The sequence below is a fragment of the Sebastes fasciatus genome, chromosome 10 (genome assembly GCF_043250625.1).
Source record: "Sebastes fasciatus isolate fSebFas1 chromosome 10, fSebFas1.pri, whole genome shotgun sequence".
Classification (NCBI taxonomy): Eukaryota; Metazoa; Chordata; class Actinopteri; order Perciformes; family Sebastidae; genus Sebastes; species Sebastes fasciatus.
In genome coordinates, this window is record NC_133804.1 from 12,837,116 (window position 1) to 12,909,204 (window position 72,089).

General features: G+C 41.4%; 2 protein-coding genes across 5 annotated transcripts; both read right to left on the minus strand.

Moving 5' to 3' along the window:
- Positions 1-12,263: 12,263 nt before the first annotated feature.
- Positions 12,264-29,984, minus strand: tspan17 (tetraspanin 17). The gene is made up of 8 exons (XM_074648217.1): positions 29,376-29,984; positions 19,908-19,958; positions 18,000-18,146; positions 17,053-17,223; positions 16,403-16,528; positions 15,975-16,022; positions 14,189-14,305; positions 12,264-13,926 (listed from the first exon to the last, which is right to left on the minus strand). The coding sequence occupies exons 1-8, from the start codon at positions 29,460-29,462 to the stop codon at positions 13,861-13,863; spliced, it is 813 nt and encodes a 270-aa protein (XP_074504318.1). The 5' UTR covers positions 29,463-29,984; the 3' UTR covers positions 12,264-13,860.
- A 4,307-nt stretch (positions 29,985-34,291) lies between these two features.
- Positions 34,292-51,769, minus strand: synpo (synaptopodin). Of its 4 annotated transcripts, none has more exons than XM_074648218.1 (4): positions 51,633-51,769; positions 45,931-47,284; positions 39,734-41,781; positions 34,292-37,506 (listed from the first exon to the last, which is right to left on the minus strand). In XM_074648218.1, exons 2-4 carry the CDS (start codon positions 46,097-46,099, stop codon positions 36,178-36,180), a joined length of 3,546 nt encoding a protein of 1,181 aa, XP_074504319.1. In that variant the 5' UTR covers positions 46,100-47,284; positions 51,633-51,769; the 3' UTR covers positions 34,292-36,177. The 4 variants fall into 4 exon arrangements, with proteins under 4 accessions (XP_074504319.1, XP_074504321.1, XP_074504320.1 ...); XM_074648220.1 differs by lacking the exon at positions 51,633-51,769 and adding an exon at positions 51,375-51,393; XM_074648219.1 differs by lacking the exon at positions 51,633-51,769 and adding an exon at positions 48,966-49,100.
- Between the last annotated feature and the right edge of the window lie 20,320 nt (positions 51,770-72,089).

The following is a 72,089-nucleotide window of genomic DNA, read 5'->3' on the forward strand; positions in this document are numbered from 1 at the left end:
AATTTGTGGAGGTTGTCGGTGGTCTTAATCCCATGCAAATCTGTCATGTCCTTAATTTGTCAAGTAAAAACTCCACTGCAAATTACCTACCACATTTCAGCAAACACAGAGGTCATGGGATGATATTAGTTCTGTGTAAATTGGCATCTCTGTGATTTGGGGTCTTTTTTTGCAAGGTTTTTTGCTTTCTTTGCTCCTTTTTTTCTGCCTCTTTCCTGGTCGAGAATTATGGAGGCTGCGTTGGCAATTATAAATTGTAAGTTTTGACAGTATTTTGGGTGCATATTCAGGAGGCTCATCTACAGCATGGAGACCCATTTGCACGGGCAGTGGAGCAAAAGGTCTTTGTGAATATTATATAAACAATACTTGCATGGACGAGTAACGTCTCTGTGCAAGCATGAGACCGTTTAAACGGAAGTGTTTTAATTAGTCAGGTTTTAGTGAGAGTGCATGTGTTTAGGAAGCAGTGAGCATACGACAGGACAAATGAGACTTGGATTATACCGCACGAGTTGTGTTACAGTTTGTAGACAGATGTTTTGATATAGTTTCGAGGCTCTGGCGAGCTACAATATCAAATCGTAGCCGTCAGGCAGAAGACTAAACTATACGAGAGATTGATTGAAAATGTTGCTAATAGTTTCTGCTAACCTTAATCAAGGGGTCACGGCTTCGACTAGCTCACGGCTATGGTTAGAAGAAGGCTAAACTATTAGCAACATTTCCTCTCCAGCTCTGAAACGCTTCGCTGACATTGTCAGACTCCTTTTTTGGGTTGCTTTACATGTGGCTTTCACCAAAGGGACGTGCACGCGCATCTGCATTTGAAGAACAGCCAATAGGAACGCCCTCTCTCTGAAATTACCTGCTGTGATTGGCCAAAGTCTCCCATCCCGGGCTAGATTTTTTAAAGCCTGAAGCCATGAGGAGGTGCAGAAGTCTAGTTTTCTCTCAGACCCCTTGAATTACAATATGCTGAAAGGTTATTTTTGCTCAATGATGCCAAAAATAAACTGCCTACCCCAGCTTTAAAGTGCCTTATAGTAACAAATATTAAGGTGGGAGATAAACAAATCTGCAGCTCTAAAGCGGGTGAGGAAGAAGTCGGAGATATTGAAGAACCTGTTTCTCACAAATAAGATTTGTTGGCAGCTGCATATATTATGTAACCTAGCCTTGATGATATACAGAGGAATGATGTGATTATGAGCATACGGCTGTGTAGACAGGATTACATATTTCATGCTAAATAAAGCTTAAACTCTTTGCTACATGAAGTGTGTAAGGACCTAGTATTGCACTTTTTGCGGTTTTCAGGATTAGCTGATCCCTCCATGGTGGAGTTTGACCTGATTAATATTCTGGAAAGGCAGCCATTGGCTCGTTAATTAACACCATTCAAGGTCTTTAAAAAACTTCACTTTCACACTTTCATTCTTCAGAATTTAAGAGAGGGAAATACTTTTTTTAGGTGTTCAGCGGGAACATCTTAATTAGTGTGTTAAGGAGAGTAAGGGCACATTGTACTGTACGCCTCACAGAGAACTACAGTGAGAGGTCTCAATGAAGGAGGTACAGTACACGTTGGATTATTTTACTTTTAGGGATGCACTGCTTTTCCAATATCATTATGACACCTTGCATATAGTGATATATAAAGCAATATTAGGCTACAGTATATACCGTTGATTGCTGTGGCACTAAAAAAATGAGCAGGTGACATGGGGTGACTGAAAGAATAGCAGACACATAGATTGTTCTGATGACAGTAATGGAGAAAGGTATGTAATCGGATCTGGCTGATACCCGACGTTTTTTGGAAATATGCGCTAGATGAGAAGATTAATTCTGCTCTTATGTCTGTAAATGTGAATAGCCATACTAGTGGCTCTTTGAGGCTGTACCTAGGCACAATGATGCTTTGAGCTAAACGCTAATGTCAGCATGATAACGTGCTCACAATGACAATGCTAACATGCTGATGATTAACGGGAATAGTTAAATGCTTCACCATCGTAGTTTAGTGTGTCAGCATGCCAGCATTTGCTACATAGCACTTAATACAAAGTGCAGAACTACCTGAAAAACGATGGGACTATTGTACCAGATGCAGTGACTTCCCAGAGTGTTGTTGACACCGTGAGGTTGCCAGGCAACCAGCAGACTCTCAATGAAGAAAGCGAATAAGCGGACGGAACAATAAGCCCTTTTCACAGCGGCAATTTTGACATGTCCATCCATCCATCCATCCATCCATCTGCAACCGCTTATCCCGTTAGGGGTCGCGGGGGGGGCTGGAGCCGATCCCAGCCGACATTGGGCGAAGGCGGGGTACACCCTGGACAGGTCGCCAGTCCATCGCATTTTGACATGTCATTGCAAGATAAATACAGGTGTAACTGAAAAAATTAATTATGGTCCCATTCAATTTAGTGTATTTAGCCATTCCAGTGAGCCAGCATGCACAATACCAGGCCCCTAGTCCATCTAAATGGATCAGGGCCGTAATCAACGTTCTTAATTATACCAAAATGTCAAAAATGGCTGCTGTTAATAGGGCCAATTCTTTTAAAGACTTACAGGAGGCTCATTCTGTGGAGGTTTGCCCAACTTCAACCATCCCCCGACTGCCCCGTGCCTTAACTTAACTAGCTCTGATGAAAACTTAAACCAGTTAACCCAGTTAGACACAACAACTCCCAATTAACTAGGTTTTAATGTAAAACCATGTCCCCATAAGTAGCCTATAGTACAGAAGCACACACACCCATCCATTATGCTCTTCTGGTGGAGCACCTTGAAAGCACTATAAATATATATAGCGCAGATAAATATTCCAGCTAAAAATGGGTGACATGCAATTAGCTCTTGTGTGATTCCGTCTTTGAAGCAGAGCTACTTGGGTGAATTATGGTTGGCCGGCGAAGCTCTATCCTTCAACTTAACCCCACGGCACGCTCCTGCGACGGAGGTGCCAGCTGATTAAGAGCAGTGCTGCGAGTTTTGTGCTTCGGCCATAATCCTTCTTGCCATTAATTAAATTGGGCTCTGACTCAATCATTGTTTTTCAGGTAATTACAGAAACTCATTCAATTACACCATCAACCACTCGGGTCTGTTGGACCACAACAAACGCCACAACGCTCAGACATGACATCATTCATGTCTGTTTTATTTAAGAGGAGGCATTGCTAAGCTGTGGATCATGTGATGTCAAAACACGAGGAAAAAATTATATAATTTTCAAACTAGAGAAAAACACATACGGGGGAAGGAGCACACCACTTCAAAGATTAAGTCTATTCATGTTTTTCACAAATACTTAAAAGATTTATATTTCTAGCAACTTCTGAATGTCAATAACTCCGTCGTACTGCTCCATCTCTGCCATAGCTGCTCTCAAAGAGCGCCTTCAACACACCACATGAAAAGGCGAGGAGCCGAGTGCTGTCATGTGATGTCTGTTTGTCCAAGTTAGCTGACGCAGATGTGACGTCACCTGCTACTGAATGGGCGCCTTTGACAGTTTGGCCGGGGATAATTTGCTCCGCAGAGCGCATCAATAAAATCAATTGCTGTCCATGCCAGCGGGACTAACAGCCCTATCTGGAGGTCGACATGGTCCTTCCCTCGTGGAGAACCACTGGAACTTTTCCCACTGCCTCTTAGAGAGTTAGTGATAATCCAAAGTTGTGGCTTTCATTCCCGTGTGAACCGTAAGAAAGAATTGCTATGCTTGCTGAGACGCCGTAACCATATTTGTGTTATGATCCATCTGATTAATTTGTGTTTTTATTAATAAAAAGGCATGGAGGGGCTTAGATGTTGCACATGAGAGTTTCCAGCATGGATAGTATTTATATTGCATGCACTTTTCTTTTGCATAAATGATTCATGCTCAACATGAAAAATGAAAAATAAATCTAATTTGTCCTCCCAATTTGAAATCAAATACAGTGTTGTAAAAGTGATAATCGTGTATCTTGACTTTTCCAACTATAAAATTCAGTGAATCCAGGTTGAGCTCAGAATGACACACGTTCAGGAAGAAGGGGCTTTGCTTCTCTGAGTGTCAAACAGAGGCCAGCCAGACACTCCTTTATGGTGGCAAACTGTGGCTCCACCGTGCGCTTTAATTGGCTAATTACAAACTGTGTGGATCTAACACAGCTGCTCAGCCAAGGATTAAAACAACTTGGTGAAATCCTGAACAAGAATGTAGGGATATACAGACTGAGTCAGACACTGCAGGGCTGCAAGGATATGTAAATGAAGCCCCTGCTGTCAGTCCCACCATCATATCTAGGCTACAGTATAGTGCAATGAAGTGTAGGGAATCTCACTAATAATTCTGCAGAGTATAAAACTCAACAGACTTTATGAATGTTGAAAGGGAGCAAGGCTCAAGCCCTCCTTGGCAGAGCAGCACAACGTCGGCAAGTTAGTAAAATCCCAGACTCACAAGTTGAACATATTTTTTGAACATAATCAGATTTGTAAATTGAACAGGTGGTGGTCTATAGTACATGTAAAATACATTTACCAATATTTAATATTCATACATAAACTGTTACGGTAGAAATTAATTAATTGATTAATTTAAGATATTGACATTTGTGGGTGGTAACTCCGCAACATATTGTCATACAACAATTTATATATTTTACGGAAAGTTATTTTGTTAAATTTTCTAATACGAATGTCCAGCAACACTAGCGATCAGTGCGCCTGCAGTGCAGAACCTGTTTAGGCAATAAAACTACTTGGTTAGGTTTAGGAAAATGGATGTGTTTATTTTATTACCGACACCAATACAAGTTTATAGTTATGGAGGACATGTATAAAAACACTCCAGACAGAATAAACTCTGTATTCTTCCCAGTACTGAGCAGAAGATGTGTAGTTAACAAAACTTATTTTGGTGGTTTAGGATATAAAATGTGACACACAAACAGCAGCTATGAAAAAGAAAAACAACTGCATCTGTTACTTTCCTTGCTTAAAAGATGGCCCAGGTTGAACTAGAACAGAAAGTCCTGCGTGCTGCAGATATCAATTTGGGTGAAATTAGCAGAGACTGATTTCAGGTGCAACATATTCCTCGTGCATTCATTACAATCATTGTTACTTCGGTACCATGGTCAGCTCACCTATAACAGCAAATGCCAAGCAGGTGTTTACATACATTTACAGAAAGAGGGAAACAAATGGAAAAAAAACAACATTGTTTGCATTTAGAAAAGAATAAAACACTCCTTAAGTTATAATAAATTAACCACCACATACATAGAAATATCGCTGAAATATAGCCTCTGAACGAAAAGAAAAAATTTAAATTCCACTAACTTTAAATGAATGTATCCAATTAACAGTAGGCCTATAAGGCTACACCATTACTTGAAGCAGTGAAAAATGAGTCAAACAGCAGGCCTACCTTTGTTGTCTTCATGGCCTACAAAACCAGGCGCAACAGAGATGATCTCATCAGAGGCCAAAGAGTCAATGAGCTCCTTTTTCACAGGAGAGGAGGGCCAGGTCATATTTGCACATGAACTTGAACAGTTCCTTTAGTTTCCTTTATTGAGAGCATCTCTGTTTTCCCTGTGTCCATGTGTGGAGGATGTCCTGCTTGGTACAAAGCAGTACAACATCCAAAACCACTTTAAGATGGTCCCGATGGTCCTCTCCATAAATGAATAGTCCATGGTATCATGGTGTCATTTAATTTGACACATTTCCCTGGCCTGCAGTTTGGTTTGCCCGGTAGCTTTGAAACTTGTCCTGTGAAATTGAGTGGGGCTATCTGGCCTGGCATTTGCCTGACATAGGCTAGCTAGGTGCTCCCAGTCCACGAACCCCTCTCTTGCTCCGCTCAAGGCCTATGGAAAGGAGGCTGGGTCACGGGTGGACAATGGTCTTGGGGTATGGGGTACAACACATGCGCAGTGTAATTGAAGCTGCGGTCGTGCGTTGCGACTGGCTCAATTTCGGCGAGTGCCGACCAGATTTTACTGCGCATGTGTCATACCCCCAAAGATACGACGCGTTGATGACGCGTGACCCAGCCTCCTTTCCATAGGCCTGGGCTCCGCTGGGGAAATTTTACATAAATACGCGTCCTTGTTTAAACTTTTCCAACCAAGAAAACGCAGGGGAAAGTGCAGGGAAATACCTTCAAATTTGGCTGTGAGGGAGGTTTATGAATTGCAGAAAACCGGCGGGTAAACCTGCGTCAGGCTGACCGGAAGAGAGCGCTAGCGTCTGGGAGCCAGCGGCCGCCGGGCCGGGCTAACCTTCTTGTGGGCTAATGAGTCTGAAGAACTGGGCTGGGTGGACTCAGCGAAGGCAGTGGCGTGTCTTCTTCCTCAACTCTTGTTTTTATTTTTTTAATAACACATTAAATAGCCATTGTTGTGGCGGTAAAGTTACATCGGCTGAAAAGCTAGCTAGCTAGCTAAAGTGTCTGCCTCTTGGACCTGTCGTAACCATAGCAACTAATTAGTTCCAGCTGGCTGCCAATTGAGTCAACAGTTCCACTTCAATCAGAAGACATAATAAACATTATGCTAGCGCCACCTGCTGCAATTTGTTCCAGCTACAGTTTTTTCTTCTTCTTTTCATAGCTGCTATTTTTGTTTTTCTGCAGTTAAAATCATTAAGCCCTCTGTAAAGCATCAAATCTTAAAAGATACTAACTGTTAACTGTCTAGAGCAATAGTCATAAGTTAACTATTCTAACAATAAACAATATATATGTAAATTGAATTACTGAAACTAACACAAGTTTATACTTATAAATATTTTATTATCAAAGGCAAAAACAATAGAGAACATTTATAAAGACACTCCAGACTGAATAAACTCTGTAATCTTTTCAGTATTGAGCACAAGATATGTAGTTTACAAAACTTATTTTGGTGGTTTAAGATATAGAATGTGACACAGACACAGACAAACAGCAGATATGAAAAAGAACAAAAATTGCTTCTGTTACTGTCCTTGCTAAAAAAAAAAAAGGTGGCTCAGGTTGGACTAGAAGAGAAGACTTAAGGTCAAAGTCCTGGTGCCGCAGATATGAATTTGGATTCAGGTGCTTTGCAGTGTATAAATGATTGTGTGTGTCCTTGTTTCAAACAATAAAATTAAGAATGACTCACCAGTACCTAGCCGGCAGTAGCTACCAATCCTTATACAAGTTAAGCTTTATTCATCTAATTGATGACGTCCATTAACACAAAATTAAAGGAGTGATTTCAGTGATTCCACTAAATGGAGATGAGTCTTGATAATTGCATGTCTTTCTTAACTAGAAGGATATGAACAGTTTATGAGCAGTATTTAATTTTGAAATACGTTAAAGCAACAAAACTTAGAGAGCTAGACCTGGCTGGGGTATTTTCTGCCAACAATACACACTATAGGGTGTGTTTACCATTATATATTTGCATACTAGTACTATATTAGAGTATGTACGGTATATAGCATGTACATGTGTTGTCACCTGTTGTGACTATGTGGATATAATCCATGTTTGTTATAGACAATTAGATAAATTTGTCCTATTGATCACATCTCATCTTTATATCCATTATTAGTTACTTTAACATAACATTTCATGTTGTATTGATCCTTTGTGCTATTTCTGTTGAATTGTATTGAGAAACAAAATACTAAAAACAATCAAAAAAAAAGGAAAGATCACATTTGACAGCTATAGATCTACACAGTAATTTCGCATTCAATATCACTATTTGTAAAGCCAAATGCTTAAAGCAAAATGCTGTTGACACATGGTTCACACATCATGTTCAGTCAACCGCAAAACGGAGTAGATTATCAGCCGGATAAACCAAACCACCGGCACATTGATTCAGACTCTGCTGGAGCTTCAACCATCTTTAAAGTGAACTACATGGATATGACAAGGTACCAGTGTAACATGAAAGAGCATCTGTTATATAAGGTCAAAGGTCAGATACATTAGCATGCTTTGTGCTCTCGTACTTGAAGCAGAATGTAATAAGAAAACTGCAGTAGCAGAGTCCGGTGTGGCTTTGCAGATCTATGATTACTTTTATAAACTCCACTTATAAAGGGAATGGAGCGTGTATCTAGCAGTGTTATCACTTAACTGTATCCATTAAATATTATTAAACAGTCTGGTTTTCAATGATGAACTACTGTGCGGATGTACAGAAGCTGATTATCGCTGCCTACTGTACAAGATGTTTCCTGTGCAGATAAAAACACAAGGCCAGTCGTATTTATTAGACAGATAATGCTCATGGTAGCAGCCGCATTAAATCAAATCAAAAAGGAGGAATCTAAGCCGCAGTAGCTGTCCTTTGCGGCCATGAAGCCGCGTGCTTTATGTAAACAGGTACGACACAAAATTCATGAGTTTTCAAGGGTGGCTAGGTTAACAAATGATCATTCGCCGCAGTCCCCTGCGGCCAAAAACTGTAACATAAAAGGCCACAAGAGCACTGAAGCTTGTGTCCAATGAGTCATTCGTTCATTGTCAAGGAAACCAATGGCTCCACTTCCTGTATCCTGCTGGCGTGTTTTGTCTTCAGGTTGCACGGTGAAAGACAATATCAATAATCTCTGAAGGTGATGGATTAATTTTTGATGAAGAGATGCTCTCTTTGATCTCAACATCAAGGCACAGCTGCAATAGCAAGTAACTGAATGGATTAGTATAGCTACTAGCTGTCAGTAATGTAATACACACACTTATATCCTTCTTTCTTTTAGCAGTTTTTTGCGTTGCATTTTTTTTCTACCATACAGGATTCAAATATGAAGTCACAGAAGAAGTGTGTCAGTGTCTGAGCACACAGTCACTATTTGTCTCCCTCTATTGGCTGACTCATCCGTTATATGATCAATTAATGCATTTCCTAATCATAGAAAACCTTAAAAACAACATTTCAGTCTATCTATCTATCTATCTATCTATCTATCCGTCTATCGATCAGGAAAATGTACTTAGAGCATCAAAACTAAAAGCATTCACTCTGATATTTTATATACATGTCATTATTATTACTGTAGTATTTAGATGCATTAACATGGAAGCAGCATTTTAATGTAGTAGCTGGTCGAGAAATTTTATATGCTTTATATATACTCTCTCTGTGTAGTGTTTGGTAGTTTTTGGTCTATAACAAATCATATTTTACAAGCTGGTCATATGTACAATTTTAATCCACACAATCACCATTAACTCCAGATATCAAATACAGTAAATTTAGTAGAGTAGTAGAGTATAAAGTAGTGAAAATATTAAAGTAAAGTACAAATTGTAAATACAGCACTTGAGTAAATGCACTTACTGTCCATGAATGCTTGAGATAAAAAAAAAAGAAAACACTCCTCTGTTATCATAAATCCTTTAATATATGAAAGAGGCATATTTTAACACAATATACAGTGTAACAGACCATGTCCCACAGTTTTCATATACAACATTTTCTTTACAAGGCTCCCCATCCGAGTAGACAGGTCTAAACTGAGAGAATGGATTAGATAACATTGTTTTGTTCTGCTGCAATCGAGACAAAACTAAAAACTGTACTTACAAACTAAGTAAAACTGAGAAAGCTGTTGTTGTTGTTGTTGCCCAGCTGAACAAATGGGATATTCATAGTGGTTTCTGTGTGGATAAAAGATCATTAACTACTGCATCCGTATTCTTCAACTGTAAAACCCATCTTCAACTTGAAACGCTTTTTTGTTCCGGTCTGATGACGTTTGCTTCTTGATCAAATGTCATGACCTGATATGGAAATGCCAGCGCTAACAACTGTGATATTGCTGTTAACATGCTAAGAAACTAAGTAAATTATGCTGCTTCTCTGTGCTCTGTGGCCGGCGTCTGCACGTGATGAGGTAAGACTTGGCGAATGTCTGATGTGCTGCTCACTTTTGTAAGAAAATAACAGAAATTGCCTCACATTAGCAGACTTCAAGGCTTGAAAAGGATCACAGGATAGATTATCAGTGACAATGACGGCCACTTTGTATTTATATGCATAAAGGACATTTTCAGTCAAACCATTCATAAATGTATATTTAGCAAAATAAGTTTTATATCTATAAAGAATTACTATTAAAAGTGATGATTTTAATGATATTCAGAAACCAAGAGAGATTGAGAACCAAAACATTGTTGAACTGGTGTCTTCTGATGATTTTAATGCCTTGTGATTGCATATAAAGTCTGAACACGCGCCTGCAAACAGAAGAAATGGAATGATCATCTCCTTTCACGCTCACTGAAACACATTTAAAAAATGTAAAAACCAGAATAACATCACTAAAGACAAACCCCTTTATTTCACATTCCTAAGCTTCACTTGTCTTGTGCGTCGCGCTGCATACGGGTAAGAAGGATTTCTAACTGAGCGAGGAGCAGTAGGTCCATGCTGATACGGACTTATACATTCACGGTATGCATAAGGCTCCTCCTCGGGAATGATTTAACTGCCCACAGAGAGAGCAGAGAAATTAAGAGGGGTGTTTCATAATGCAAGGCCATAATGATAAAGGACAAAGCATAATTAGCATTGTTTTTTCTCCCCTGCATTAAAAGGGAATACAAAACCAGAATTACCCAAAGCTGTGAAAACAAACATACACCAGAAAGTCACCTTTGTAGAGTTTGCATATTAAAGCCACGCTGCTGCAACCAATTATTATGGCATTATTGTCCTTATTACCAAGGTGACTGTCTACGACTGACTATTGGCATATCCATCCAGACACGGCGGTGGCTGCAGAGAGAGAGTAGAGCGAGAGCGGGAGTGCTTTTTTGTTTAAGAGCTGCAGCTCTGTACTGCAGCAGAACTGACACCCGTGGCCTCCATCTGCCTTCAGCCAGATCCTCAGCATCACTCAAAAGGCAGCAGCAGCCCACCATTTTATCATGTACAACACAGAATCTTCCCGCGTGCATAAGCAGCGGTGGGGAAGGGGCGTGCGAGACCCTGAGCAAAACATCTCCAAATAAGGGCGATTTCAGAAAAGATGAAAAGACACTTCAAAGATTTGTCAAAACTAATTAATCACACATTATGTTTCAACACACTTTTCAAAAGATTAAACTAGAAAGGTATGGAGGGGAGAAAATAAACAGTGGCTTATTTATTCCTGATCTTCTAAGATCCAGTGGGACAGATTGATTTATAACAGTTAGTGAAATCAAAGAGGCCCACACACATATTTAGAGAAATGTCTGTTCTCTCAGATTGCCCCGAGGCTCTTACTCACTGATTACACCTAAAGCGCTGAGATGGATGAGCGTCTCCTATGGAAACTCATCCATTTCAAGTGAGCGAAAGTCATTAAAGACGGACTTCAGTCACCCCCCGACACAGATGCATTGTGCTCCTCTGGATCTATCCTGCTCGCGCATTCATGATGACACATAAATTCAAATGATTGTTGTTCTGTCTTTCTCTTTTTTTTTTCCGAAACGAGCCCTGCGTTTAAAAATACATCAAAATGACAGGCTCTGAAAACAGGTGCAGTCAGATCAGGTAGTGTTTTGAAGAGGGGAGCGTGTGGGCGAAAGCAACATGCGACATGTAGGCATAGCAGGGGATCATAAGGTGCTGCTGCCGAACAAGCTCCTGAGTGTGTATATATATTCTACAGACAGACTCAGTGAAGCGGGGTTTGGTGTGCTGCTCACAGAATATTAATGCTACTCATCTTTCAACTTATGTGCACTGCAATTGAAAACATGTTTTTTTTTGCAGCGTGTGTCTGTATATGAGGCTGTGTGTGGTCCAGTAAACCCCACCCAAACCATGACCGTGCATCTGAGCGATACTGCTACAACCAGAAACAACTGCAGTGGTTAAATGCAGACAGAAATATACAAAAGTATCAAGTGAACCCAGTCATCATGGACGAAGATGAAAAGCTGTGAGGGCGACTTAATAATCCAAGAGTCTGTTTTTTTTTATAATGAACAACAAAAGGGCAACACAAGCTGAGAACAAAGTGTAAACTTGAGAAGAAAAATAATAATCTGAATATCTCCTCAGGCTGGAGACAATAACAAATTGTTTAAAAGCCATGATGTGAGACTTGTTGTCAGCTCGGTTATTGTACTACATATCAACCTAATCAACGTTAAAGCAGCATTCATGTCATATAGAGGCCGTTGCTGATATCAAAGGGAAACGGCGTATTCTTACTATTATATTTAAAATCCAGTCCAAACAAAAGACACAACATTGAATTAAAGATAAAAGCGATACTGTAACATTTTTAATTGTAGTTTGACTTCTCATTCCAACTGGCACTTCCCACATAAAAGGGACAATAAATTCACATTTTGGCTATCTAGAAATGCTATTTGTTATCCTTGGCATTCCTAATAAAATCACAATTGTAAGCCAGACAAAACCTTGGCAGTTAGCTTGTGGCCAGCTGATATCATTTGGTCTCCATTAGGACTGCTAACAACATCAACAGTAAGAAGCTATTTCGCAGAGGTAAAACAGGTGCCTGCTGAAGTCAAACAATGAACCCAGAATAAAAAAATCTGTGTCTATGAAAGGATAGGAAATAAAAAGGATGAATAAAGTACATCTTTAAAACACACAAATATTCTTATTTCAATATGCAGAGGACGACAATATAAGACAAATGTGGTAACATAAGTCAAGTAAAAAAAGGCCCCAAACCAGCAATCCCATGTGCCTGAGGGATGCTCAGAGATAAACAACAATCTCAACTATCATTAAACCCTTTTCCCTGTATAGCATAGCCCTACGATCCTAACCACACCAGGCCGTTCCATGTAATACAATAGAACATCCTTCAGTAAATCAACAGATAATACAATCACTGCAGGGCAAACAGGGCGACTTTCGAGGAACTGTCAGTGTTTTCTGCATCAAGTTAGTCTATCTAAATTCAACAGACATGGATGGAAAAAAAATAGATATGCTTTTAACTGGTGGCAGAAAGCATGTATTTTCGGCCAGGCCCTGAGGTATTGTGGGGCGGGGTGCAGAAATTCCATGTAAGGAACAAGAAGGAGACAGAAAATATCACTGGAAATTAATGGCACTTTTTTTTTTTTTTTTTACATTTTGAGATAGAATTAAAATCTCTTGAAATTATTTGAAGTTGCAGACTTGACCAACCAGTGTTCAGTCTTTTCAGTGGTCATAAAAGGTCACAATGGAGAGAAAAAAATGATGCGCAGAGGATTCCATGTGTTTGTTGGCCGACCATCCAGCCACCCACGATTCCCTACAGCAGGAAGTGGGGACGAGGACGTTAAAAACAGGCTGTTTGTAGGAGGAGATGTTCAACCCCTTGCAGAGTGGACAGAGGACAATGTAATGCTTGCCCTAAAAAAAAAGGAGACTTATTGTCCCTTTTCATTTGTTTTTTGTTTGTTTCATCCATGGCTTCCAATCTCCCAGTTGACAGGAGTCCTTGTGCAACTGCGCCCGATAAATACACTTGTCCAAAAAAACAAATTAAGAGGAAACAGAAAAAAAGGATCTAACTCTAAAGTAGGCAGGACTGTCCTCTGTATATTTGGGTTAAAATCCCAGCTGAGTGGTAAACATGGAGTTGACTGTTTGGTTTGTGTGGGATATTCATTCTCCCCATTCAAGTGTCACTGATAAACAGGGCAGTAAACTCTTTGTGTCTGCACGTATACAAGTGTGAGAGTGCATATGTGCTGCTGCTTAGCTCAACGGAAGAGAGTAGACAGAGTTGAAGGTTCTCGGCTCTCCGTCCTCAGCTGGACGGGACTCTTTAGTGTGCTGTGTTGACCTGGCTGGGCCGACGGGGCGGGGCTCCCTCGCTTCACCTCTCCTGTCACCAGTTGGCTTTGACTGCTTTGACGTCACTCACCAGGTTTTGAGCAAGGCAGATACCAAAAATCTGAAGAGGAAACCACACAAGGCATCAGGTCAAGCGATGTTTACAGACAATTACACCAGAAAACTGCTTTAAAAAAAGAAAGAGCAGACTGCTGTATTGCAGGGGTTTGCTTGATGTTACCCGTTGTCACCACTAGATGGCAATGATGATACAAAACCAGAACTAAGACATGTTAGTTTTAGGGTAAACACCTCATTTCAAACGCACTAGCTCATTTAAATGTTTGCAAGAAAGAAATAATCTACAAACGAGGACTTCTTACCTGTAAAAGTGCAATACCAACAAAGATTCCAGCTACAATAATCAGGTTGTCCTGAAGCCACTTCTCAAACTGAACCACGCAGCCCTTGGTGTAGATATATTTCTGCCGGTCCAGGTCCTTTTTTAAAAAACAAAAACAGATTAGAAGTTCATTCAAATTAAGAGTGAATAAATTGTTACGCTAAAATGATCAGTTCTCAGAGAGGACATTGGCCTTTTGCATGATTTAAACAAACATCTGAACTCTGGCCTATGACTAATGCTGAACAAAAACAAACACGGATAGCATTTTGACTATCAATATGACTCCTTCACCGCTGAGGAGAGAGTGACAGCTGAGTCACTCTTAGATTACAACGGGTCAGTGTCTGGACATCATGGAGGAATATCAAGGCAGTGTAATCCTTTTTTTTGGAGGACCCTATCAGGACTGAACAAACAGGCAGAAGCTGTTTCCTGTTACCGGACAGATGGCTGTGTGTGTTGTCAGACTCACACGATGATGTACATGCTCTATTCACAGAGATAGACATAAAAAGGGGTAATTTAGAGCTGCAAAGACACTAAAACGGGGAGTAAGAATGGGTGTGAACAGTACTCGATACAATGCTCTCTTTGTTACTCTTCAAGACAAAGTCAACCAGGCAAACCCTTTGTTCTCTTGCAGGACCTGAAAGCTAGTTTTCAACCAATGGTAGATAAAGGGAGCCCCTCGGCAGCCAATAAAAAAGCAGGAAACACGTTGTTGTTCTGGCTGTGAACTTCCTCTGAAGCTATTTCAGCCCTCTGCCTTTTTCTGTGCCGCTGTCCTCCCCGCGTCTCCTGCTCTTCCTCTCCCCCGGCCTGCGCTCCATAAACAAGCTGTACAGGAACTTATTGCACATCACTGATAGTTTCAGCGAAATGTCAATGGCCAGGGCATTAGCAGAAGAGCACACAGGGGAAATTAATTCATACCAACTCAGTGGCAGGTGGTTGGTTCACTGTATTGCAGTGCGCCTAGCAACAGAAATCTTTCTGACTGCAGTGCAGTGAGTTGTAACCACCACACCCACACACAGAGGGAAAAGGAACGGACTGGCATAACCCACCGAGTCGCCAATTACAGAGCGTAGTAAGGCTGCTCTCTAGGCTATAACTGGAGCCTAATTATCCCTGTTAGAAGACCAATCTGTTATTAAGGCAAGAAGCACGAAGAGGAGCATGTGTGCAACTTAACCCTACACGTTCTCTGTGTCTGCCGTGTTGGCCAACTGTTTCTAGGAGCACATTAAAAAGGAAACTTTTCTACATCTTTCTCATCAAGAACGTGAAGTAAAGATGACATAAATTCAAACTTTGATTGGTTCCATTCAGTGTTATTTTATTCAAACCATTAATCCAGTTTTACTGGGGGTTTGAGACGAGCAATCAAGCCCAATACAAATGAACCTGATTGCCATTCCACCCCTCCACAAATGCTTACATCGTTTCAATCAAACAGGTTTGCAGCTTGTCAATCAACCCGCACCTCAGGACTACTCGGCAGCTTCACCGCCATTTTAACCAGAAAGGCTGCCACTGCCTGCCAATCATGCTCCACTATACCGTCACTGACCGTACTGTGAATGAGAACTGGTTCTGTTTAACTTCTATAATGTTATTAGACTTTTAACCAATCTAGATTTACTAGAAAATCAACACAAATCACAATATACATTTTCAGAGAGCTACTGTGTGTCTTGACCAAAGAATAACTGGAGTGTGAAGTAAACCTAATATAGGGTTAAATATATAGAGATACAAACCCCTTGAAGCCGAACATCATAACCACACTGCGTGTTGATGACATCCTCCTGTAAAAACAACACCAAAATATGTAAATCTTCTTCATTTCAGCTATCTTTTTGTCTATAAAATGTCAGAAAATAGTGAAAAACGCCCATTAGGAATCCAAGGTAACGTCTGAAAATGTCTTGTTTTGTCTGACCAACAAGTCCAGCACCAAAAAATATTCAGTACACTATCATACATGACCATAAAGCATCAGATCATCACAACAGATAGCATTTTTGCTTAAAAAAATGACTAAAACAATTATTCTGTTATCAAGAAGATAGTTGCAGATGAATTTTCTGTCGACTAATCGTTACAGCTCTATACTAGGTTATGAATTCAAATCATGACGTATAATTATGCATGATTAATCATTCTCTATTATGGTTGAGTGACTCACTGCAGGGTCTTTGACACAGCAGGAGAAGGGGACTCCACAGCGCTCCCTACTGGGGTTCATGTCAGTGCAGTTGAAGTAGATGTTCAGGTTCCAGTCGTCTGCCCCGTGGGCTCCACAGCATGACCACTGAGACGGCAGCAAACACAGACAGAGATTAAACAGTCGACTCCGGTTAACGGACGGATTTATTTCCTCTGATCTGGTCTTGAAACGGCTCTTTAGCGCCGGGCTCAGGTCAGCTTGGGTGGGTAGCCGGCTTACTGTGGCGGGTAGCTACTACAGATAGTGAGACACAAATGGCGAGACAACAGCGGATCTAATCGCCTTTGCAGTGCGTTTGTGACAGAGTCCAGCGTTTACACACGGGAGCCAATTATCTAAACTGTCTCATTCATGTAATTGGATAATCATTTGAGGGAAACACAGTCACATTAATCATGAGATTTACTCCACAATTGCAGTGGCTGACTCAGTCTCCTCTCTGCCCAGAAAAGAGCTGATTCAAGATCTGTTGGGAAACTTGTATAACGAAACAAAACTTCCAGAGAAGGGAGTGACTTCCTCCAGGCAAGAATCATGAGCTGTTATAAGGAAGTTGGAATTTTTACTGTCAGTGACACATGAGTTTCAGTTAGTAGGCGTGGACTTACATATTCCTGGGCAAAGTCAATGAGATTCTGCAAGTCGATGTCATCGCGGTAGGCCTTGACATTATTGTTGATGAAAAAGTTGAGCTGGTCTTTGATCCAGTCTTTAAAGACGAAGGCAAGGATCCCCGCAGTCAGCTCCAAGAAGAAGATCAATCCCAGGAACACAGAAAACTGGGAAGTACACGACACACACAAGCAGAAAACAATAAATCTGTCACTTCAATCAGGGAATCTGGGTGCGCCAAAGACAATCCTGTTTTCTTTAAGGATCAGAACACTAATAACATTACTTCTAGCATTTCTCGTAAAAGAATTCAAAGAGGAACAATAGCTCTGATGTAATGTCCCTGTGCAGGTCTGGTTGTAGGGCCTGTTCTGATATGCTGAGTGAGAGTGTGGCAACAAAAACCCGCAGTCCCAGAGGTGCCGTTATATCATCCCTTTACGGTAAATGCAGGAGGAGACGGGGCTAATGATAAATGCACAAAAGCCACATTAGCTCCTCGCTCTGACGCCTGACTTACTGCTGCTAATGGACATCGGCTGGAGTTAATAGCTACTCAGAATCGCAGCCAGCAACAAGGCAAGTTTGTCTGCGTCCGTCACATGTAGTTATCAATACAGCTGAACACAAACAAAACCTCCCAAAATGATGCTGTCATGGCTTTCGGCTTGAGAATAATTCTATTTTACGGATCAAAAGACAAAAGTACTTAACAGAGAGAACATTTTTTGGTGACTTAGGCACGGATCAGTGTTTCTGGTCATTACTTGGTTTAGTGATGAGATAACACATATCCGTATCATGCAACCACCCATAGCATTTGGCTGGGGTGAGTCACCTGCTGCAGTGACAGCCTCAGCTTTGGTGTGAAGTGCAGAATTAAAGGGGGTGTGAAGTGGTTGGAAATGGTGTCTGTGCTCGGAAAAGTCGGGAGCTGGCTTACAAATTTAAGCAGGGTAGTGTTCTCTCTGAGCGCTCCGATACAGCCAGCGAAGCCCAGGATGAACATGACCCCTCCTACGACGATGAAGAGCCACACGGGGTCGAAGCCCCCTAGGTCTGTGATGGATGACAGATTGGCCAGCACGCCCTGAGGGGAAGCGAAAAAAGAGAGTGGTTAAAAATTCTGATTATAACATTTAAAAAAATCAAACCTTAATGTGTCCATTACAAGGTCCTGGCAAAATTCCTCTCTCTACAAAAACACACCTTGAAAAGGGATTGTGATGTCAAAGAGAAATAGTGAGAATTTAACTAATGGCACAGCCAAGAGGCCAGCTGGCTGGGGCTGCCCTGTTCAGAGATGCAGAAGCAGCGCAGCAGAAAAATCTATTAAACGCAATACTGTTATTTGATTAGAATGGGATCTACAAAGTATGTTGCTTTCTAAATACAATAACACCCCCCCCAGAGGTTTTTTTTAATCAATTTATCTTCAACTCTCTGGTAGATCTCTGTCCAACCTATGAAATAAGTAGAGGCACAGCTCAGAGCAAACATTCACAAACAGACATCTGTCCTTCCTGTCTGCATATCCTGCCCTCGCAGCCCCCGAGGCCACAGTGTGTCCAACATGTTTTCCTGTCAGCCTCTGGACTGCATCATCATGCCCTCACATTGACACATTTCTCAACTAGAAATGACACCCCTGACGCCAAAGAGTGGGCTCACTGGAAGATGAGTCAAATAGGGTGGCACACTAGAGGGAAGTGCAGTTTGTGAGTAAAAGTGTGTGTTCTGGTTCATGCATGATCTCTCACCACCTCTTTCTAGATTTCTCACCCATCTTGAGAGAGATCCCGACAGGGTTATCATCTGTAAATGTGGCCGCCTGCTCTCAGTTCTGACATGCTGTTTGCTTGTCACATACACAGTTGCGCACATGTCAAACACTTGCAGCTAAAGCCCAAGACGCCGAAATCTCACACTGCTTAAGTTAAGCTCCCACTGCACTGAGCTACGAAACAACTACAGGACAGAAGCATTCTGGGGTTTTAATGGCACTCGCGCAGACTAAAGTACCTCCATTTGAATTTAAGCATGAAGCCCAGAAACAATGTAGTCTGGCTGAACGCAGCAGGCTAGAAACTAATCATAGTCACTGAGACCCAAACTCACCATTATGCCTTTCCAGGACCCGCTATTCATCATTCGGCCTAATCCCTTTAAATTATTCACGCTGTTCCACCAAGGTGCTCCGGTGCAGGCCTATTTGCACAGAGTTCATGACCAGACGTTGCTAATCAGTACATGCTTCCACGCTGGTGCAGCATTTACTGAACAGACCGGTACAATTTCTAGCTAATTAATGAACAAATTGACTGTTAACTCGATGGGAAGGAGTTTTAAATGTGGCCATGATCCACTGCACATGAGAGGTTAATGGCAGCACCTGCCCTTTGTTGCTAGTATACTGTGGAAAAATAAACAGTATTCATTTTGTGATGAGCAAAGGCATTGAATTCCTGGTGGATATGAGTCAAATCTGTTTGTAATTTTGACTCCTTATTTGTAGCTCTGCCTGTGACTAGCTTCTGTTAAACTATTGGAAAAGCATATAGGCTCAACAAAACTTTAACAGTCACAACTCACACTTGAGCTGTAGCAACATAATCCATTTCCTGAGACGACCATGATATGTTTACCAGGACCATTATCAGGTAATGTGCCTTTAAGTGCTACAAAGCGTGCCTTTATTGTTCGCACCACTTCTCATAAAAGCCCCGTTTTCATCTAAACACTGCACATTGTACTTCATGCTTAGTCCTGCAGGAATATAGGGAGAAGAATTTTAGCTATGCTGTTGAGGCGATCGTCTCGTACTTCAACAGTGTGTGACGTGTTTACTTACCTTCTCCGCCCATGCCCACAGGCCTATGCCCAAGAATGCGGCTCCTAGTAACTGTAAAACAAAGCACACAGAAGAGGATTCACTGTCAGACGGAAAGAAGCTCTGAAATAATGAAGAAATATTTGAGACTTAATAAGCATTAACCAAAGTTAAAGATAAAAAAAAACTTTCTCAGTGACAAATTAATAGAACTGTCTATCAGGACTGTGTGTTGTTTTGATCACTTTTGATTTACAGTGGTGTGTCTCCCTGACAACATGTGCAAACAACCCAACAACTGTCTGTTGTTAAACTCCAATTGATCCACACAGTAATCCATGACATCACCTTTTCCCGGCGGCAGCACCACCCACATCAAACATGCAAGAAGAGCATAGTCAAAACACAGATACAGAAATCTCTTTGAAAATAACCAGCGTTCTTCTAAAACGGATCGTTAATAGTGCGACAATTGAGAAAATTGGCTTTCAGAACCTTAAAAACACAGCTGACTGTCTCCTGAGAAGGTGTCTTAACTTGCCGTGGATAGACAGAGTGAATCATTACATCTGCAGGTTATTGCAGGTTAGAGTCATTGCACTGGGCCGCTTAAGAGGCTGCAGGATCTGATATCTTGAGAGTTAAGGAAAATCCCTTCGGCATTAGCCTCCCATCCCAGTGAAGGATAGATGTAGGGCTCACAGTTTAAAACGTGGCAAAAAAGAGAATTTCGAAAAGCCCCGGGGGGACTGCTTGAGATGGCCATAAAACATTCATAGTCATATACACAAGGCATAAGAGACAAGACACATGTACATTGTACATACACGTATACCTCTCATCCCGACCCCCCATCACACACACAAACAAACACACACATTACATTAGTTCCATGTCCTGTATCCTTTTCTATGGTCAAAGAATATCTCATAAATTCTTTCCAAATCTGTAAAGTAGGGGCGTCTGTTTTTTCCCCCCCAGTGTTTTAAAATGAGTTTCTTATAAACAAGGGAGGAAAACATAACATGCCATCCCGTAAGATATCTCATTTTTCCGGCATTCTGAAAAATACACGAAGCCAAGAATTCAATTTTTGTTTTACAAGTAATAGATATCCATTCTTGGATTTCATTCCACACCAGTTTGTTCACTTTTGTACAGATCCAGAGGGAATGCACAGGGGGAGTCTTGATAACCACACTTCACACACCTATCAGAGGAATATGGATAAAACTTGAATTTTATCTCTAGTGTAGTATAATCTTGTCATCAACTGTAGATTTTTCATTTGTGGTAATGCTGTTAGAGAGATATTGAATTCCTTCCATTTTATGTTGGCTTCTTTAAAATGGAGACATATATTATATTTATCATACAACTTTTGCTGTGAGTATTGTTTAGATTGTTCCTTCAGCAGCATGTTGTATATTCTGCCAATTCATTGTTTGTTTTTTTCCTTCTTCAATTACGTCTTTAAACGGTCCTGACACTAAATCATAGTGTTAACTGCTTATTGCAGTAAAACAGTTTTTTAAATGTAATTATATTTAAAAAATCCTGATTTGTCAATGTAAATGTTTGAACCCTTTTTTGCATAATTATATCTGATAAGTGTTTAATTGTCCTTGTACTCCAAGTGCCCCAATTGAGCTCCACAATTTGGATTTTTACTGACGGATTATTCCAAAACTGTGTTCCTAGGGATACTAAATTGCAATCTATAACCATCTGTGAGGCATAATAATAATACAGTCCTAAATTTGAAAATTTAAGACCTCCTTCTGTTCTTGGATTTTGTAGAAGAGATGTGCTTTATTAAAGAAACAAAGTCTAACAACAGTGCAGCTTCAGGATTATATCTAATCAGACAGCATTTAAGTAAAAATCAGCCATTACTGGGTAGTGTGGTTCTATTCGTATAATGTTATTGTCTAATCAACTGCTTAGCTGCCACAAAACGTCATTCCTAAGAGATTTGGGACGGTAATGAACTTAACTAAGGCACACTATAACGGCAGAGCCTGAAATATAATAGCTCCATTGAAATTGGATTAAATCATATTGTTGGGAAGCTGATTAAATCGGGGGAAGCAGGTAACCTGATGGCAATCCGTCAGCAGACATAACAAGACCAACAATGTGACAGTATGCCAAACAACAACAGTAACTGTGAGGGTTGCTGCAGGGTTGGCCTGGTAGTCACAGCGGTTGTAGTGAAGGGTGTGGTGGCTTAAGCTGGAAAGAGACACTGAGGAAGAGTCAAGGTAAACACGTGGAGATCAAGTAGAAGAGATTAGACTGACGGAGGGGAAGTATTAAACCATTTAGCCTCTGACTCTAAATAATCCATGTAGATTAAAAAGAGAACACAATAAACTGAGACGGAGTAAACAACTCTCCCTTTACAGCATGGAAACTACTCTTCATCTAAAGTCAAACATTACTGAACGGTTCTCTAGATACTGTGGATAATTACCAGTTGTGAATGCTTAATCGTGATTAATTATATAACATTCAATAATTATTGTCATTTTAAACCAAAGAGAATCTTTAAATGTTGCCAATATTCTTAACTGTGAAAATTAGAATTGGGATATTAATTACACTGATTAGAAGATTAGCTTCAGACAGACTTTGTTATTGAGGAATGTACATTCAGGACAACAGCTAAAGCTAGGGATGGTAATATATATGGCTCTTTGGGTAAGCCAACATTATTATAAACAAGAACACGTCTGCATGTTAATCTTTGAGGTAGTGTGTGTTTCTGAGTTTTGAGTTCAGTGTTTTAAGAATTGCTCCTGTTATAGGAAGATTGGACTTTTCCCATCTTTTAAACCAGAAGATAGGACAAGTAGTTAGGATATATTTCTATAACAAGGCCCCTGAAGGCTAAACTGAACATGCACCTTCATTCCAAATGAGACCCAGAGCCCAAAATTAAAGATGCATTGAAGCGGCACTTAGATTTGAAAATATCACCAGGAAGTTGCCCTCAAATGGGCAACAAAGTGGCTGGAACACTTGGTGCCAAGTAATCACTCAACTTGACTGCTATTCAACCTGCATAATAATTAAAATTCCCAACATTAGACATTAAATGTTAAAATGAGGATCTGTAGCAGTCCCATTAAGGATGTTGCAATAATGTTGCTTAACGCAGCAATAAAAAGAAAAAAGGAACTTAAGAAAGTTATGTTTTACCGATTTTGTATTTTCAAGGTATACGTTTTCTAGTAAATTCCTGCCCACTGTCACAAATGGCTGATGTACTTCCTGTCTCATTCCCATTGCTCAAGAGTTGATGGAACTTTGGGTAATATCTGCCTCACATGAAAGCTTGTATTTCCTTAATGGTTAATGGTTGATATCTACCATTACATTTGGGAAACATTTAAAATTGTCATAATTAGCCAGAGATCATTAAGAATAGCTTGGATTTGTATAAGAACATTACCAGAATCTAGTGCTGCCTTCAAGTGCTTCAAAAAGTATCCATATAATATGGATAAAGCAGACATTTCATACATATGGCTAATTGCAAATCATCAATACCCCGGTGGTTCAGTATGGACGCATCACACTCTCTTTTACCTTCCCTCCTGTTTGTTCTCTCCTGTGTAATATCCAATAAAGCAGGAAGAAAAGAAATCCTGTTCATTCTGGTGTTTCTAAAATAAAACATAGCCAGACAACAGAAAAGTACTTCTATTATATGGACAATTTTGTTATTATTTCCGGTCAAAAGACTTGTCAAGTTGGATTTTCCACCTGCTGCAGTCTGACGCGACCTTGAAGGCAGCACTAAATGAGACAGCTAAGGAGGTATCCATGCCTGGTACCCTCCCTGTCATTTTGGCTTACTATCTCTTCCACTATTTCTCAATCTCTATCTCAAAATAGCCTCATTAACTTTATTTATAAAACACAAAATAATTGAGCCCTTTTTCGGAGAGGCCAGACTGCTGAACGAAACTTAAAATGCCGTCAATTTAAGCAACAACAAACAAAAAAATCAAGCTCAACTAAATCTGTCTGTTGCTGTATGAGCCTAACACACTATTTTAACATGTAAGCATATACTGAACCTTTTTTAAAGCCCTATCTGCAAACCAAACTTCCCTCACAGGACAATATGTTTGGATTGAAGTGAATTTGACTGAATGAGTACATAGAAACTGAACTGAACCTGCCTTTGTACAGTGCTTATGTTATTTCCTTTCATCTACTTTTCCCACAGTGTGAGCAGCCAGAGTCAAATCCAGGTCAGTCGGTGGCATTGAAACACGCCCTGTGCTTAAACTCTGTCAATGCTACTAGGAGACTAAAATGTTCTCCAGGTAATCAGTGCTTTTTACTGAGCGCTGGATAAAAGTGAAAGTTAACATAAGATGCTAATTTTACATGAGATCCACATTTATCTCCTTGTATCTCTCAGCAATTAAGCAATAAATCCAAGAAAAAGCACAGGCAGTACTGCGTCTTTGTTCTTTCTCATTGCTTCTGTTTATGTGGAGACAAGACGTTTTAAAAAGACCCTCAGGATTTGTTTCTTTAAATCTCACCTGCTTTGGTAAGTCATTTGTTTCTCTTTCTTCTGTACATTTGCATCATTCCATCTAATCTATGTGCTGTTATCACAGCAAATAAACAAAGCCTGGAACTAGATGTCCATGTATTTGCCTCGTTATTCAAATCAGACTGTTCAGGTTATTTTTCTGTCAAGTGCTGCGGCAAGATGTGTGCGTCCCTGAGCGAGGGCCTCTTCTCGACAGGGACAGAGAGATTATCAACACTTGAGAAGATGCCTCCCTAAGCCAGCTGATCCCATTAACCTCAACTAACTAGCAGACAAACCAAGCTCCATGCTGCCTGGACACACACAAATACACGGGCTATAGACTTACTCAAGTGTGACTGCCCTTTCGTTGACTCCCTAAAAAGCTGAATCTCTAATGTGGCTGGCCGTGTGTGAACGCAGCCATTCTTCGGTGATATGATGTCAGCGGCACTGCCAACGGAGTGGATAAGATGTGAGGCTTCCGCATCATTTGCATTCACACTTGATAATGCCAAATCAACGTATCAAATTTGGCTGATTAATTACAACAGCGTGTAACTGAAACAAGCTCAGGGCCAGAATAGATCTGACTGGAATGGACTACGGACACTCGAGGCTGAGGCTATAATGGACAGAAGGTTAGGTTCCTGTTCAAAGCTATTATTTATCGTGTATCCAGATACACCCAGATATTGTGTAGACCCACATGACACAGAGCACACTTGACATGGAGTATCAGAACGAAACCAAAATAAACCAGAAAAGAAAAATTCCCCTGTGACTGGACATTTGATTTTATCTGTGAAATGGCAAATACTACTAAACAGAAAAACATACACATTTGTCTTCAGACATAAGAATAGAAGAGAGGAAAATAGCTGTTATTTGGTGCCTTGTCAGACATAAGATGTGTTTAAGAGGTTTAGCATGCCAGCCATACACTATGGGGTGCAACTAACAATTATTTTGTATTATCGATTAATCTGCAGATTATATTCTTGATGAATCAATTAATACATTTGTCAAGCAATTGTCCGGAAATAGTGAAAATTCCCATGAGCCTGAGGTGACATATTAAAATTTCTTGTTTTGTCTGATCAATGGTCCAAAAAACAAATCGATATTCAGATAACAATCCTATAATAAGACAAAAAAAGCATAAAATGCTCCCATTTGAGAGGCTGGAGACAGAAAATGTTTGGCATTTTTCCATGAAAAAAAAACTTAAACGATTCATTTTCAATCGATTAATTAATTAATTAATTAACCAATTAGACCATTTCCAGTTGTAAACATTCCCAAATGTGTCCCGGTTTATTTCCTGTTGCAGTGTAATGGTGCCTTCAAATGGGGTCATGTTTACCGTGTTCACAAGAAGAGTCCATATGAACGCCCCCCTTCTTGTGGTATTCACAACCTCGTCAGTGGAAAGTTTCTGAAAGCTCCAACTTCACGAGTTGTGACATGTTTGTTGACGTTGTCAGAAATGACGGTGCATAATAATTATGCCTATGCATTTCCTGCATTATGTTACCCGCCTGCTAGCTTGCTAAATTGTTTGCCTCTGTGGATTCTCGACGCCGACAGTAACGTTAATATTGCCGTTGCTTAGCAGCGGGGTTCTCGAGACTTAACCACTTCAACGCCAAGCATATTGTGTAAACGACTTCCAATGTTGTAAACACTAGCTCACGAGTTTCATTTGAAGGCACCATCAGTGAATGACATCAGCTGACAGGAAGTCAAAATGGACCTAAGCTGTTGTGTAGCAATGCTATTCCAAAAGTATACTATGCTCTCTTCCAATGCAATCAGAGATGCATACCGAGTATATACAACGTGTGGAAACATGATCCCCCGTCTACCTCTAAATGTGACTAGAGTGATGTGTCCTCGAATGGCTGCATTCACACTTCTTTACAGCTGTCTACCACCTGTGATGCGCTAACCCGATGTGCATTTAAGTGCTTAATGTGAACAGTCACACTTATAGCTGGAGCTGGCTAATAACACACAGCCTGCATCCAAAGCAACTCAGCAACTTGCTTACAGCTTAACAAGCGCTTAATTACAGCATGCAGAGCTTCCAAACATTTCAGCAGCTCGGGCAGAAAATATGATTAATTAAGTGGATGTGGAGGAATGCGTCTATTGTCAGGACGAGAGAAGGTATGTTGTTCTTGGGTGAGAACGTCTGGCTGTCACCAGCGAGCTCTGGCGCTCGAGGAATTCACACAGAAAATGAGGTTCTGGGTTTTTACTGCTCTATTTTGTTCACAAAATTTAGGGTCTTACAAGCATTCTGTCTCAATTTGGACAGCATTTTCAAGCCTGACAAGATCACTATGGGGAAGACAAATGGGTTGATTTGTGGAGAATAAACCCCATCTCTCTCTATTTCACCAATGCACTAGCTTGTCTGTCAAATCCTGTTTGGCGGCGCACAGACAAGAGGAGAACATCTTCTAGCGATTATTAACGGAAACAGCCAGCGAGCTGGAACTTGTTCTACAGTTTCCCAGCGAGCTCAGACACAGGACTGTTAGCTTGGCCTGGGTGTCAAAACAGTCTGAAAGAACGCAATATGAGTCAGACACAACACTACAGCCTTATGACTCAATATTTCCCGGTTGATTGCTCAGTCCTATTGAATTACAGAGCACTTTTCATTTGTGAGGCCAATTGTCAAATGAATCTGTGCATTGTTCTTTAAAAAAGAACTCTGGCCGGTGACATGTTTGGCAGTTCATATCCCCTCCGTTTCACAACAAGAAAAAAAGACAGATTATAGTGTAATAATTTGAAGGGGAGTGTTGAGGAATGAGGAGGTGGTGATGAAAGGAGGAGGAATAGGAAGAGATCCAGTTGCATGTGGATCCCATGTGCCTGATGAATCCATCAGAACAAGCATATGGGGGGGAGAAAACGCAGAATCACACCCTGTCCTCATCCCCCCTCAGTCTTTGTTATCACCATCCCTCTTTGTGCGTTAGTGGGTGTGTGAGTTGAGAGAAACAATGCTGTCCTGCAGAGCCCGAGCACTATGGTGGTGGAGGGAGTGAAAAGGGGTGCTTGAAAAGAGGAGGGCTGGGTAGTATTCAGGTCCGTGTGGGAAGACCCTCTGGGGAACACAGACACGCCATTCCTTCACTCACAGACATTATAATACACCAGACGCACAGACGCAATGCAGACGGCTGAGGAGGGAGGAGTGGAAGGAGGCTTAACAGAGGAACTTTTCAGACTGAGGAGGGATAAATATGGAGGGAGGGGGGGCTTTGTGAAGGAGATGTGGGCTCACTTGCCACTGGCTCAACAATACAGACGAGACTCATGTCATTTCTCAAAACACACAGACACAATGGTACCAATCCTTACTACTGAATTAGAGCAGGGAGAGAAACTAACATCAGTCTAGCTTTTGTCTATGGTAGGGTGTATCTCCACCAGCTACTCATACAGACAATAAAACCATCAGTGTATGTCTCTTGAGTCTTCTAGGAACTATAGTTAGCCAATGAAGAAACATTAGCTAGTCTAATTAAAGCGACTGGTGATATCTGTGACTGAAGCTACTCGCCACTATAAGCCATTCATGTCAGAGTTTCATAAAAAGAAAAAGTTGCAGCTGCCTCAGGCTAATAAAGACTTGAGAATAAGTAGGTCTGCTAAAAGAAGTGCATATTTCAAAGTTATGAACATTAGTGACTTCCTCTAGGAAGTGAACAAGCTAAGGTTGGTTAACACACATAAACAACAACAACAACAACAACACATGGCAGGAGACTTAATTTAATACCTTTCTAGTAACTTAAATGATCAGATTACTGACACCTTTAGGGATCATTTAAGTTCAAACTCCAAAGGGTGCTAATGTTGAGCTCACTTCACCAGCACATTTAATGACACTTTAATATGATATTGATATGAAAAAGACTGTATTATCTTATTTTGATATTTATTTATATTGTGACTTAGCTTCTCAACACTATTAGCCATTTATTTCAGAGTTTCATAAAAGGAAAAGTTGCAGATGCCCCCAGGCTAATAAAGAAAAAGACTTGAGAACAAGTAGAGGTGTAAAAGAAGTGAATATTTTAAAGTAATGATAATAATGTTTTAAAGACTCAACTAACTATAACACACCTGACTAACAGTAATATGAATGAATGCAAACATTAGTGACTTCCTCTGGGACAATCAAGTGAACAAGCTTATGTTGGTTAACACACATAAACAACAACAACAACACATGTCAGGAAACTAACTCAACACTTTTCTAGTAACTTAAATGATCAGATTACTGACACCTCAGGAGATCATTTCAGTTCAAGCTCACCAACTCCCAACGTGAAGCTAACTTTACCAGCACATTTAATGACACTTTAATATGATATTGATAGAAAAAAGACTGTATTAACTTATGAAACAACAACAACACATGGCAGGAGACTAATATACTGATCTTTGTGACTTAGCTACTCAACACTATTAGCCATTTATTTCAGAGTTTCATAAAAGGAAAAGTTGCAGATGCCCCCAGGCTAATAAAGAAAAAGACTTGAGAACAAGTAGAGGTGTAAAAGAAGTGAATATTTAAGTAATGATAATAATGTTTTAAAGACTTAACTAACTATAACACACCTGACTAACAGTAATATGAATGAATGCTAACATTAGTGACTTCCTCTGGGACAATCAAGTGAACAAGGTAATGTTGGTTAACACACATAAACAATGAAACAACACATGTCAGGAAACTAATTCAACACTTGTCTAGTAACTTAAATGAACTTAAATGATCACACCTTCAGGGATCATTTCAGTCCAAGCTCACCCACTCCCATCCAGGACATTGAATGAGACTTAAAGCGTTGTTTCTTATGATATTGATAGACAAAAGACACACATAAAGTGTATTAACTTACCCAGAATAAAATGTTGAATCCAAATAAGAAGTATTTGACGCAGCAGCTGACCTCTGCTCCTTTATAGTGATGCTGTTTCCTACTCATTCTTCCAGCAGTAGTGGTGGCTAACTGGCTAAGCTAACTAACCTCTGGTAACTACTAGTTACTACTTTAAAAGCTTAACCAAAGCTGCAGTTGTTTGACTACTGAAGCTAATGTTAGCTGGCTCCATCAGCTACACAGAGCCCAGTTTAAGTCAATCAAACATGTGTTATCTCCTCCTCGCTTCTTTAACCAGTAGCTTAGCTAGGCCAGCTAGCTAGCTCGCAACTTCTTCTGTGGTTAGCATTAGCAGCTAACAACAACAAATGCACTGAAGACATTCATCTGCAGTTTAGTCGATGTACTCGAGTTGCCTGGTGTTGGTTTAGTAGCTCACACACACAGACCGGGAGATAGAGGGTGAATCTGACGGGCTCTCAGCTAGCTAAACCTCTCCTCGGTTATCTCTAGGTGCCGCATCGTCCCTTCAAATCTTCATCCTTGTTGTTTTTGAGCTGTAAAGCAAGAACAAGCCCTGCTGTCAAACGAGGAAGCCACTGAGCTGCTCTGGCTCTGCTGCTGGCTGTAGCCTCTTCTCACCTCAAGAGCGGCCTCTAGTGTCTCAGTGGAGGCTTTCCACTGCAACTGAGGACAAGGTAAATTATATATATATATATATATATATATATATATATACACTCACTGGCCACTTTATTAGGTACACCTGTACAATCTAGTAGGCAACAATCCTGCCATAAAGTTAACTTTTATGATACATATAATGTTTAGTTTTTTATGATACCTATAATATTTAGTTTTTTTTCACTGTCATAGAGGTGTTAATTCAATCATATGTTTAGCACTGAGGTCATAGATAGTGGTGGTGTTGGACTGCATTATGTTGAGAGGTTTTTCCTCATATAGGGCTGTCCTCGACCAGAGAAATTATTTTTCAACTAATCGATTAATTTAATCGAGAGATCAGTAAGACTGAGTTTCTCCACAAAGAATCACACACTTAAAATCTCGTGTTTGCCAGAGATGTGCTCATAAGTTTTTTGGAAATAAGTCATTCTGCATGAAAAAAAGCCCAAAAAAAGACTAATCGACTAAAGACATATCAGTCGACTAAGACCAAAACGACTGACGATTAGTTAGTTGTCTAATCTACTAAGATAGGGGCAGCCCTCATTAATTAATAACACCTCTTAATACAATGTAGTCCAGTACAACTCCACTGCAAACTACAACCTCAATAATAAACAGATTTCTGACAATGTCAACAAAAGGTATACATTTATGGCAATTAATAAAGTGGCCAGTGAGTATATATATATATATATATATATATATATATATATATATATATATATATATATATATTTATGTATTGTAATAACAGAAATCTAAGAAGTCTGTGTTAGTTTTTTGTTAATGTGACTGAAAAGAGGCAGTTCATAGCATATCATTCTAACTATTAAACTGCATCTAAATAAACTCAACAATCATACAACTTTAATGGAGGGGCTGTTGAAGTGCATTAAGGGGTTATATAAAGACCAGATGATATATGAATCCTTGTTTACATTCATACTGTGCAGTATTACTGCAGTCCTAAATGTGTCACATAGTTTTACCTTAATTACTCCGAGTGTACAATATATATATATATATATATATATATATATATATCTGTAGGACTCCAGACAAGTTCAAATGAGGCAACGCTGTTTGAACTGATGCAACTGTTTCTCAAAATAAGCATTTAATATATTCTCTCATGGTCTCTATGTTTTTTTTCCAAGACTTTACCATAGTATTAAAATGAGGCAAGGAAATACTATGAAGAAAAACTGTATAAGTTAAAGATACAATTTCACTTTAGTATCTCCTTATCAAATGTAAGAATGAATGTCATTCCAAACAGAGATTTAACATCAACGTCATAACAGCAGGGAATAACGAAATAATGCAGTCTGGATGCTCCCCATGATTACAATCATGTGATTCTGGCACAGCTGCTTTGTTGAGGAAAAAAAGGTGATATCACTGTGTTAGATATCGCAGGGATTATTCCAGTCAAAAAGTCAAAGGCTTGCAAGAGAGCTGCAAATAAGGTGTCATATAGTCAACAGCTGTACAGTAGGTTTGAGAGCTTATTTTCACAAGCTGAGCAGTTTCCCATCCACAACTCTTCTTTTCTTTTTTTAGCTGTGTTGACAAACATAAATTAGATAGATAGATAGATAGATAGTAACTGTATTGATCCCGAGGGAAATTCAAGTTTCCAGCATCACAGTTCCATAGTGCAAAAACATGTTAGTAAAAAGGCAGTAAAAAAGTTAGTAGTGCAAAGTACAAAGTATATATATATATATATATATATATAATTTATATATAGTTATAGTCATATATTAATTATAATATATATATATTATATATATATATATATAATTATGTATAAATTATATATTATAATTGTTTCTTTTTCTTTTCTTTTCTTTTATTGCTATGGACCCTCCTGTGTGTCTGAAATAAAGTTTGAATTTAATATCCTATTTGTACTCGTTAAAATTGAGCACAGAGAGGGTATAAGCACTATATCTTAGGTTAAATATGCACACGTGCAAGCAGAGATTGTTTATAATTTAATCAATGCAAAATCAACAGCAGTATTTTAATTACATGGTTCACAGACCATGGTGTTAATTTCCCCCATCCACAGCAAATTAGTTAACAATGTATTACAATACTGTTCTTCATATTATGGCGTAAGACTAAGCTACTGGAGTTACCCTGCACTATACTCATTTTTAACAGTCTCTTCTGAACTATATTCACTTTTTTAATAGTCGTGTATCACAGCTGTTACCCTGAACAATATTCAGTTTTAACAGTTTTCTTCATCTCCTTGTATTTTTATATCTGGTATATTTTTTTGTACTTTGTACTACTAACTTTTTTTTTACTGCCTTTTACTGCCTATCTATCTATCTATCTATCTATCTATCTATCTATCTATCTATCTATCTATCTATCTATCTATCTATCTATCTATCTATCTATCTAATTTATATTTGGCAACACAGCTAAAAAAAAGCAAAGAGAAGAGTTGTGGAAGGGAAACTGCTCAGCTTGTGAAAATAAGCTCTCAAACCTACTGTACAGCTGTTGACTATATGACACCTTATTTGCAGCTCTCTTGCAAGCCTTTGACTTTTTGACTGGAATAATCCCTGTGATATCTAACACAGTGATATCACCTTTTTTTCCTCAACAAAGCAGCTGTGCCAGAATCACATGATTGTAATCATGGGGAGCATCCAGACTGCATTATTTCGTTATTCCCTGCTGTTATGACGTTGATGTTAAAATCTCTGTTTGGAATGACATTCATTCTTACATTTGATAAGGAGATGCTAAAGTGAAATTGTATCTTTAACTTATACAGTTTTTCTTCATAGTATTTCCTTGCCTCATTTGGATACTATGGTAAATTCTTGGAAAAAAAACATAGAGACCATGAGAGAATATATGAAATGTTTATGTTGAGAAACAGTTGCATCAGTTCAAACAGCGTATAGCCTCATTTGAACTTCTGTCTGGAGTCCTACAGATGGCAGTCTATGTGCCTGTGATAAATGTGGCTTTGGTTTTCTTTTTACCCCGAGGAGTTGCTGTAGGGACATTTCAGCTGCCTGACTATCACCACTGACAGTGAAGCATGACACAAGACTGTAAAACCAGAGAAATATGTCTCTAAATGTGGTGGGTGATCTTGTACATATATCCGTACTTCGCTTCTGAGCCAAAAGGTAGTCATATATGTTATAATCTAAGAAATCTAAGAAGTTTGTGTTTTCTGTTAATGTGACTGAAAATAGGCAGTTCATAGCATTTCATTCTAACTATTAAACTGCATCAAAATATACCAACTCAACAATCATAAAACTTTAATGGAGGGGCCGTTGAAGTGCATTTAGGGGTTATATAAAGACCAGATGATATATGACTCCTTGTTTACATGGCACTGTGCAGTATTACTGCAGTCCTAAATGTGTCACATAGTTTTACCTCCAAGTGTACATAAGGATAAATTAATTAAACAACCCAAGATTCATTTAATAGTATAAATGTGTGGGGAAATGTGTTGTTTATGAATTGATGTGCATCCCATGACATAATGTTTTATTTTGGTATGTATATATATATATATATATATATATTTTTTTTTATATATATATAAAAATGGGGAATTACTACTCCAGCTTACAGTATTTTCAATAATACCACTATATTCAGTTCAGGGTGTTTAAAAACTTATATATATATACACAGAATATGTTACATTCGTCATATACATACAGGTACCTAAAATTTGACCTCTCCATTTAACCCATCATAAGCATTTTATGAGCAGTGGGCTCGGGTGTAAAGCACCTGAGGAGCAACTTGGAGTTCGGTGTCTTGCTCAGGACACTTTGACATGCAGACAGTAGGAGCCGGGGATCAAACCGCCAACCTTGTGGTTAAACGACGACCCGCTTGGGCTCTTCACCCTGAGCTACAGCCACCCAGTATAGCTGCTGTGAAGCACTCAGGGAGCAACATTGTGTCACTCAAGGACACTTGGACATGCGGACAGGAGGAGCTGTGATTTGATAACCCGACGTGCATTTAAGTGCCTATAATGTGAACCGTCACACTTATAGCGGTAGCTGGCTAATAACACACAGTCTGCATCCAACCAACTCAGCAACTTGGTTTCAGCTTAACAAGCTCTTAATTACAGCATGCTGAGCTTCCAAACATTTCAGCAGCTCGGGCAGAAAATATAGACGACCCAATCTACCCCCCACAAGAGAATAATAAAACAAGAGACAAACTATACATTATTCATTTTAATTCACTTTTTATTTTGCATTCATTTTAAGACATCATACAGTTATGAAATGAGAGAAAAATGTTCTGTATTAAAAAAAAAAAAAGGCATGCAATCACAGAAAAAGAAATCTGCTTGCAAAACTAAATGTTATTATGTTCGGTGTTTGGTTTGTCCAGAGGTGACCCAGGTTGAAACCAATCCATGACAGTAATAGGCTTAATCCTGCTGAAGGAGCCAGGTCACCGTGTAGCAGGCGTCCCTGTCACTCAAAAGACACACAAGAGTAAATATTTAGAAATGTGCTGCTAATGCTTTTGGCCCACATGTCAGGGAGGGGAGGAATGATCTGTTGTGTGTGCCGGTACAGGACTGGGCAAGATGGTGTAAACAGAATACCAGATGTGGTTCGAAGCCAGCAGTCAGATTTACAGATAATTGCCACCATCATGTAAACATATTGAATTGTGCAAGAATGTCCTCATTGTTACAGTAGGATATGTTTTTGCTGGTTTTTATTGTGACCTGTTTTGAGCAAATCAATGTTTTAAACTTAGCCATTGAAATGGAATGAACAGAAGTGCAAATCAAGTATAAAAAGAAACTTCAGAAGTTAAAGAGAATGTACATCAGAGTTATGTATGTATTTTAAATACAATCCATTCCTCTTATCCTTTTCTCACAAACACTTAGATTAATATTTCACAACATACAACATTCTTCTAACCCTTTTTTTAACAACTTTTTGTTGTACCTTCTCTGACATTTTGCTCCTAAACCTCATCCAAACAGGCACTTTGTACAATTAGTACAGGCACAAAATAATCTGTTCCTCATGAAAGACGTTACAGGTAGTCAGCAAAACTGAAAACATTTAGGCACACAATCTCCAATATGAATATTACAATCAATATGCCATTACATTTGCACGATGACATTGTTCATTGAATTGTTCCTCATCAATAAACGTTAGTAAAAACCTTTTGAAATCTTGTTCTTCTGACTCATGGAAACAGTGTTTGATTGAACAGGTGCCCCATCGAACCTACCACATAACTCTTCATCCTCTCGTCATTCTCCGTCAATCCATCCGTAAAGCTTACATTCATTTTTAGCAAATGCAGTACATGAAGCAACATATAACATACATAACATACACTGTGTTAAACTGATTATTGCACTGCGATAATTATGCATATGATTTATTCCCCATTGATTAAAATGGATAATAAACTGCGGTGACCCTGTATGATAACATGAATAGCGTGTGTCCCACCTACCACTGTGCTTTTGTCATGGAAAAATGATGGAAACTCATTTTACCCACTATAATCTAAATCCATTGCATAGTTAAATGTGATCCTTTACTAATACAGTACAATGTGATTGTCTTAACCAAAGTACTATACAGTCCAATGAGCTATATATTTACACATTACTCATTCCATGTGTCCCTTCTATGCCCTCATTTTAAGTCTCTTCCCATTTTGACATGCGTCAGACCAGCAAACATAACATAACATAACATAATATTAAAAACACAATTTAACTGGAACAGTGGCTGTGAATGTATGTTTGTTGTGAAGGTGAAGAAAGTATAACATTAATTGAAGTGAATTAAAATATCTTTGGTTACTGAGTCTTTTTGGTATGTAGGAAGCGTACAAGCCACAGCAACTGTGTTATGTCAAAAGCTTGTTCTTGTCAGTCCATACTAGGAATGTGACTCATATAAAATACTAATACTACCTTGATACATTTACCATTGTCCAGGATCAGTACTCAAAGTTACATAAGGGTATCTTCCATTAGTCTGATGAAATGCCATCTTTTACTGGTTGATCCAATGCCCCAAAAGTCTATGAAAACTGCTTTGATTGCCTCCCAGTAACCCCCTCACAGGTCGGTGGAGACGGTGCTTCTCTTCACCCTCAGGCTACCGCCCCAGCCGCGGGGACAGGTGTTGTATGAGTGCGGGCCCGGCGATCGGAGGCCCGAGTCTTCAGACTCAACAGAGGCATCAGAGTCGGTGAGGGAGCGGGTGTTGTAGAGCCTCGAGGGGGAGCAGATCGTCTGCGTTGGAGTTGGAGGAGGGCTGGTGAAGATAGGGGACTGAGCCCCAAATGCCCGCGACTGGAAAGGGCTGATGGGTGGTTTGTGGCAGTCGTAGCCGTGGTGGGAATTTCCCAGAGGTGAAATGGGGAGGCTGTGACCGCTCAGTGCTCCGGGGGAGGGGCTGTTTTTACGTTTGGCTGCATTGATGATGTTCTTGGCCAAAAGGCGATGGTTGGCTTTAGAGTCTGGGTTGTTAGCGATGGGGGACATGCAGCGACTGTCTTTGGGTGGGGTAACAGGAGAGGTGGCAGAGGATGTGTACAGAGGTTTAGTGGCCTGGAAGGATAAACTGGTTTGAGAGAGTGCAGGAGACTGGGAACGTGAGCCCCAGGGAGGAGAAACAGGAGATGTGACCGTTGATGTTTGGGTTGGTCTAGAAGAAGGGACAAAAGAGATGGTGGAAGACTGGGTGTTTTGGCTCACCATAGGGGACTGGCATCTTGAACCCCAAGGAGGAGAGACGGGAGATGTGACCGTAGATGTTCGGGAGGGTCTGGAAGTAGGGACAAAGGAAATGCTGGAAGTATTTTGGCTCACCATAGGGGACTGGCATCTTGAACCCCAAGGAGAGACAGGAGATGTGACCGTAGATGTTTGGGTTGGTCTGGGAGTAGGGACAAAGGAGATGGTGGAAGACTGGGTGTTTTGGCTCACCATAGGGGACTGGCATCTTGATCCCCAAGGAGGAGAGCGTGGGGAAGTAGATGTTTGGGATGATCTTAAACCAGGAGTGGAGGAGATGCTGGGGGACTGGGTATTCTGGCTCACTATCGGGGACTGACATCTTGAACCCCAAGGAGGAGAGCATGGAGAGGTGGCTGTAGATGTGTGAGAGGGTCTGGATGTTGTAGTGGAGGTTGGCGTGGAAAATTGGATATTCTGACTGGCCATAGGGGATTGGCATCTTGTACCCCTGGGAGAAGATACAGGGGAAGTAACTGAGCGGCTAAAGATGGCGGTGGAGGGCCGATTAGTTTGGAGGCTGGGAGTCCAGGTCCCAGTGGTGGCGGGGCCCTCTGGGCTGCTGAAACGTCTGGTGAGGCTGGGCGTTGTCCTGGTTGGCGTGGAAGTCTCACTGGGGGTTTCAACTGGGGAGGAATCCTTTGGTGTCTGTTGGACCATGACAAATAATGTTTTTTTAGACTTTTGGAAACATACATTCAAAAATACAACTTGCAAGAGCTTTTAGTGTAATGCTTGTACAACTTTGGAATAAGAAATGACCTCATTATGTAGATTCTAAGGTTTTGATTTGACCATGACAAGATGTTTTGTTAAGACCAATATTTTAGACTGAAACAGACCATAACCCTATCCAATAAGACAGATTATTATATGAGTGAATCTGTTGTGATAAAATGGTATTTATGGGTTCAGTCTGACCCCCAGTTGCATTCAGGTCATCTCTGTGTATTCCCTTCTTCTTCTTCAATAAGCCTGCTGCCAGCACACATAGGCCCGGTCTTTAGTGTCTCTCTCAGGTTACTGTCATCTGGCCTTCCTGAGCTGGTTAACCTTTACGGGGATATGAAGTTACTCAACTAAAGCAAGGGCAGCATTCTACCTTATGCACAAACTATCTCCACTCGTCATAATAATATGAAGACTGTCTGTAGTGTTATAGACTGAACTGCAAGGCTCAGTGTCCTGAGAAGGCCCAGGTCAAAGGTCATTCCATTTGTCTGAATGTCTGAGCCCCTCAAGACCAACAAGGCCAAGGGTCAGGTCTTAAAACAAACACACATAACTCAGATTCTTTTTAAAGTGTAAAATATCTTGCAATGGCAAGCTGAAATAATTATTTCAACTTAATTGTCACATACTGTGTTCCATAATAGATCTGTCTCCTGCAATTTATCTATTTAACGAAGGCATTACATTTATAAGCGTGTTCAAGTGTTTGCAAAGGCAGGAAAGTGAAATAACAAACACTAAAGTGGGAAATTAATAGTTGAAAGAAACCAGTGAAGTCAGGAAATGAGAAAAAGGAGAAAGAGGTCACAGCAGAGTGTTAGCATAAAGTTTTAATCAGAGGAAGAAAAGTCTCACTCGAACACACAGAAATCAATCACAACAGACAGGACAACAGCAGAAGAGAGCAGTGAATCCACGTTTATGAAATGAAACAAACATAAACCCTGTTGTCTAAAACAACAGTGATTTATGATGTCCTGTGAACAAAATTCTTCTGGAATTACTGCTCACTAAGTCACGAAAACAATATATAGGTCCGTGATGCAAATTAGTATGCAGCCTGCAGATTTGAAAACATCAAAGAATCCAAGTACACATCATATATTTATGTAGAAAACGCTGGAAAGCAGAGTAAATTACCCTGAAGACATAAAGACATAAAAGGAGTTCTCTCGCTGCAACTTTCATGTCAGTGAGCAGCATTAAATTGCAAATCATAGATCATAAAGCAGATGCCAGACCATCTGTTAAAGTGCTTTGTGGAGCAGCAGCACCCTGGTGCCCACAGGACTGGGAGACAAAGTGGAAAAAGTGTGAGGTTGTTTCTCATCACATTTTAAAGCGTACTGAAAATGGAAGTATTTCGGTGCTGACGTGCGTAGCGGCTTTGGGTAAGGATTTTATCCGATTACATAAAGGCACATTTTTATTTAAACCGAGGGTAATTACTGCTGTTTATGTGTTTGTTACAGTGGAGAAAATACAATTATAGATTCACTCAACAATTAAGGTGAATTCACTTGGATAATTTAGTAAGAAACAGAAATGGTCTGGCCCTAACTACAAATATTACTGCTGCTGATACATGTGAGAATTAAAACATTTCACACATAAAAAGATTCCATTCTGTTATATATCTACAATACAAGATAATGCTAGAAGAAGGCACGAGTTGAACAATAAAGTGCAGCAAACTGTAAATATTCACCCTACTAAGACCAGTTTTAGTTTTCCCAACCATCCCCTGATGTAAACACACTGGGTCTGCAACTAACAATTATTTACTTTGTCGATTAATCTGTTTATTATTTTCTCGATTAATAGATTAGTTGTTTAAAATATCAGAAAATGGTGAAAAATGTGTTTCCCAAAGCCCAAGATGAAGTCCTCAAATGTCTTGTTTTGTCCACAACTAAAAGAGATTCAGTTTACTGTCATAGAGGAGTAAAGATACCAGAAAATATTCACATTTAAGAAGCTGAACTCAGAGATTTCTTTACTTTTTTCCTTAAAAAATTACTCAAACCGATTAATCGATTATCAAAACAGTTGGCGATTAATTTACTAGTTGACAACTACTCGATTAATCGTTGCAGCTCTGAAACCCCTATTTCTAAAAATAGTACAGAGAGGGTCTCCACACCTGTGGTGCAATCCCTGCCTTCTTGGCAGAAAACGTGGGCCTTGGTGCCTGGACCCCTGACCGAGGAGAGGCCACGCGCTCTGGAGAAAAGGCCGCCATAGCAGAGCTGATCCTGGGCTGCCCGTAGGCTGGATTCTGTGGATGTTCTGCTGCTCCTCTTGTGGGGCTGAGAGGCATCTGTGGAGACATACACTGGGTACTGAAGTGAGGAGAAGGGTTGATAGGTAAGGAAGCCTGTCTAGTGAAAGACTGGGTAGGTATCTGGTTCCTGGGCTGCGGTGCTCCTCTGGGTAGGGTACTCATGGGGTCCTTGACTGGGTTAAGGATGAATAGGGAAGATGAGAGCTGGTAGGGCCGATGCCTTGACAAGTCCATCTCTATCTTGGTGCAACCGTTTTCCAAAGGAGGTGGCTCTGGAACTGGCTCTGGTGCTGGAGCTCTTTGCCTCGGCTTTTGTTTGACTGCTTGTTGGGCCTTTAGGTTTTGTGAAAGCTGAGCACTCATGTCAGAGTTTTTAGCAATGGCCTTGACCCTGCCGGGCATGTTTGATGGAAATACCCAAGATGGTGGCAGAGACATCGTGGGAGAAGGAGACCTCATTTGTCCTGCATTTTGCTTCTCAACGACAAATTTCTCCATCCTGGACTGGCGCTTGGCAAACAGCTCGGCCCCCTTTCCTGACACATTGGTGAGGGTCTGCTCTGGCCTGTGATCTTCCCTCGGACGGGTCCTGGAGGTCTTGAGGCAGGAAGCCCACTCTGGAGCTATTGCCTCCTCGGCCCTATCCTCTTCCTTGGCGAGGAAGTTGGAGGCCTCTGCACCCAACGCCAGCAGCTCTTCCTCGGATGTCGGCTCAGGCACAGATCTATGTCCGTGTTTCTTCCTTTCATCCGCCCCCTGCACCAGAGAGAGCAGCTCAGGGTTCGGAGCCACCACCGTCTTCTCTTTAAACGTGAACATTGACTTCCTATTTCCCCTTCTAGCTGCACCCTCCTCAAGTATTCCTGTTTTGATTGGTGTTATCGGCTTCCTCTCTCCGGCAGGCTGAGGCACAAAGGTGGAGGGCTTTGGGGCCGTGGGAGGGCCGTAATGGGGCATGGGTGGGTACTGGGATACAGAAGACACAGGGAAGTGGGATGGTGGATTGGAGGAAGGGGCCAGGATAGGAGACATTGGGGGCGGACTGGTGTAGTAGGTCTGCGGAGGTTGGTTTGTAAAGGCCGGTAGAGGAGGCGTGGGATATGACGGAGGCGGAGGTGGAGGTGAGAACGCCAAAGGTTGAGGAGCAGTGAAAGCAGGGAGAGGCGGAGGGGCGTAAGAAGGAGGAGGGGGATTTTCCATAATGGGGCTGGCTGTCTCTGGAGACTGCACTGTCAGCGGTGAGAAAAAGGGCCTGGCAGTCCGATTGGTGTTGGTGTTCGTCTGTTTGGATGTGGGCACAAAGGTACCGTGGCAGCCATTATGAAGCTTTCCAGGGGGAACTGGCCCTGTGTGGCCCCAATTTATCTCTGCCTCCCCTTCAGCATGTCCCATCAGACCTGGATCAGCATTATTACCTCCAGGGGGAATCTCATCCCTGACTTTGTCCTCGTGGATTTTATCTCTTGCCTCTTCCTCTTCCTCCTGCTCTTCCTTGACAGGGAGGAAATGTCTCTCTTGGATAACACTGTCCTCCATGGCGTCTACCTTGTGGAAATCCTTACTTGGTTCCTCCATGATATCACCTACTGAAAGTGCCCTCCCAGGTGACGGCTTGGTAGCCCTATTCTTGAAGTTCAGGTCTCTATCCTTCTCCTCAGTGCTCCTCTCTGCCCATGTTAGTTTGTTAGATGAAGGGTCTGTTTTCACATTCTCAGCCCTGTCCCCTCCTGACCCCTCTCCGCCGCTTTCGAGCGTGAAGGCGCTGACCCTCTGCTTGCGCCGGTTGAAGAGCTGCACGCCTCTGGAGCTGGAGTTGGAAGGGACGGTGAGCTGAGCGGCGATGATCTGACTCCTGACGCGAGCCTCCTTTAGCTCTTTCTCTGATAGACTGGCGCTCCTGGTCAGGTCTGGAGTGAAAAAGACAATGAGAGAAGGTGATCAATGAGAGTTTTTCATAACACTTTGATTCATGATAAAAGGGCCCCTAACTCCGGGAGACTACGTCTACTGTTCAAACAAAGACAACTCCCTCAACATCTAATTAAACCTCACCAACAGCTTTAATGTACAAATAGGGAGAACACAGCAAGGACAAATTTCTAACAAGTCTGGGATTAAATATTCTCTTTAAAAAACCCACATAATAGTTTCTCCACCATATGGTTTCAATTATTCTTCGCAGCGCTTTTGATTCCGACCAATGCAGCGAGAAAAATACGGTTTTGTGGACACTTGACTCAGCAGACCGGAGCTGTAGACAAAGAACTAACAGACGTAGGCGGAGAACCATTTTAACAAGCTTGTTGACTAAAGTTAATAAAAAAGATCTATGTCTCCCACAGTACCAAAAGAAATCATGTCTTACACTGATGGTGCAGTCGTGCTGATTGCCTTGAAATTATGGCTATGTGAGAATTGACAGTTTGTTTTTTGAGCTTAGGAGCTCCATTCCAGGCAGCGGAGCTATTTCCTCTGCCATCTGCAGTAGTCCCTCCCTGAGCATTCCTCCACCGCTGAGAAAACTCCCCGCCTGAGCTTCCAACATGCCTTTGGTTTCTCTCTGTATTTCATTTGTGCAATACTGCAGCTCTAACCCTTAATAGACCATTTTTTTTTACAATCTACTGCTTCCAAAAATGACATCTATCGACTGCTGCCTATAAACACACTATACAATCAAGTGTTCCCATCTTAAATATAGAGACTACATCATGCTTCAAAGTTCACGGGAGGAAAATCAAAGCTGCTACTTTTACATAATAAAAAACCTTAAGTTATAAATTCTCTGATGGACATTTTAAAGGAGAATAACTGGTTGTGGTGACACATCTGGTAGATTACTCATCTATTTTATGGAACTCTGACTAGTGGGAGATATTCACCGTCTCTCTGGCACAGCCGTGGCTCTCTCTTCTTATAATAAGGTGACGGATCCAGACAGCTATACAGTATTTGATCTAATCATGTGCCAATCACAATAATTGTGTGTAAATCAATCACTCGTAAAGCTTTCCTATGGAGCTCGTGCAGTTTTTCCTGGCACAGAGCACACAGCTAACATGATCATTCCCCCAGTAAAAAGGAATAATATGCATCTGTCATTGATTTTACAGACTTTTAGTCTGCCCTCACAGTAATTGAATTAACTCTTTGTAGGTGACCCATGAGTTCCTTTAACGTGAACCCTTTGAAAGTTCAACAGCATATCATCTTATTATTTTAATATAGAAAGAGGGATTGTATGGATTATACACATTTGCGGTGCTTTGAGATGCACATAATTACACCCTTTGATGATGACGGTGGTTATATCTGGAAGGAAATACATCAATGTCAGCATCCGCTGAGGTAAATCACTCAACCTGACACCGGCAGAGCCGTGACACCATTAGAGGGTGATATATCAACCACCTTACATATTTGTGACAACAATATAATAAGGATGAAAGCATGATCATACAGCCCTTTAAACAGGCAGCCCTCTCACAACTAGTGGGATGAGCATAAATCACCTTCCTTTATAGACTGCTGCTGCAGAGAGCCGGCCACACAGGTACTTACTGTGTTCCCCTTTTATCAATATGGGTGGGAATACAGGTCCCAATTACATTTTTTTATTAGGTGTTTCATTTTTATAATTCCAGCAACCTGGATATAGCAGAGAGAAAGATCAGTGAGGCTTGAAATGAAATGTCCCCTCACTGTAAACATCTACCTCTAGTGGGAGCCACACTGGTTATCAAGTAGCACGCAGGTGTAAATCCCATCAGTGACTCACGTTATCAGGACTCAAATAATGATGAAAACAAGTGATACTGTTTATTTACTGTGGACTTTTTTGTTTGATATTTTTTCAGTGATTTTGATAATAATGTGTAGAAAACTGTGGTTATTATCTGATTAAATCACACCGACCACTATTCCCATCAGTGATATGTAAACTAATTAAGATGTTAATCAACAACCAATAAACAGAAGTAAATCTGAGGTTCTTTTAAAGTTACAAGGAACTGATGACACAGAAAGGCTAAAAAGTTCAATGGACTTTGGTTGTAACTTTTTCATTTATGAGGAAAAATTAAAGTTTATGAACGGTAGCTGATGAGTTCAGTTACAAAAACAAGACACTGCTACTAACAAGTCATATTTCTTCACAATACAGGCAAGCACAAGTTGTTCCTCAGTTTTAATTCACGGCTATAAGATATTCTAAAGTTAACCAAAAGTTTTGTCTTGCTGGATCCAATTTAGTGCCTAATCCCTTACCTTTTTCATGTTCAAATTCAGAGCTCCGCTGTTTTGTTGTACTTCCACAAGAGTTTTCAATCTAACTGCCTCTGAAAGCTTCACACCCCCTTTCTGTTTCTGTAACCAGACTAGGGATCAGGTTTCTCAGCAGCACACAGACAGGCGGACATGCAGCGAGGGAGGGAGGGGGTCTGTAGCTGGAGGCTGTGCTGTCTGTCATTCAGCCTCCAGCTCTCTTTCACTTTTTCAAATTCTCCACAGGGTTTCCACTAATTATCAAAAAGCAGAGACGTGAGACAAGAGCTCAGGGCTTCTGTTAGCGAAGCTATTGATGTTTTAGCACTTGCACTGCACTTTGTTTTGACGCTTGTGGAGAGGTATCCAATCAATGGCGAGTATTGAGCGGTTTATCTCTGTCTAATGTGCTGTGATGGCAGGGAAGTGTCTGACCCTTGTTGCTAGTCTTTGAAGTGGAAACGGAGACCAGGGATACTCCAGTAAATGTGTGTATGGATTAGAAACACTGAGACTCCAGATATCCGGCACCTGACCTCTGCTGCCCCCCATGTCTGTCTGGATATCACCATGTAAGTGTGGGTTTAGTGTACACTCTCCCCCAACTGAGTGTCTGCCATCTGTGAACCCTGTGGGCCCTAAGCTCCAACCTGCAAGGGCGAGATAGGAATTTCCTGTCCTCCAGCTGAGACAAAACTCAGCCCTCAGCAATGATGCAAGAGCCTCTAACTTCCCCTACCTCATCCCTCTGCCGTCTGCCCTCCGTCCCATCCCCTCATCCCTGCTGCGTGGGCGAGAGCAGCCCCCACAGCGGGAGGATTTAAGTCAGGGGGCCCGACCCTGCATTTGTGTATCAAAGGTCAGATTACCCTGTCGGATGTTATCTTTCTCCGGCGATGGCTGCGGGGCGAGTGGGATGACAGCAGTGGCCCCCGTGGGTGATGTGTGAAGCGGTATGGAAAGACAAGGATTAACAGGGGTCCTGGGATCTTGCCCGACTGAATGTGTTTTAAACTCTCAGTGGATTCCCGTGGGGGAAATAAAGCTCTGCTGCTCATATTGTTACCTCCGTGCGGGTCTGCAGAGGTGTAGACGACTATTAACTGTGCTCCTGTGTTGTTCTTGGTGCCATTGGAGGAAACTAATTAGCGAGTAATGAGTGATGGGAACAGTGTTGGAGGTACAGAGGCCATAGATCTGTATCAGGGACTGTTATCTGATGGCCGTGACCTCTTCTGTTCTACTTCCTCACAATACAATGTCTCTTTACTCTCTTTGAACACTGCGTCTGACAGACTTGTCACAACCCAGAGGTAATTATCTTTCCAGCTCAGTATTGTTTCACTGTTTTTCCATTTTGCCATTTAACAACGAAATGTTGTTTGTGTCAACTCCTCTTTTTTCGTACTTATTTGACAGCTGTGAAAGTAAAAAAGAAAAGTTTCCAAACAGCTTTTACCACAATTATTTTCAGTGGCTGTGTATTACGACTGCCCTTTAGCAATGATGCATGATTGCATTTCCATTGCTGTTGGGGCTGCCTGTATTTTTACGGCATGGAAACAGATGTTTCATAGAGAGCTTTTCACTGAGGAGGCAGGGCTGCCTGTTTTCTCCATTTGCTGTCTACTCCCACTCAGTTATAGGTCTTCTGATATGATGACATACTGCTGTTCAAGCCCCACTGTAGCATTAAAGCAGCACTACAAACAAACCTACAACTACATCTCAGAGTAACAATACGCTTTCTTGCTGTTCCCCAAGTAAGGACAGCAACATAAACAAACACTTACTTGTTTTCCAGCTCATCTGTTCTTTGTTGAATCCCGCTGTCTCCCATGATGCATTGCACTCTGTCCCAGGAGTGTGCGTGTTTTGCGTTGCCTGCAGAGGTTTTCTCAGTCCTCCTGGACTCCAGCTCACTCCTCTTCTGACAGACGTGTGTCCCTGCTCCATCTCCATCGCTGCCCGCTGGTAAAACGCCTCTGCCGCAGCAGAAACAAAAGCCCTCGGCTGGTTGATATGTGAGTGTTTAGTTCCAGTCAGCTCAATCTTCTCTCCTGATAAGATGAAACTCAGTCCAGTTGGAAGATGTAAGTTTTAGTCCTCACTGGCAGGCAGTGAATACGCTTATAAATACAGGAAAACACACAAAAATGGACAAGAAAAGGAGTAGCTCAGCTTTCCAAGTTGCTGCTTCCGGTTCTCGCTCCCCGTCCAGCAATAATCCTTCCAAATGTTGTCCTGTAGTCAGCCAAACTTTGACGGAAAAAGTGCGCTCTAACTTTGGTCTTCATGAAGTATTTTTTCTCGATCTAACAGGACCTCCCAGGAGGGTCAGCTCCGATGTGCCTTGGATGAGTTCCCATGGACAACTGCCACGAAAATTGCACAAGTTTGTTGTGCTCTGTTGAAAGTCTGGCAAAGAGGGCTGAGAAACAGTCGAGTCTTCTCTACTCGCATCTCTCTAATACTCCTTTTTCTCTTTCCCAGACGTCGCTCTTCCTCCTCTGCTATTTTGGTCACCAAAACATGCTTTTCGTCTGCACCCCAATCTCCAGCCCGCACATTATTTTTCTTTGGGAGAAAAGGATCTGCCCTTTATCTCGGAGATCATAACTCTGCAGTGACGCGAAGGGGAACTGTGTATATGGCAGCTTCCTGCTGTTAGGTGCATGTGAGGAATAACATTTCACTCTGGAAAGGTCATTCCAGAGGCTGGTTTGTATTCAGAGCTCCAATGTATTCAATTAAAGCTGCTTTATGTTGCTGTTCTGTGTTATTTCTTATACATTAAAGCCAGACGGCCTCTGAGGGCAGGATAATCAATTCTGCCTTTTGTTTAGTCACAAAACCACAATTGAGAGGGAAAGTTCTTATTTCTTCTGGTGGTAGTTTAGATTAATACTGAAATGCATCAGCACACTAGAATTTGTCATGAATACAGTAATTGTGCGGTTGGCAACTCCACCGATCAGGTTTTCAGTTTATTTTGCTCCTTGTAGAAAACATTTGATGTCTGTGTTCACCCAGTCTGCAAAAAACGGTTTTAGTTTGGCAGGCAAAGCTTCAGCTGTAGATAAAAGGTCGAAAGGTCACTGCACTCTATCTAATTCCCCCCCGTGTCCATTTTCTGTCCAGAACCACCTGCAAAAAAGAGAAATATGCAGGTTAAAATTCAGTTATGCAAACGTTTCTTCAATGATATTATTGTAATGTGACATTTGCAAAGACAAGAGCTGGATGTTGCATCTACCCACAGCTTTGGCAAACAGCTGGTACAAGAATTCTCCATTTTCCATCATCGCCCTTTGTTTCAACCCACTGCTTTGTACAGGATATAAAATATATAAAAGACCTGACATTTATGCTGACGGAGAGTCTGCAGTGTTTTGCAAATTGGAGTGGGTGACTCCAAAAGGAAAATAAAGTGGCTTGAATAACATTTTAATTCACTCAGTTTGGCTCATTTGATACTTTTAATGAATATTGGTTTATTTCCAAAAGGCATAGATCTCAATCTATGTCCATTTTTGAGATATAGAGAAGACAATGTCTTCAAAGATGAAGATCGGCCTTCTCACTTTGAACTGCAGTAACAGGGTGGGAAAGGAAATGAGGAGACGCCTTCATAAAAGTCTGAACGTGATAAAATAAGTGTTGTCTCCAAAGGTCACAATTCATTTAGGCTTCAAGGCCGGAAATGTGTATTAAACCTGCCAAAAAATTAGCTTTATCTCAGCCTCGGGGTCTGTGATGTGATACACAACGCAGAGAAAGTGAAGACAAACAAAGATTTGATGTCCAACATTGACACCCATGGCTCCCTCTTATCCGATAAGGCATCTCATTAGAGCCGCAGTGTCATGTTCCCACTTCAAAGCTAATAATACCTGCTGGCAATGTTTGTAATGATAAACCAGTGTTTGAACATCCGTCCTTGATCAGACTTGCCTCTCCTTGAAGCTGATCACGGTTGCATTTGTTTTTGCTCGTGAGTCACCACTGTAACACCCGGCAGTGGGAGGGCTGCGCAGAGAACTTCACACATAATCATTAATGTTGAAATTCCTTAGAGGCACAGCATCCATGCTCATATTCATCTTTCCTGAAGGTGTGAAAGAGCCGTCTACTTGTTTGCTTTCCTTGAAGATTGTGTGTTGTGGAGACGCTCTCCCTCTAACATGACAGCTGAGTCATGACAGTGTGTAGGAGGACCGCTCATTGGCCCCTGAAACACAATCAACCCAAACAAAACACCACCCCGCCTCCCCGCAGAAAAGAAACAAAAATCCTTTTCGTTTACTGGCGCGATGGTGTCGAGTGAGAAGAGATGAAGGCCGGCTATTGTTTAGACGCTCTGACAACAGCTCTTTGATTCCACCAGAAGTGTTTGAATCGATCTGGATCTCATTTGGAGGCTGACATTGTCTTTTTAGATTAGCACCTCATTTTGCTGTTGTCTTTGTTGTTCCACCAAGATTTCATGTTTACTGTAATCAATGAGAACAGAGGTGAGCACATGTTGATGGCGTGTCCCACCACTACTTTACCGGATTGATTGAAATATGGTTTGGTTGCCTGTCTTTGATCCACACTGCAAATATTTATCAACTGCAGGACAAAGAACAGATGTAGGGTACTCAACATTGACATGAGCAGAGATGCAGATGCCCAAAAAACAAAACACATATGGACTCTTGAAACCCTCATCTGACACAATCTGTTTGTTTTTACTTTTCATTGGTCCCAGCTTGTTAAAGCTACGCTAGTTCGGGTGTTTTGAAGTGGGGTTGTATGAGGTACTTCTCCATAGTCAGTGTGTTACCTTCAGTGGATGACGGTCGACACGCCCCCAGTTTGGAGAAAAAGACAGGAGCACCGACACCGGAGCAAAGCAATGTGCTGCTGTGGAAATGGCCGGCAGCAAAATGTATTTTAGCCACCAAAAAAGAAAATCCGTAAAAGAAAATTAATATTTTCCGACGGGGAACTGAACTGAAAGTGAAACTTATCTATACTGTTTTTGCAGCCCGTTCTCATTCCCAGGTTGTCAAATACCGAGGCTTGGTCACATCCGTTGGCGTGTGATACCGTTGCACAGGGCACCCTTTAGCACTAGTATGAGATATACCAGGGCGGGATGGGCCCAACAAACACAAGGCTTTCATCCAGGAGGGCTATTCATGTCCCGTGTGTTAAGTTTCACTTTCACATTACAAATTTAGTTTTTTTAAGTCCAACCATGTAGTTTTTTCCTAAATGAAGTCTGCTGGCTTTGAAGACAGGATAAATAAGTTTAACTTTCAGTTTAATTCCCTGTTGGAAAGGGCAAGAAAAAGCAATGAAAATATTCTAAATTTAGCGTAAACTGATATTGATTTTTCTTAGGTGAGCCTTTCTTTTAGGTGGTTAAAATAAGTTTTTCTGCTGGCCCCGTCCGCAGCAGTACATTGCTTTGTTCACGTGTCGGTACTCTCTGTCTGTTTCTCCAAACTGGGGGCGTGCTGGATAAGTACCTCATACAACCCCACTTCAAAACACCCAAACTATCCCTTTAATACCCAGTTTGGGTGTTGTATTTGTAATATCTACCCCACTCCAAATGACTTGCCATACCTGAGATCTGATGTCATCTCCTCCTCCCCTCTACCCTCCAATTACCTTGAAGTTCAAAAGGTATTTCACGGTGCCCACCTGTCCAACTCAGCTCCCACCCCCACACAGTTTTCCTGTGCCACCCATTGACCTCCATTATTGAAGTCAAGGATATCATTTACAGTCTAGCCCGTAGGCCACTTTAGTGTGTAATCACAGAGTTCCTGTACATCGTCAACACATATGATGGATCCATACTCAGACAGCGAATGAATCCCACACAGCTCCCTGCAGCATGACACACAAAAGAAATGGCTTTGGCAGCCGCACAGACTGTAATTATTCATTTGTCCGTCATGGTCGTTGTCTTGTACATTTATTACACATCTGCATCAATAGCCAACTTGTAGACGGCATGTCAGCCACCTAATAACTCACACACTGCATGTATTTTCACCTCAGGTATGGCATCTGTACATCATCAGTTACTCTGGGCGCACATGTGCTGAGGTATGCGAGATGTGCGGATGTCAGGTGAGCGTGCATTCCTCCTACTGTAAAAGCATATCAGTTACCGAGCTTTTAATGAGGCATCTGCTCACGACTGACTGGCAAAGCCTTTGTGATTGAATCCCTCAGGGGCAGAGCTGCTATGTGTCTGTTATCTCTTTCCTTTTGCCTGGATCCTTTACAGTTTGGCAAGCAAAAATCATTCAGCCGTAAATGCTAAAGGCTTTAGCAGGGGCCTTTGCTCTCTCTCTCTCTCCTGCTCAGACAAAGAACCATTCAAGGGCCCTCGCAGCACTGCGAAATAATTTCGGGTAGTGCTCCAAAATTGGCATTCCTGGTTCATAATTCCTCAGGAGGCTGTGATAGTCAACATGCCTCGGCTTGTGCCGGCTGATGACTGACATCTAACACACACACTGCGAGGCACAGACGCCAATAAAAGTCGCGAATGTCTCTCTGTTTCTGTTTCCTCTCCCAGGAATCGTGCAATCATAAATCATGCAGAGGGAAAACCTTGTAATGAAGTGTCTGCTTCATGTGGAGCTCATCCTACTCTCACAGGTGGAGAGCTTCAAGAGGCAAAGATAAATACTTGGAAGTAGGTGAGTGTATGATCCGGTGCCAAGAGGGGGGAACCTCCTAAAACAATCAGTCATAATCTGAAAACTGTTAGGCATCAAAGGGAGAAAGTACAAGCACTTTTAAAAAATGTAAGATGTGAGAAAATAATACAGGAATTATTTGCCCGAGTTTTAGCATTGTTATTCTCTTCATAGTAAGACATTTGACAAAATCAGTTTTCTACATTTTCAAAGCATCTTCTGTCACATCATTAGTGAATATATCTATGGTAACACATATTGCTGAGGGAAACCTACAGTTGCCCCCCCCTGTAAAGCAGTTAATGGGCCTCACCTGTTGTGTTAACAGGAAGCAATTACTTATATATGTAAGTCAATACAGCTCCAGCCAGCTCTTTAATTGGATACACCATCTAATGTTACGCAGTGCAGTTCAAGTCTATAACCTGGGCTGCACAGCAGGCTCCACACAGTCAGGACAATAGGCTCGGGTATCAGTGGCCACAGTGCTAATGTAGCCAGCCCCCTTCTGTAAAGTCTGCACTTACCGAGGGGGAAAGCAGCGGACACAGATGTTTGTCATCTACTCAAACAAAGACTTTCAAAGTTTCCCTCCTCTTCTGCTTCACTTCATGGCATTCCCCTCCCGGCACACTCTCTCCCTGCCTCTCTAAAACAAAGATAGTGTCTTTTCCCAGTAAAGATAAATATAACAAGTTGCAGGTGACAATCACAGTTTCACAAGCGACAGATAAAATTCCAGTTCCTGTTTTGGTGTGTGTGTTGGTTTGAGTCATGCTGCTCACCTGTGCTCCGGTGGGTCTGGATGTGTGAGGCAGCCAGTGTGTGTACTGCCCTTTTTCAGTTCCTACGACTCTGCACACACACCTCCCCCTTTTACCTCTCCCCTCTCTCTCTCTCTCTCTCTCTCTCTCTCTCTCTCCGAAGTGAAGCAGACAGAGGGTGAGGGTGGGAGGGGGTCAGTTGGAACACAGAAGGCTCTTTGTCTGGGATCTTTTCATATGGTTTCCTTCAAGCTTGCATACTGAACACATTATGCTATAATATATTTTCATATTCAACACAAGGATGTTGAGGGACCAGTGGGCCCCAACTCTGTTCTCCCCACCTCCCCTCCGCTCCAACTCTCTTTTCCTTTCTTGACCCATTTTCCCGCCATGCACACGGGGCACGGAGAAATCCAAATAAAGAGTGAACGCTATGCAAGAAAAATGTAGACGAAGTTCCTGCTAAACCCGCAGAATTTTGTTGATGCAGTCCCAGGCTGCTTTTGAATAATAAAACTCAGACGCAGAAACATCTGACACAAAGACCCTACAGAGCTTTTTTACCATGCATGCGTGTGGATTGCTCATATTTGCTGTACAGTACACAACTGTTGCCCTCTCTGCAGGGATGTAAATCTTCCAAAATGATGATCCTCGCTTACATCACTTCTGATCTCCAAGCATTGATTTACTCAAAAGATCCCACAAGTGCCGTAAACAGTCAGTAACATCTGGTTCACTGAATAGCGTCTGAAGTTTGGAATGATTCGATCTTTAGATTTATATATTTGTACAGAAACATTTGGATTTATTTCACTAATCTTTAAAGTCGTTCAATCCTGAAGGCCCTCAGTGAGATGAGGACTGGCCGTGGGCACTGGGTTGTTGGATCCACAGTGGAGACAGCATGGCTGAGTCATACGGTGGGGAAAAAAAAGTATCTTGAATGGCTGCCAGGATTTAGGAGTAACATCTTAATCTCCTTTCAGACATAAGACAAGCTAACTTTACTTAATGGTGCAGTTACTCTGCTTGCGGTTCACCACTCTGGGTCGCACAAAGTTTACTTCCTAAATCAGTTTCAAAGAAAACATTTCCAGCATCTTCTGTGATTCTGAAGGTGTTGTTGTTGGTGAATTTGATGTCATCTGTTTATCTGAACTTTTCTTTTCACTACCTTTCTTCACCTGATGGATGGTCCTGCCAAACTGCTCAGACAATCCATCACCTTGAGGGTACTTTAACTAACATCTCCTCCTTCAACACCCCTTTCCTCCTGCTCGCGCTCTCCCTCTCTCTATTCTTTATAATTTTCTCCTCTTTCCTCACACATCTGTCAGCCCAGATCGATTTCCCTTCTCCTTATCTCTGTATTTATCCTTTATAGTCCCACTTTAGGCTACTTATTCCTTATTTCCCCCTTCAATCTCCCTCTCTTCATCACCATTCCTGCGTGATGTCTCCTCTGCCCCAACCCCTCCTGACATGTTTATATGTGTAAGACCCCGTGCAGCTGGGAGAGCAGCCATTAGCCGCTGAGTCTGTCTTTCTTTCTTCTCTGTGCTCTTCTGCCGTGACTCTCTGAAGGGCAGCTGTGTGTGTGGGAGAGAGCAGGGAGCTGAGTGGAAATGTTAGCGCACATTCCTTCAGATGAGGGGCTTTTGCTGCAAAGAGAGCGTCGTGGAATTTCCAAAGTGATCTGGTTTGTATTCCCTCTCAAGTCGGATCCATCCACAGAAGTTATTAGAGAGAGTTTGCTACGGCCCAGGCCTGAATTGATTAGGATCACACGCACACACACACACACACACACACAGGCCCCTCTCTGCTTTCTTGCTCACCATACCAACCCTCAGCTCATCCCTCTGGATGTAATGGGATACAGCCATGGGGCTGTTCAAAGGCACAGCTTCGGTATGAACACACAGAGAGAAAGAGGGAATATTCACCATGCTTGTGGATGTTTTGATGGGTAGATTTTCCCCAATGATAATGAGGTGCAACTCAGTGGAGCTCACGTCTCGAGTACAACTGCATACCGATTGGGTTGATTACCAGCCTGCTGGGATACGGTATGTATGCAGGACTAATTCGGTTCAGCGCTGCCTCTGTTTATTTTCAGTCAGCCAGACATCTGTATTTCTCATAAACTACCTCAGAGGGTGTTGTGGTCTGAAGCAGAGATGAATAAAGCCGGGTAGAATGAGGGTGTGTCCTCTTGTGGTTTGATGATGTAAACTACTGTAAGGCTTCATTAGAAAGAGACAGCCCAATAGTCTGGTTCCCAGTGGGGGAAAGTACATTTACTCAAGCACTCTACTAAGTACTTGTACTTTACTTGAGTATTTCCATTTTCTGCTACTTTATACTTCTACTCCACTACATTTGTTTAATAACTTTAGTTAGTAGTTACCTTGCAATAAGAGAAAATATAATCAACAAATAAATTATATTGATATAGGGGGGAAATTGACAAGCTACCCAGCACTTAACGTAGTTTAAAATTAGGGGGATCTATAGGCAGAAATGGAATATAATATTAATAAGTATGTTTTCTTTAGTGTATAATCACCTGATAATAAGAATCGTTGTGTTTTCGCTTCTTCAGAATGAGTTGTTTATATCTACTTTTCCTGCTTGGGCCGGAGTCAATAACGTTACTCATTCCCACCGCCGTAGCTCTCTCTCTCTTGCTTCACCACTCACTTCCCACTCCCCACGCACACTCTACACACTGGCTCTGCTCCGAATGACTCTAGAGAGGGCCATTCGCGTTTCTGCATCGTCCACCGTAGCTCTCCAACACGCTTGGCACACGGGAGAGGCTTCAGTTGGTTGCAATCTTCTCACCTCACCACTAGATACCGCCAGATCCTACACACTGGACCTTTAAGGCTTTGGTAGGTAACTTTGGAGAAAACAGCAGAAAAACCCAGCCCAGTGTTGCCAACTCTTTTCCAGTTAAAGTAGCTAGCAGCACTAGCTCCAAAAGTCGCTTAATCTAGCGAGAAAGTCGCCAAATCAGCAACACCGACAGCTTGTCCCTTCAGGCCACCCTCCAAAATGATCATCAGGAACATGAACATGGCTATTGTTAGTACTCACAGTTATCAAACTAGCAGCTTTTGGAAGACTCCGGTGACACGCAATGAGTCAGACACAGGCAGGCAGGTAGGTAGCCTGAGATTAGACAGGTTTATTACAGTCCTGACAGCCACAGTAACTGGTATTTCTTATTGTCAGAGCATTTGATTTATTGATTACTGTCGGGTTGTAATGAGAATTTCAACAAATATAACAAAAAATGTTTCTATAATACATTACCCACCCTAGCTTTAATAACAAGATCTGAGTATGTCTTCCACCTCTGCTAATTCTGGCTTGGATGCCGGCCTGGCGCCTGCTAATATATTAAAACTCACACAAAACTCCCCAAATCCAATATACACACTAAATATACACCATGGCACCATTCCCACTACGACACTGTTTAGTCTAAATTGCTTCCACAGACTGGGCAGGGCATCTGAGCAGCTAGAGGACCCTGGAGTCCTTTTTTTGTTGTTTGTGTGCGTCTACTTCGGTGTGTTCGTTCATTTATGAATCGTATGCGTGTGCCAGATTTGGACCCACAGCACCTTTAGCATATGGTGGGAGCCCCGGTGCACTAATACACAGATTGAGACTGAGCCCAAAACCACAATCAGCTGGCTCAGTCTGTCTGTCTGTCTGTCTGTCTGTCTGGGTAATGTTGAGACACAGACGGAGCTAACAGAGCTATTTACACATAACAAAAAATCTAATCAGCTATATGGCAACATCAGCTCGTGACAACAATGCTGCTCAGACATGAGGGAATCAAGAATAACTGCAAATGAATCTCTGGGGCTTGCCCTGGACACGATCGCTGTTTCCTTCACTGCCAGCTCGTCTGGTTTTGATTTGTAATGTTTTAATGAAATAAATTTCTGGTTGTGATTCAGTTTAAAATCACACTCATCAGTGTTCACATGGCACCGGCAGCCAAAACAAACAAACACAGGATGCTGCGAAGAAAGTTTGGTCAGTTTGATTTAGTCTAAGTTTAATAGTTGAAGAACAAACAGACGTTTTGATTCCTTGTTTCCATATATGGGCAATATATACCACCAAAAAGACAGTGTATGTCACATTTTAAAAGCTAAATGAGTATCTGAAACTGAGTTAATATGAAAGGTCGGCATCACAGACCGGTGATTTGGGTGTGAGCAGCACTACACAACAAGAGGTCACAGTCCAGGTTTCTAATCTGTACAGGACATTACTTAATTCAATGGAATGTCATGCCACATTTTTACTCAATTATTCACTCTATTACAATGTTAAGTGTTAAAGAATAAGGGGAAGTGGGTGGGAACTTTTAAGTATTTCAAAAAAGCCTCCCTTCACACACACTGCAACTTGTCACTTTGCTGCAGCCAGGCTTTATCTTCTCTGCTACTTCCTCCCAGCTAATCAGGTTTAAGCACCAAAATGATTAAAACTGCACTTTTCATATTCATTAAATCAGCATATGCACAAGCGCATGGATCAATAGATGTGACATCCCCGTCTGATTCTGTTCGCTTCAGCCCATTTCCCATCTAAATGCCTTTCTGCTTAGTAGCCGGCCTCTCTGCAGACGGGATAGGAACAAGGCAAGAATTATTCTCCTAACAAGAGACCCGCTCTTTGTTTGGATCAACGCTCTGCAGAATGTAATCAAAATTTACCGGGAGACAAAAACAAAATGCCAAACATCTGCTCTGGTTCACTGCCACGCGAGCTAAAGGACTTAATCTGTGTCACACACACAATGCAAAGTCCTGACAAAATATTTATTCGTCTTCCCTCCTGCAAATGACATTAGAGCATGAGCCCAAAATATCTGCTGCAGTCATTGTGAATGTGTAATGTAGTGAAATGCCAGGAAATCAGAGGCCCCAGTGTGTGTGAGAGAGAGAAGGAAAGAGTCAAAGAAAGTGAAAAAGACAAAAGGGAAAGAGAAAGTGAGAGAAATAGGCTACACACATTTTTCATGATCCTATTTTCAGCTCCAGCTCTTCATTAATTCATTATAACGTGTGTTTTCTAAGTGGATATTAACACATCATTAAATTACAACGGGTTGCACCACACAAGTTAGTTTTTACATGATTAGTTGTTGATGAATATTTTACAATCTGCTGTAACTGTTACGTAGCTTACTGGACTTTCTGACAAAGCTAATGTTAGCTTATATTATATTACTCATCTGTATCGAAGAGTAAATTAGGTACTGTGAAATATGGTCAACATAGCTGACCGGACTATATACTGTATATAAGAAGTGGACATAGTCTCTGTGATGTCACCCATTGGTTTTTGGAGTGTCGTTTTGAAGCCTCGAGTTCAGCATTTTGACTGTTGACATCTTGGTTTTTTGCAACCAGTAAGTGACACGACTAAAATGTTACAATTAACTTTCATGAACTGAAAACACACTTTGAAAGGATTAAAGTTGTAAGACAAAAACATGGACACCTCCCAGACTGGACAACGCTGCGGTAGCGACCTGTCAATCACAAGGTAACCACGCCCTAAAGCATACCCTGCTTTCTTTATGGTATAATAGACTCTAAATGGGACCATACTTTACTAAATGAACATCATGCTGTATTGAAGAAGACTTGAAACTAGCGATTGAGACCATAAATTCATGTTTACAATGTTTACTGAGATAATAAATCAAGTGAGAAGTAGGCTCATTTTCTCATAGACTTCTATACAATCAGATTTTAAGTGCAATACCTCAATCATATATCTTATACTGTATATACTGTATATGTTCTTAATATGCCTTGTACAAAGTATTTCCTTTTATTATTGTAGTATAACTTATTATTTTTAATGGAGCTTCCCAGCAAAAGTGCTTCACACGATTGTACTTAAATAACCGGCGTGACGATAAACATCTTGAATCTTGAATCTTGAATCTTGAATTTTTTTGCAACCAGAGGAATCGCCCCCTGCTGGCTATTAGAAAGAATGCAAGTTTCCGCATTGACGCTTCCACATTGGCTTCACTTTTCAGACCTGCCCACTGGACCTGACACTTGATAAAATGTTTAATAATTATGTAAACTAGGGAATTTTTAAATTGCATTTCCCCCAAAATAACAATATACTTCAGCAACTTTCAAGTTTCTCCTCTGTCTTGAACAATTAAGACTATCAACAGAGGTAATGGGTCAGTGCTCAGTGTGATGGCGTTGCTCATGGCCGTCGCCAAAACTAATTTCAGTCATTCCAGACATAGTGACTTGTAATAATATTCATCCCCATCAGAAGTCTCTCGGGGTGTATTTGTGCAGTTACAGTACCTTGTACCTCCCTCTGTTTGCATCGTGTCTGGAAGTGATTAAATTCATACCTTCATTCCTCCTTCATACCATCTGGGCTCTGCATGCATGGCCTTACTTTTTTACTCTCTGAATTAAGAGACTACGTTGAATCTTTTTTTCCATTCTGCCGGCTCATATTTATTCTCAAAACACTAGAGGCTCTGTATGTTCAGTTTTTCTTAGCCTCGTTCTACATTTCTCAGCAAAAATAAGCCACTGGAGGAGGTTTCAATCTCTCACCTGGGAATAACTTACTGTAACACGATTTGCTGAGTTAATGTACAAATAACGCAGCTGCAAAAACATTCATGCTAAATGATGTTGTTAAGACGGTTTATAGTGAGCCATAGTCTTGAATGTTTTCATTCATGATGCCATTCGCAGGGCTTATTCAGAGAGAAATGTCATCAAAGGGCAAAAGCTGGAGCTCAGTGTCATTTCAGTTGCCAGGTAATGCCTCGAGGTTTGCCAAAAGGTGAGTCAGGCTGTAATAGGTGTTCCTGCTGCTCACATTTAAGCAAAGTCTCTCCACACAGTACGCTCTGCTCATCACTGTCACTCTACAGGTTTAATGGTCTTTCACTGGCCTGCAGTGGATCCCATTACTTTGAGCTCAGTGCCGATACTGGCAAGGACATGACTTTTCCATTAAAGAGAAAGTGCTAAAAGAGTCCACGGAGGCCGATGGACGGGTCATGGCGAAGCTGCTTCATCAGGGGGGTGGAGAAGATTATTTATCCTCTTTGGACTGGCTCGAGAGGCCACAGGAGACATGCAGCTTCTGGAGAGGACCCTTCTGAGCTGTCCACCAGCCGCCCGAGAGATGGGACGAACAGCGTCAGAGACAGCCTTCTCTGCATCCTGGAAAAATCCTACTCAGGACCTGATAATGAGTGGCAACATCGCTCATCTCACTTTTACAAGCTTCTCACTTCCTTTATGAACAATGAGGAATAAAAACATCTAATTTTAGCTCTTCCCAACGGGAAGGTGAGAATTGCATATCCTTGACAAGAGGCGGTGCAGCAACCCACACCAGTGCTAAGCCTATTTAATACGGTTTTACATGATGCTTTAAATGCATGAAAAGCTGTACATGTATTTAAGATGAACAGTCTCGTACTTGTCATGGACCTTACCCACAAGCACTGGGAGCTTGGTGACTCTTTTTATGGCTCTCAGTGATTGGCCTGTCTCACCACAATGACTTATTCAATAGTGGTTGGTGTCAGTAAAAGAGATTAAAAAAAATCCCCAATTCAAACCCCAGAAAGTTTTAGGAAAGAATTTCCTCTGTAAAAGTTACAGGCAACTTGATCACAGTTGTACGTAAAGGGAAAGTTTTGACACATTCAGGAGAGTTCACATGAGAAATAAATCTGTGTGAACATCAATTTTAAAAACGTTTGATGGGACTCCTACAAAGTAAAGGAATACTGGAGCTCATTGTGGAAGTGGTGTGCAGCCACACTGACAGAGTTTTGGCCATCACTTTGGGGTTTGGAGTGTGTGAGGTTATGTGTGTTTGGATGAAGTGAAGACAGGTGGTCACGTCCTCTTTCTTTGATTTCCGTGGCTCAGAATGAGAATAATGTTCTCCATGGTGGTTTCCAGCCCAAACTCTGAGAACTGGTCTGATTGGACCGTATTTAGTCATTAGGCAGCTAATCATGACCAAGTACAGTTTGTACCGAGTGTACCGAGTTTATTTGTATAGCATCTTTCAACAAGGCAATTCAAGTGCTTTGCATAAGGCGGAAAGGCGTTAAAGGTGCAATGTGTAAAGCCTAGAAACCTGCTCCAAAGAAATAGGGGGCAGCATTTTACTTCTGGGTCATCAGTTATTAAAAAAAGCCAACTACTAACTAACAGCAGGGGAAGAATACGCAAAATTTGACCTAACTACTGAAACGACGGTCAAAATAACACTGCCATCTTATACTCTTCACGTGTGGCGTCGGCCTATAGTTTACGTTAGTCATCTGTGTGTTTGTATGGTCCGTGTATGTTTTCATAATTTGTTTATTGGATTAAATCCAAAGTGGCAGAGACGAGAAAATTACCTTCATCTTGTCCTCCCTGCGGACAGGAGACCACCCCGCCGGGAGGAGAGCGGTCGGCACTCAGCAGCTTCGGGTGACGGACACCCAGTCGGCGGCCACAGAAACTCAAATTCAGCCAGCACAAACCCCTAGTGGTTGGTGTCACAGTGGACTGGTGGAGCGCTAGGTCTAACTTGTGTAACCTTGCTGATCTGGCGGGGAGTCGGGGCAGTCCCCCGGGATCAGACCCCCAGTGTTGGGGTTTGCCCTGGCGGAATTCAAGCTAACTGCTAACTGGTCTAGCCTCCTGGCAGCAGAGTGAACTACTCAAGGGTGTGAGTCATTTTCTTGTTTCTGCCACTTTGGATTTAAACCAATAAAAAAACTATCAAATGCACACGGACCATCATGGATGTATTATTGACAAGCCCTCGGGGCAGCTCTACTTCTTCGTTCTCTGGACTGAGAGCAGACCGGCGCTACAGTAAAAATATAGGAAAAAAGGCCAATAAGATCAAATGTTGTCCATTTCCAGGCTCCTCAGGCTCTCTGCAACATGGTGCAACCATTACAGGCCTTTGGATTGCCTACAAGGAATACTACTGTAGGGAACTGTAAAGTATCGCACCAGAACACCTCATTTGGCCAGACATCCTTTTTTAAAGGAGCTAATATATGGAATACAAACAATCTTGAAAATTGCTAATCTGTATTTTTGTAATATTGAGTCAAGAATTTGTTTATTAAACTGCATTAGTTTTAGCTAGGTGTACCCAATAAACTGTAACTGAGTGTATATGCCTGTGTGAAATAATACTGTATCATAGACTGTATATAAGAAGTGGACATATAGGGTGGAGCTAAGTACAACCGAACGCTGAATAAGACATTTTCAGGCAACCAAATAGGTTAAATTAATGTTCATGAACTGATAAACTCTATTTTATCATTAGTTTGTATAATATGAAATTATAAGTTTACAAATACTATATTGTATCATAGCTGATAAGAGACGATAACAATTACATTCTGTTTACTTTAGTACACTATCTATTATCAGTTAATTGTTGCACACATTATAACATTTTGTATACTACGTATTATAATATAATGTGGTATTATACAATGTGGTCGACCGTATCGAATGCAGCACTAAGATCTAATAATACCAAGATGCCATTCAAGGCCTTAACAAGAGCAGTCTCGATGCCGTGGCATGGTCCACATCATGACTGGATCAACATCAAAACAACTGTTTAGGGCCAAGAGGGTGTTAAGCTGTTGAAACACAAGTTTTTCAATGATTTTACTTAAAAACAGGAGGTGTGATATGGGCCTGTAATTGTTCATTAGTGAGGTGTCTAGGTTGTTCTTTAATAAAAGCACATTTAAGGGCCTGTGGGAAATAATCTGGTAGTGAAATGTTGATTATTTGCAGAAGATCTGATGCCAGGCGCCCTTTTTGTGTGTGGGCTCAGTCAGTCCTAGTTATCCATAATACAACACAGCTCTTTAGTGCTGCTGTCCTGGCAGTTGTCAACGTGAATGTTAAATATACGAACAATGACTACACAGTCAAAGTCAATGCAGATGATAGACAGCAGCTCAGCAAAGTCATCAAAAAAGTCTGCAAAGTATTTAGGCGGCCTGCAGATGTTTAAGAATGCAGCTTGGCATTAGGACTTCAATTATGATATCATATTTTATAAATTTGCAGAATAAGTTGAGTGTATCTTATTCTATGTGCTACTTATTCAAACAGGAATAGGAACATGAAGTCCAGCAGAAGAGCCTGAGGAGCCAAACTTTTGGTGACCTTGCTGGCCTTTTCGGTGTCGTCAGCCTGGGCTGGAGAGAGCTGTACTCTCTTTTTGTCATCTACATTATCAGCGAGGTTGATGTTAAAGAATGTGCTTGGTTGGGGTGGCAGTGACCGGGGATAAATTTAATCCAAGCATTAACCAGCGATTCCATTTTATCAAATCTCCAAAAGGAGTAAAGGGAGGAGGAAGAGGAGGATCCATGAGCGGGTTGTCAACATGCTGACATTCAGGCTGTGGTGTTTTGTCTTCATGGCGCCAAGGCTGCTGTGTGTCAGGTTGCATCATCTTAGACCGGGCCAATGGGTGTCAGACTGAACCAAAATGGTTCATCAGTACTTGAACTACAGATCTGCTTGGGTAGAAGCCACCTGCCCTGAAAAGATGCCTGCATCCCCAGAACAGATAGAAGCTATAAATGTAGTTGATCCCTTTGAGACCGCAGGTTTTGCAGAGCCATGTGTTGAGTCCTGAGAGATCTCCACTTCTGTCTCATTGAGATTTATGAATAGTTCAAACCTGTTTGCCGGTTTTTATGTCGGGGGTTGACTGTGGTCCGTGTTTACGCCAACCGTTGGTTGTCTGCCAGATGTCCGGGGTCAAAGTTGGCTGAGCTAAATCCATAAAAGCTGCCCTCTGTGGGAGTACAGTCATGCACTTAGCTCTAGGTTTAGCTCCCAGATTATCCAAGCAGGTAGAAATCCCATTCACGGCACACGGCTTCACTGGTTTCGTTTCAGCGAGCTTTGGGAACATTATGGTGTCATTTAGAGATAGCTGTCCATCTTCAGAAGACTTCTTCAGTGTGACTATCCAATCTTCTGTCCGTAATCCATTAAGTTACTGTTTAGCTCATGTTAACGTTTTGGGTAGCAGAAGGCAGTTCAAAGTAGACAATCACAGCCCAGACTTGTCATAAATTATCCTACCAATGATTTGAGTTGTTATAGGAAGCTCCTTATATGTGTTGTAGTTAGAGACAAGTAGCAAAAAATGGGAAAAAGTTAAAAAAATAACAACTACGCAGAAAGAAAGCGAGAAGAGCATCTATATAATCACATTTTAATAACGTTTAATTTTAAGATAATGAATAGAAAAAGTTAGAAGATTTGATAGCAGCTACTGTGTGATGATTAGAGTTTACTGGTTCCACTGGACAGCTGGACAGACTTTAACGTCCCCAGCAGGGGGGGGGGGATATATTGAAATTACGGTGATTATCCCTGCTTGTATCTGTTGGCTCGTGGTCTATTATTCATCCCAGAGTCTCTATCTGGTTAATCAGATTTATTAGCCGGCTAATCAGCTTTATATGCCTTAGTGTTTTGGGAGGCGATATTACTGTCGGCTCATGTTGAGAGGACTCAGCTTCTGTGGTGTTCAGTGTCCTCTCTGAACTCCTGTCAATGCCAGTCACAGCTCGGTGGTCATGTAAACACTGATGGTGGTGTAATTGTTTCTTAAAGATACAGCTCATTATTTATTTCACTCTGCACTAGTAGATTCATGAAGAGGTTTGTATAATACTTACAATGGACTTTTTTGAAAGGTCTTGGTCATAAGACAATTTCGTTTCAGTACCGTGTTCATGATTGCTGTACATTTTATACAATACATTGTCAGTCTCTGTTTTATTATTGAGGCTTGCAAACAACAGCTTCGACTAAAGTTGAACCAAGTCTGACATTATAGAGTTGAGCCTGACAAGTCAGTACACACTGTACACAGGATAAACCCCATGAAAGGAAAACTGTGGTTTAATACAATTTAGTTTGTTTTAGTTGCTCCAGCCATCTGTTTTACTGAATGTAATAACATTGTACTCAATATAAAATAATTGCTATAATCGCTTAGATCTCAGAGTCTGGAAACAATGATTAAAAAAAAAGGTCCAATGGGGCAACAAACAGTCAGACAATCAGAGAGGTAGCAGTTAAACCGAAGGAGCACCGATAATAATCCCTCATTACACAGTATGGGTCAAAGTTGACCCAGGAGTTGGTCTATAAACTGTGTTATCAAATGTTTACAATGGACAGTTTGGGTAAAAATGGTATCCATTACCAGTCGCAACAGCGTGTGGCTGGTATTGTTTTCACCTTGCGTGTGTATGTGTGTCATCATAACAAAATGTGGTCCAGGAGACACCTACTGTAGGGGGAACTATACCACAGAAGTGGTTTTGAATACTTTGCCAGGTGTTTATATTTCTGTCTGTGGACAGATTTTGTCAACATGATAGCATCACGATTGTGCAAGATGCAGTCACGAAACAGGTGAGATCGAAATGAAGGTTGAGTTTGAAGATGGGTGTGGTCTGAGCAAGGGCGCTGGAAGTAGGTGGGGTGGGTAAAGGGGAAGGGGTCATGATTACCTGACAACCTTTAAACTTTGTTATCCCCAGTAGTGGGAAGGATGTAAGAACAGCAGTCTTTATATTTCTATTCTGCTTTCTGGTGCGTAATGAAAATTACTGCCTCACATGTTCCCTTGCATGGTAACAGATTTTTAGTCTTTTTTTTTTCTTTTCAAACATAGAAACAGTAAAAAGAATCCACTGAAGCTCTTCCTCGGTTCTTCTCCATCAACCGTGACTGTTAATGACACATAGCTCCTAAAATTGCTCACATGGGAAACGAAATCCCAGACAGTTCTGAAAACATTCCTTAATACCACAGATGGGTGATTCAGACGATGAACGCAACAATGAGAGAGTGGAGGAACATTTAACTCTTTGAACTTGGGACACAGTCTCTCATTATGCCCTTTTGAGTTATGTTAGACTCTGGCCAGGTGATCCAGATGACTGGAGCTTCACTCTACACCTGCATGTGTATGTGAATACATGTGTACTTGCATGCACACACACATACACACACACACACCTTTACCAGATCTGTTTAATCTGCCTCAGGTGTATTCAGCCTGCTGCACCTTACTGACAGCAGACATCGCCTCAGCCGGATGTCTGGAGAAGTCCCCGCAGCTCTGAAATCACCGTCTCGTCCCATAAATACCAGACCTCACCTCCATCATGTCCGCTCCTGCACGTAACCCCCTGACAGGCACTTAGCAAGGCAGGACAATGTGGAATCCATACCCAAATTATTCACGCAGCATGCAGAGGAAGTGTCCTTTTCAATTTAAAGTGAACTAATTTGTTATTGTAAAGGAGAGGTTACACCTTAGGCCATCCAAGTTGTTTATCCATAACTGCCTGTGAATGCCGGTTGGGTTTAATCCCATCTGCTCAGCATATGTTTGAGAAGAAAACTCTCTCTGCTCTTTACAAAGACCAATTAAGAAAACATGTTTTTCTCACCACAATTTTAATGGAAAAACTATCCACGCCTCAAGAAACCCCCCTCATCCACTGTTACCAGCCACCCACCTGGATGATGACACTGCCGTGGCCCCTCCGCGCAGCGTGCTAAACAAAAACAGACACCAGAGGTTCTTTTTTTAGGCATCCCACATAAGCATGTTTTTAAGATTTTGTCCCACTTCCACGGCTGAGGGAGAAATAGAGTTCATGCAAACTGCTGAATACCCATAACCTCTCCTGTGTGGACGCCGCAGCCTGCAGCTCTCTTGATTATTGTTCTTCCAGTCAAATGCAGGCATTCCAGACAGCAGCGATGAGTGTGTTGTAAATAGACAAAACATGCTTCAACAGGCTTCCTACATCGTCTCCTATTTTTGTGACAGTTGCTTTCTTTTACTTTTCTCTCTATTTCATTTTTTCCTACTCCACCCGCTTTAGTAGTACTCTTAAAAACCACAGATATTCCCTGTGAACCAAGCCAGTTTAGTTCAGAATATGGAGTGCAATGAAATGCGCTTTTATAATCTAGCCAATGCGTGAGCAGTAAGAGGGGGCTGAAAACTCAGAGCTACTTTCCCATGAGCTCCATGTGCATGACCTAGGGTTATTTTATGGGAGTTAAGTCGCAGCTCTGTGGTTTGTCTGTCTGTGTGAGTCAGATGGATGCAAACGAAGCTTCAGAAACAGTTAAAGTCACCACACATGAGAGGGACCCCATGACAAATTAGATATACAGCACTTTCAAGTGGTTGTTTGGAACGTTAGTTCGTGCATGTCGGTCGGTCTGCTGTTGCATATCTGTAAATCTTATAACGTGTTTTTTTAATTTTCTTTTCATGTCTGTGTACGTGGTGGCATCTTATTGTGTGCACTCATGAGCATGTATGCATACAGTGCGTGCCTGGCTGTGTGCGAGTGTGTTTAGTCTACAGGCAGAGGAAAGGAGCTTGTGGTTTGACAAAGACAAATGGCCGAGTTTGTTTCTCTCCTGTGAACGCGTATCAGCACATGACATCATCACTTCCATTTTCATGCCGTCGCCCGCACTGGTGGTCAATGTGCCCCGGGCATGCTCAGGCACTGAAATATATAATAAGTAGGACGCATGATTGGAAAACAGAGGGAGTGAGAGGAAGACAGAGCGAGGTCGAGCGCAGTGGGTGATTAGATAGGCGGTATGCCATTGTCAGGAGCCACTGTGGTATTACCAGAGTGTTAACTGCATGTGCAACATCAGCGCAAAAAAATGCTGAGCAATGGTAACAGTTTCTTTTGTGGAGAGAAAATCGTTATACGGAAAATATAACACACTCTTGAGAATGCTTAAGAGAAGCTGTGAATGCAGTTGGTTAATATCAGTCAAACTCAAGGCCTGTAATATTTAGTTTTACTTTATTGCTAACTAGAGTACAGACACTAGACTTAAACCTGCAATAACAACATTTTTGGCTACTTGGGGGCACTGACATATTGTCACCTTTTAAGTTGATATGGCTAACTTGTTAGGAAGCAATTACCTATTTATATATCGAGTAGACATGGAGCAACATTAGCATTATTTTGGATTCGCGTATTTGGTCATCTGACGAATGTAAGTCCGATGTTCACTCTCCGTTTAGCTCTGTTTTTGGTCTCCACCAACTGTCGAGGGAAATATCTGGCTCTTTAGCTGCTAAATTGCTCTGTCTGTAGTTTGGTGCTAGACGGGTTAACATACAGTAATGTATTCTCATACAACAGTTCGTATGATATCTTACGAAAAATTATTCAAATTTTTTCATGCGTTTTCCTACGAATGTTCAGCAACACATGACATGTGTCAATTTCTGCTCGTTACATGCATACAGTAATTTCAAAATAAACTTGCGTCTTCACAGGAAACAACTTGGTTGGGTTTAAGCAATAACACTAATTTGTAAGGTTTAGGAAAATATTGTGGCTTGGGCTAAAATAACTCTGGAAGCGGCATAATTTATGTGCAGAAGTTACGTGACAAAAACTACTTAGTTTGGTTTAGGAAAAGATCATGGTTTGGGTTAAAATAATCCCAAAAGTGGCGTAATTTAAGTACGGAAGTTATGTGACAAATAAATCAACATTGACTTCTGGGTTCAGACGGGGTACAAACATCAGTCTCCTTAGCGAAAGTACAGTGTTTTTTGACCCGCCCATCTACCACAACCTCCTCCCTATGCAGCATATGTTGCTCTTCATACTTCCTTGTTCACGATTACGTGGATTAATACAAATAAATTTTTTGGGGATATATAGGAATTACAGTGCATAACGGTGTATGACAACCACTGAAATACGTTAAAATGTTCTGTAGAGTTGAGGGGAAGAGTCGGGAGATAATTAGGTCTTGATCCAAGGAGGTTATGTTTTCACCGGCGTTGGTTTGTTTGTTTGTCTGTCTGTCTGTTAGCAGGATTACTCCAAAAGTTCATGATGGATTTGAATGAATTTTTATTGGAGGGGTGGAGTGTAGCGCAATGAACAATCCATTCGATTTAGGTGGAGATCCGGATTCAGGAATTATTTTTAAGAATTCCGCGCAATGTGACTGATGACACGTTGATGACGCATGACCCCGCCTTCTTCCTGCTTTGAGCAGAGAGATACATGTGTGGAGCTGCTGGCCGTCTGCGGTGAGAAAGAAAAAAGCGGTAGATGACGGGATGACAGACAACGTAGTATAACCTTATACAGACATAACAAAGCTGCTGAATGTGAGAGGCATCCGCCGATACATTACACGGAAACACACCATGTTAATAATAAGCCGACCACCTCACAGTACCGCCAGCTGTGAGCTGTGATCTGTTTTTAAAGTCACGCACCTCGGCAGAGGTCTGCGCTCTCCGAGTGCCATTCTAGTTCTCTGTTGGTTTGTCACTACAAGCGACCCCCTTACATTACGCACAACCTTTTGTTCCATTGTTATTATGAAAATATTGACTACTAACTGCTTTAAATACCAAGCTATATTAGGAAAATTTATTTGCATTGCTAATATATTAATAATATGTAAGAACGCTAGTATTGTACTCACTATAAAGATCAACAGCTTGTCCCTGTTTTACAAGCTATTTTGTCTTTAGTCCCATAATGTACAGCACCTCATAAAATGGCATTTAACACCATCATATGACCATGTTCCCAGCGGAGGTAAAAACAACTCTGGGCCTACAGTGAATTTGTTTGTTGGCTCTGAAGTCAAGGAGTGTAATTTGTTACTGTCGCTTGAGTCTTATCACAGTTCCTGTAGTCCCATTTCTCCTTGCTTGGGCTCACTAACATTTCCCGCCATATTCCTTTGATTAGGAGCACATCTGACTCCCATTAAAACTTCCACATGCGGATCCAGGGGATGCCTTGGAGCTGGATGGAAAACTTATTTTTTTTCTTCTTCCCTTCTTTCCTTTTTTTTTCAGCCAAACAGCGGCCAACTGGAGCCTTCAGGAAACAGAGCAGTATCTGCCTCACTGAGAGTGTTAAAATTTAAGGAATAAAGTGTCGAAGAAACCGTTTTCTCATTAACACTTTCCAATTTTAGTGACACGCTCCAAGCTTTTATCACTCAAAGTTGAACTTACCATCAAATGAGCAACTAAATGTTGCTTTAATGGTTTAACCAACACCATATATGGGTATGGCTTTGAAAGATTGTTGGATAAGTGCTGTCTGCCTTTGGCCACACAATAAAGTCCACCGCCAAATGCCATTCAAAGCCTGGGAATTATATTGAAATGGTTCACAATTGCACTCATTAATTTTCCTACAGTTAAACGGTGAAAGGAAAAAAAGAAAAGAAAAGGAAATAATGTTTTTGACAGTAGTGGACATGTGCTGACCGTGGCACAACCATGAGGCCATAAAAAGCATTGACAAAGAAGAGCTGCAGCCAAGTGGGCCGCTGCCTGGCAAGGACATTAGGAAGTGATATGACGAAGCCACAGATTCCAGGGAGGAAATGACACACTGTGGAAAGCCTCAGAGGCCTTGAATCCCACAGAACATCAGGCGATGTGGCGTCCACCCCTGAAGGAGAGGAAGTTATTTCAACAAACTAGGCACATATTGTGATTCCTGTGTTACTGTCCCTCTGGCCAGCTTGTCACTCTGACAGCAGTGCGATATGTAATACAAGAGAGGAACTCTGATGGACTGGAAGACATGAAGACGACACTCCTTGACGACTCAGTTTACAAAGCACATACCTCCCTGCTCTATATGTTTACTGAGAACTAGTCTTGCACCTATTTTTCCACAGCGCTGTGTCAGCGCTAAAGAAAGGTCTGGCTCCCCACATTTGGGTATAGGGGGAAGAAAGCTCTGGCTTGTTTGTATTTCTTTAAACCGATCACAATCGTATTGGGCGGCACTAAACACAGGACGCAGCGACGGTGCCCTTGTAAAATAGATAGCGCAGATAGCGAAAGGGGAGGAGAATGCCACATGAACTATGCGGCCAATAGCAGGCTTATACCCACAGTCTACATCCGGTGAGTCAGACTAACTGTGAACCAATACAGTATGAGTGTCTCTATCATGTCGGTCTGTTGGTCGGTCAGTCCACCACTTTGGTTTCATGCTGAAATATCTCAACAGCTATTGGATGGATTACCATGCAATTTTGTATAGACAGTTATGGTTCCCAGATGAGAGTCTTAAAAGTGAAGCCAATGCTGAAGTGCCTTAAACTTGCATTCTTTCTAACAGCCAGCAGGGGGCGACTCCTCTGGTTGCAAAAAGAAGTCTGATTGTATAGAAGTCTATGAGAAAATCACCCTACTTCTCACTTGATTTATTACCTCAGTAAACATTATAAACATGAGTTCATGGTCTCAATTCTCAAGTCTTCTTCAATACAGCATGATGTTCATTTAGTAAATTATGGTCCCATTTAGAGTCAAATAGACCATAGAGCAGGATATGCTTTTGGGCGCGGCTACCTTGTGATTGACAGGTTGCTACCATTGTGTTGTCTGGTCTGGGTGTTGTCCGTGTTACAACTTTAACCCTTTCACAGTGTGTTTACAGTTCATGAAAGTTAATTATAACAGTTACAGTATATCAGCGTTCGGTTGTGCTTAGCTTCACCCTCTCGTGTCACTTCTGGTTGCAAAAAACAAAAAGGTGACAGCCAAAATGTTGAATTTGAGGCTTCAAAATGGCAGTCCACAAACCAATGGGTGACGTCACGGTGACTACGCTCACTTCTTATATACAGTCTATGAGTGCAACCAAACAATTAACTGCTAACATGGCTGTAGACTCTTTTTAAAAAGGAATTTAGTAGTTTCTGCAACCTGCAACCGACAAGTTGACATTCTACACTTGAAACTCACACATTATTCTGATTAGGCTAATTCCAGTATTTTTACACTCAATACATTTAGGCCAATGAATGGCAAATTAAAAATAAAGGATTCAGTATTTCCCCGCCTGAATTTCATTCCTGGCAATATGGAAAAGGTTGTGAAACACAATGTAGGAAAATAAAGTTTACAGAAAATATTACTTTAGTTGACTGAAAAATACAATATGGAAAATCCAAATAATTTTACAGACTTCTTTTTTGATGTCTGGTAAAAATGTTCTGATGGGAACTGGGTTTGTAGGGGGGCTTCAATGGGGGACTTGGACTCACAACCTAAATATTTCTAAATGTGTACATTTACTCTATATACTGTATGTACACATGTGCATCATACAAGCCTATTTAATAAATCTTAACAGAAGTCTTGAAACATGTTGACTCCTCTCTGCATTGATCAAAGCGTGGAGCACCATATGGGATATATTACCGTTCACACCCTGTTTCGTATCGGCTACTAACCCCTCTATATCATAGCAGATTCATGGCATTGACAGACCAGCTATTTAAGGTCAGGCACCCCTGCCACAACAGCCCAAGCATGTTGTAATTTGAGCCTTTCGCCCGAAATTAATTGTCTACATTTTTGCCAGAAAACATAAATCAGTTGTCTGCATCCTTTCAGTGTCAGCCCCCAAGTGGCAGCCAGGCCTGTGCACTCCTGTAACACTGGGGTGGGCCGTAATCAACCGTGAAATCAGCCATTCAGGATGCCCAGACAACATATACTATAGGGAGGTAAAGGTGAAGTTCAAAACCTTCAAAATAAAATATGTACAGATGGGGAAAAAGCAGGAAATATGACTGAACATTTGACATTATTTCCCCGCAGTTATCAATCCGTTTGATTACATTTCATTTCAGTCTACTCCAAAGGAAAACAAGGTGTCTGATAACATCTGGACACATAATCAACAGTAACATATTTCTAATGAATGAGTTCGACATAATAATAATGCCGGACTGGCTGCTTGTTTTCATAAGTCCCTATTTCCTGCATGTCTGGCTCTTTTCTAGGATTAGCTAAGTGTTCGCAAGGTCCAAGTAAAACAAAGATGACGTTGGTAGCTCGAGCACTGCCCTGAACCACCATCCGATCTACAGTATCTGCTGATCTCAGCCTAGATCCTGTCCACACAATACCCGGCTTCCCCGTGCTGCACCAATCAAAACACATGCCATTATATATGGCAGCCGGGTGAGAGGCCTGGAGACGAAATAAACAAGGGGAAAGGAGAGGGAAGGTGACAGAAAGAGAAAAGAAAGGAGGAGGCTTTCAGACAGAAATAGCAGGGTAAGCTGTTACTGCTAAAAGCCAAAGTCATGAAATGAAGAGAGGCATTTGTGTAGTCTATTTAGACCACCCTCTCCGCCTTTGTTTAGTCTTTTGTAGTGTTCTCATACCCATGACTCTCCTGGCTGCATTGCCTCTACTCTCTAGTGCTCTCAAAGAAAACCCCTTCAGTGGGATGGAGAGCAGTCCCCCAGTCGCTGGCACTTTGCAGAC

Bases quoted from the DNA above. Each gene is read 5' to 3' on its own strand.
- tspan17 (XM_074648217.1), bottom strand. From the start codon at position 29,462: ATGAGTAGGAAACAGCATCACTATAAAGGAGCAGAGGTCAGCTGCTGC. The intron at 16,023-16,402 runs GTGAGTCACTCA...TTGTTTTTACAG, and splicing joins GCTGTGTCAAAGACCCTGCA to GAGGATGTCATCAACACGCA. The intron at 14,306-15,974 runs GTTTGTATCTCT...TTTTTAAAAAAG, and splicing joins ATGATGTTCGGCTTCAAGGG to GACCTGGACCGGCAGAAATA.
- synpo (XM_074648218.1), bottom strand. From the start codon at position 46,099: ATGGAGATGGAGCAGGGACACACGTCTGTCAGAAGAGGAGTGAGCTGG. The intron at 41,782-45,930 runs GTAAGTGTTTGT...TTTTCACTCCAG, and splicing joins ACAGATGAGCTGGAAAACAA to ACCTGACCAGGAGCGCCAGT. The intron at 37,507-39,733 runs GTGTGGAGACCC...ATGGTCCAACAG, and splicing joins AGGCAGGGATTGCACCACAG to ACACCAAAGGATTCCTCCCC.